The sequence below is a fragment of the Balaenoptera ricei genome, chromosome 3, assembly GCF_028023285.1.
Source record: "Balaenoptera ricei isolate mBalRic1 chromosome 3, mBalRic1.hap2, whole genome shotgun sequence".
NCBI lineage: Eukaryota > Metazoa > Chordata > Mammalia > Artiodactyla > Balaenopteridae > Balaenoptera > Balaenoptera ricei.
Window position 1 is genome coordinate 16,798,787 of NC_082641.1, and position 72,089 is coordinate 16,870,875.

The 72,089-nt window shown below is 34.9% G+C and overlaps 1 long non-coding RNA gene and 1 pseudogene across 2 annotated transcripts; one reads left to right on the top strand and one right to left on the bottom strand.

The window, feature by feature from the left end:
• Nucleotides 1-47,161: 47,161 nt before the first annotated feature.
• Nucleotides 47,162-50,066, bottom strand: LOC132362471 (FXYD domain-containing ion transport regulator 4-like; annotated as a pseudogene).
• Nucleotides 50,067-50,199: 133 nt separating this feature from the next.
• LOC132362138 (uncharacterized) lies at nt 50,200-59,357 on the top strand. Of its 2 annotated transcripts, none has more exons than XR_009502225.1 (3): nt 50,200-50,281; nt 56,644-56,696; nt 57,681-59,357. It is a non-coding gene; the product is annotated as an uncharacterized LOC132362138 (long non-coding RNA). The 2 variants fall into 2 exon arrangements; XR_009502226.1 differs by having other exon boundaries at nt 57,736-59,357.
• The last annotated feature ends 12,732 nt before the right edge of the window (nt 59,358-72,089 follow it).

Here is a 72,089-nt window from a genome sequence, read left to right on the forward strand (position 1 = left end):
CACACCCCCTGTGTATAGTGATCTGAAATTCAGTATATCTTTTTATTGGCATTTGGAGACTTTGTCTAATAAAACTGCTATTATGGACCTGCTTTAAAAATTCCCAGTCAACCTAGATAATTGTTTTATTTTTTATGGCTCCTAAAATAAAATATCTATTAGTTACAAGGCTTCTTCCACCCATTCATGGTTATTATATAGCCTGATGTAATGTAAAGACTTATAAAAGAGATAAATAAGAAGTTTCAAGGAGAGTTGCTTTGTAAATAACAGAACATTTTAAAAGGAAAACTATGTTATCAAAGAATAATGAAATATTAATTCATATAAAGAAGAAACAATCAACCAACAAAAAACCCCCAGGGAATCCAATGAAATTAATCATCATAAATTCTAGAACAAGAATCAAGGAGATTGGATCCCCCATTTATTGAAGTTGTCAGAAATGAGAGATGCCACAGTAGTAATTTGAAATTTCTTTTTAAATGATTATTCTGCCAAGTATTTCCTTAAAACTGCTATGAAAATCAGCAGAGAAAAATCTTTTAATGAAGAAATCAAATGGTCAAGGAGAAAAAGTGAAACAGTATAACTGGTTGTTTAAAAAATATCAATAATAAGAACTATCAAGAATTGGATGAAGTTAAAAAGGGAGCACTGTTATGGATAAAGCTTCATATACATGTACTGAAGTGTCTTAGGAAGGATTAATGTTATGTCAATGTTTATGGAAAAGCAAGATGGACTTGAGCTTCTTGAAGTGAATAGTGACTTCTATAAGAAACTAAGTCATTTCATCATAAAAGTGAAAAAAGTGAATTTACAAATACATAAATGAATCTGAGTTTTTAATCAGATTTGGTGAAAAACAAGTTGGTCTGATCCATCTCTACATACAGAGATGAGTTTGTCAGACAATGAAAACATTATATAATTTCACCTTTCTTTTAAGAAATCTTAAGATTTTGCAGTTTCAAAAATATAATGAAGACACATGTTATAATGATGACTTTGGAGGGAAAGAGCAAATTGAAGGGACCACGTGTAAAATTAACACAAAGTTCCTATATTCAGAAAGGTCACACCACATATGAAAATCAATCTGAGAGAAAGAAAGGGAGATTAGGATTTCATTTAGGTTATATGTATAAATAGAATAAAACTAAATAGTCACAGACTTTGGTAGTTTATTTAGTCACTAAATTATGTACAAAGAAAAAGGCTGTTGCAAATGAAAATACAACCCCCAAAAAGGCATGGGTAACAGCAGAACACATGGTGTCAATGTATCAAAGGTTTTTTAAAAAATTGACTCAGAGTCTTGTTAGAAAGTAGTATGATCACAAGGCTCATAGGATGAAAAAAACTTAAAGATAATATAGAGGTATGCCCTGAAATATAAATAAATAATTCTAGGGCTAGCTAAAAGGATTCAGGGTATTTAGTATAGAGGGAGAGGGCACAAAATAGACTGATTAATATTTTTCAATAATGGACACATTATAGTAAAAGGTTACACCTGGGAAAAGCACTGCAGAAGAGAAGAGACATTCAATTTTATTTGCTAGCTTCCAGGTCACACCTTAAATGAGTTATGAGAAGTGTGTGGATACGAACCATTTTTTTTTTAATATTCAAGGTGTAAATTTATAAACAGCTTGCTTAAAAATAGAGAAATGTATTGAAGAATCATCGTTGTTAGAGATTTTCCTTCCATGCTGTAATTTGCTGATAGTTTGTAAGCCATGATGTATATTTAATAATTTAGCTGTTTTGTTGCTCCAAAATATGTATTATAAATATAATAGGAGGGTTATAGACCTAAATTTTCTTGGCAACAAAGGTCATATTATTTCCCATGTATTTATTTCTCTGGAATTATTTATTAATTCCTTTTTACTCATTGTTAATAGCAAATCTTTAGAAGACAATAAGTTTAGTTCAGCAAATATAGGATATATGGCCCATATAACTATATATATATATACACACACATATATATATACTATTAACACAGATATATGATTCCCAACCATCCATTTCCATCATTTAAAACCTGAATTAGTTAGAATGTATCCCAGAATTAAACAAATGAGGTGAGAACTCATTTTGTTCTTCAGGTCTGACAAACAGAGGAAGGTACTGCTTTAATAAATAAACTTCAGAATGTGCAGATTATTTCTTTTATGAAAAAACCTCTCTGGTCGAAAAAGTTGAAGCTAGAGGTGACAGCAGTAAGCACTGCTTCCTTTATGTCACAAAGTCACACAGAATTCGGGTGCACTGTTGTGTCACCAATCATATTTTATTCCTCAAGATGAGAAAGAAGGGGCGATGCTGAACTCTAATAATCAAAGGACAAGGTAGGGGTATCCAACTTAGAGACAGCTACCAAAGCTCTCCCAGATAATAATAATTATAGAATAACACTAATTATAATAATTACTCCCAGATAATAATAATTCTAGAATTATAGTAATTATAGAATAATAGTAATTATTACTATTTAATAATCAAAGGACAAGGTAGGGGTATCCAACTTAGAGACAGCTACCAAAGCTCTCCCAGATAATAATAATTATAGAATAATAGTAATTATAATAATTACTCCCAGATAATAATAATTGTAGAATAATAGTAATCCCAGTGACTTTTAGTAGTTCTGACAACATGTCAGACTCTGTTCTAAGCATTTTTCATGTATGAACACATTCAACCTGATCAACAACCTTGAGGAGGGTTATCTTATTAGAAGCATTTTATAGAATGAGAGACACAGGGATGTTAAGAATTTTCCATAGATGATGCAGCTAGTGTTCAGTGTCAACCCAAAGAGTTTGACTTAGCCCCTGGGTCATATCACCTCTTCTTGTGTATCTCCTCCTGGGGAGATTCTGTTAAACACATGCACGTGTGCATGTCCACACAAATGTGGAGAGCTACATTTTCCTCTGAATGCACTGGGATGAAGTTACATTTTTTATAGAGAAATTCTGAGGAAAACATTTAGGTGAGTTTTTACCTGGTATTTTTATTCTTATTTAGTCTATGAAAACACAAGAAATATATTCAGAACAAATGAAGATATCGATAATATACTGTATATTTAATAATAGTTAATTGTAAAATGACTTAAGCTTAACTATGTGTACATGTGTACATATATGTGTGCATGCAAATGCACCATATATGTGTTCTCATGGCTTATCCACTTCCATGACTTATATTTTAAATCCACAATTTTAACTGCTTTTATTGTTATTTATATATTGATTTTTCAGAGAAAAAGGTAAGACTCTCGTTTTGAAAAGAGATAATTAAATAAGAACTTTTTTGTGGAACATATGGTTTCATTTTACTCAAAAGCAGCAATTACTTTCTCTATTCAATTAGTTTCTTGTGATTTTTGAGTACTCAGAGTAATAGTGAACATTAACCAGTATTACATTAAGACAAAAGATTAATACATTAATTAAGTATTAACATTAAGACAGAAGATTATATCAACCTGGAGATACTCACCCCCAATGGCTGCAATTTGTTTAGTTAATCCTAGAACAGTGATGGTGGCAATAAAATCAGTGACTGTCATGTGACTCCTCTGAAGATGGGTTTAGACTGCTTTGGTTGTCAATACACCAAACCTGCGGCCCGCCACACTCCCTCCAGCAAGAAGCAAATGGTCAGTAGCATCTCAAAACCTTTTTTACACACTTTTGGTACTTGCTTTTTTTAAAGCCTAAACCCAACTACTAGACATGACAAGAGTTAAGGACTTATTCTGTATAAAATATCTATAGTTAATTCAAAAATAAGCAATAATCCAGCCAGTGGAAAAATCAATGTACTCCATCTTTTATATATATATATATATATATAAAATTGATACTTAGATGTTAAAGTAGTAAAAAGAAGACAACTTAACCTTTTGTTTATTCCCTCAGGACACTTTATTGTAAAAACTAGACTGTTTACTGATTAATACTTTCAAAACAAGTCTCAAATACAATGATTCTTCAATAAAATCTATTACTTGTAGTAACACAGTTTCACAAAACAGAAATAGGATCTTTTGTATTTTGTCCCAGTCTTAGTCATAAACTAAAACCAAAATTACTTTAAATTTCTTTTCTTATGTCATTTAAACAGTCTATAAGAAACTCTTGAATCTTTTCATAGAAATCTTAGACAATTTTACTGTCTCCTTCTAATTTAGTGTACATTAATTTAGAACTATGATAAGTTATTTTAGCATTTTATCTAAAAGTAGTCAGTTAAGAAAAATTACCTTTCTTTCTCTACCTAATACATCAAGAATTCTGCATGGTTACCAACTGCTTTTCATGAAAAATTATTTAACCCCTAACATTTATCCTATTAATACTTTCCTAGAAATTCATTGTTTTTTGTGTGTGTATGTTTTTAATGAGGCATGATTGCTCTTTCTTTTAAGATGTATTTGCCGGCCAGTACCAGAAAATCCATCAATACTGTCTTCTAAAACACTGTGATTTTTTTTCCCCTGCATAACAAGGAACCTGGGGCTAGCTGGCAGTGTTTAACATATTATCAAGGAGTCAGACCCTTCTCAGTGATGTGCTGTAGCCACCTCAGGGTCTTCACTTTTGATCCATGCACTGTCATCTGATGGGCACAAGACTGCAGATATAGCTTCATGCAGCATAGCTATCAAGGAAGAGGAGCAGCTGCAAGGCTCTCTCAGTTCTGCTGTTAGACAAGGAACTGCCTTCCCAGAAGCCTCCAACAGAGTCCTCATTGATCCTAATGGGAACACATATCCACCTTTAACTAAAATGGAGGCGGAGAAAGCAATCCCTTGGTTTTACACTTTACGTACTTAAGGTGAAAGGAAGCATGGGGAAAGAGATTGAGACATGACTTCTAGATGTCAGCCCTATCACCTACAGTACGATCGTTCCCATAGGAACTGTTTTATTTAGGACTAAGTGCTGAAACAAGCATGAAATACAGAGCACTCCTAGATATTGGATGAAGTTCCGTAAAAGACTATCCTGAGATTTATATCTTTTATTAAAATATTTTTAAAGTATTACTTTTTAAAGATTAAATATTTAAAAGGGACTAAGAGAGATTTTTGGACATTCTAATTGAAAAAAATTGCATAATCATGTGTTACCACAAGGGATCTCACAGATAACTATACTGGTTCAACATAAAAGTAAAATATGAACGTGTTTTATTAAATCAAACTGAAGTTTAAGCACTAGAATAATGTAAAATAATGAAATAGGGTGAATACAACAAAATAGTGTAGATACATACATAATATATATAATTATATATATATTTATCAAACACAACAAAAACATTGTACTGGTATTATTTCAGGCCATTTGCTTTATACGCAACCCCATATATTTAAAGACTTATGTTATCTGTTTTCTATGATCAAAAATTATCAGCTCTATTTTTGTGGACAATTCAGCATGAAGACATTCTCATAGTAATGATTTATCACTCTACTAGTTTTCCTGTAAAAGATAATCTAATTTTCAAATTTGTGTGGTATTAAAATACTAGAATAAACATAATTCACTGTTTTGTTGGACAATACAATTTTGTTGTTTCAAAATTTACAAATTCCAATTATAGCGACATTAATTCACAGAAATGCCTATTAATTACATTTATAGCATAACTAGGGAGGAAATGAACATGAATTATTATGCCCAAATATTTAGGGCACACAGATGCCTTAATCTCTCAGGAATTAAAAATGTATATAGTCATTTTTGTGTGGTATGTAATAAAATAATTATTTCAAATAAAATATGCTTTTAAAATATGTTTAATATATGCTTTAAAAGTTCTTTTACAGATTGTTTAATAATATTCATCTTTACAGCCAACTTTAATTTTATACATATTTAAGTGACACATGGGCTAACTTATGTTAAATTAATAATATAAGAAAAATGTGAGTTTTCTATAAAAGATTTTTTAAATTACACATAAAGTTTAGCTTTGAAACCAAATTGATAGTTTTAACATGAGAAAAAACAGTCCCCTTTTCTTTGTACTCACCTTAAAATAAGTCAAAAATGAGAAACCTATACCCCATTTTAATGAAAATAGGAGACATTCATAACCCCAGTAACATCATATAATGCCTGAGTGCCCTCAGTCATAACATATAATGTCTGAGAGCAGATGGTGAAATAAAAAGTAATGTACCCAACCAAATGGAGGAAAGTTAACCTTAAGTTCCTGTAGAGGGAGATGTTGAGAGAAACCACCAACTTATTACACCCAGAACCTTTAGAAAGCTCAAGAATCAGGTACCCTCTGAAGCAGAAGTCAGGAGGTTGGTGGGAAGAGTATGTAAGTCTAAAACAAGGCGTTGCTTTGAAAGTTACATTATGAAGCAGTTAGACCTCAAATCCTCACTAGCACCGCTACCCTCCCCTTATCCTGTCTCTAGAAGAGGACGAAGTTATCCAGAAGACGGAGAATTGAATGAGAAAAACTTTGGACTTGGAAACATCAAGCACAGATAAAGGGAGCAGTGATATTCTAAATGAAAACAGAGAGACTGAATGGAAGTCTATATAATGAAGAATGGAACCCTAGCCCCTTTCTCCACTTTGGCTCTGGAAATCCTATAAGCAGACTTCTACCTACTAAGCTGGCCATTGAATGATTTTTTAATATAGAAGCTCAAACACCTGTGAGGAAAGGCCACCGATAGTGAAAATTGGGGGTTTCCAACAAAAAGCACAGCTTGCCACCTGGTCACCCTATAGGATATTCCACCAATTTACTACCCTTCCTTACTCCCAATAATATCCATATACATCCAGGTACACACTCACACATATTCACAACATCAGAGCTTGTAATAAGAATTTTAGGAAGTCTAAATGAAAATACACAAATATCACCAGATATTTTTGGAAAATTTCCATCATGAAAGACAATAACCAAAATAAACACAAATTACAATGCAGAAACAATACCAACAATACTGAGAATAGAAGAATCAAAAAAATTATAAATACTACACTCAAAGATATATGCAAAGATATCACAATCATAAAATAAAAGTAGTAAGGTGTAGAAAACACAGGATCAAAAATTGTCTTAAAATTTTAAAATAATAACAGAAATATGAAAATCAGTAAAGGAATTGGAAGATGACATTAGAGAAAAAAAATGAAGATTATAATAGGCAAGAGATTTTGAAGATCAACCCAGGAGGACTGCAAAAAGGACCAAATAATAAGAGTTATAGTAAGAGAAAAAAGATGAAACACAGTTCTAAAAAATATATATATTTTTTTAGAATTGAAGATTAAAAATCCCCTGCCTAGTCTTATTACTCTGAAATTTCAGAACTTTATTGACAAAAAGGAAGATTCTGAAAGGCAATTCTGAGAAAAAAAAATATTAGTTCTCATCCAGAAAATCTGGAATAGGAAGTCATATGCTTTTCCATCAGCCACTCTGATGTAAATGTGAAAGAAAGAACAAAGACATTTCAGAGCTAGCTACAGAGTTTCAAATAATCTCTTTGTTCATTTACTAAGAAAAATATTACAAGTTCTGCTCCATCGAAATAAAGAAGTATATCACACATGAGTTCCAAACACTAGAAAAAGCATTAAGAAAGAAGCAGAGGGATTCTCAGCAAATCAGGACCCCAGGACTATAACACGTACTGGGCAGATTCATCAATTCGTCCTGGTACTGGATGGAGGAGGAAGTAAAAGAGCATAGGAAAGAGGGTCACGTGACACACAGACTTGAGAACTGGACAATGCAGATCATCTGAGAAATTCAACTGTCTAGAAAATTCTTTTGACATGTCCCTTAGTAACTGGAGAGTATGAAGGACTTAGCCTTAGGATTAAAAAAAAGTAGATTAAAAACAAAATATAAGGCAAATATTAACTCCAGAAAAAAAATGAAATTTCAAAAAATCTCTAAACAAAAATGATAACGTATACTACAATCTCAACAGTGAAAACATTTCTATAATCATCTAAATTAAAGTTTTGAATAATGATTTAACCAAAAATGTATAAGGAGTATATGGGAGCCAGAGATATATATGCTAAGGTAACTAACACCTCCATTTAACACAAGAGGTTGATAAGTAAAACAGACAAGTCAGTGGATAGATCTGATAAATCAATATATAGAATAAATAGTTAAAATAATTTAAAATAGTTGTTTTTGGTGTGTAGCAATTTGGAGATGGAGTATAAAATTGACTTTTGCTATTGCAATTTCATTCTTATATCTTAGCTGTTACATGTTACATGATACATTACTATAGTACATTGATAAAAAGAAAAATTGATGCAGTCCCTCATATTTAGCTTGAAATTTAGCTTAAGTACAAATATTTTGAATTCTGGTATTTTACACTGTAAAGAAATAATTGGCTTATTTTTATATTTGTTTTTAAATAGTTTGATAAAACAGATGGTTTTAGGCTGCTATTTACAAGCATTTTCCTCCAAATAGCACATTTTGCTGTGTATAGACTTTATGCCAAATAGCTGAAAACCCAAATTGGATACAATCATAATTATAATAGTTCTCTTTTTTTGTATTGATTTTTGAAAAACCTACCCATGTCCTACCCAATCATTTTAATCAAATATTAGACAATACATCACGGTGGTGACGAGCTTTGTTTGCTCTGAATTCAGACCATGTTTGTTCAAATTCCAGCTCCCTCCTTCTCTGTGTGACCTTGGCCAGGTTTACATGGCCTCTTTGTGCCTCACTTCTCCGATATTTAATAACACAAAATAAATAGGCCAGAATCATAATGTTTGTGGGAATTAAATTAGATAATTCACAGTAATAAGTTAGAACTGCACTTGGCAGTAGTAACAGCTTTATAATTATTAGCCATGTTACCATTCTCAGGACAAGGTGTTATGAGTCTGGTGAAGAACAACTTGAGAACATTTGAAAAATCATTAGATGTTTTATCCTTTTTGCTTTCTTCCTATATTTTGTCATTCCATCTTTATTTCATTCATCCATTCATTCATAAGTATATGTTAGTATTATTTTTAACAAAATAAAAGTTTTAAAGAGAAACAAGGGTTTTCTTGCATTTTCAATCTTTTCATCAACTGTATCACAATATACTAATGATCCACATATACACACGCACACACACACATACACACACTTGCACGTACACACACACTCACACTTATAAATAAGATTCATTGTAACTTAAAACCATAAAACTCAAAACCATCCCAATTGTAGGTCACTCTGAAGGATTAATTAGCCAATCAATTGAGTCCTAAGTACATTCCCAGGAAATCTACGAACTGTTGTCTGTATTTGCTCTCTAACTCCTGATAGCATCTTCATCATTTCTGTTTTAAAGCAATATATAGAATTTTTATTGTAACATTTTCAAACAAAACTAAAATAAATACCAATATGACTTTTAATATTGTAGATTCCCCAACTCTATAGAATGATAAGCTGGAAACATTTTTTTTTTTTTGGAAACATTTTTTTCAGAGCTTCTAAGAGTGTGGGTTCTTATGAAAATTCTCCTAAGTCTGTGTTCTCATCGAGTTATTCAGTCCTTTTAAACCTCTTCTTGCTGATTCAGACAATAGAGATTCTTACCATAAATTCTATCTCAACAAACTGGTAAAGTAATTAAATGAGATAGTGCTTGAAATGCTTAAAATAGAGCTCAGAAAAAAGTAGTTATTAATTGGAAGGTTAAATTATAGCAAAACTACAGAAATGAAAACACTTGGTAGGCTTTTAATTATTTTCATGTAATATTCAAGTTTATATTCAGCCAGAAAAAGAAGTTAAATGTCATTACAAATGTTTTGGTACATTCACTAAAAATGATCTTGAACTTGTTATATTTATACTGAATTCGGCAGAGTTACCCAAGGATTTAGAATAATTACACAGTAGAGAAAAAAGTATCTTAGAAAGTATCCAATTTCCTCATTTTACAGGGAAAAATCTCTACAGACAGCCAGGGCAGATAGAATAAACATAGTACATCATATTGCACAATCTATTTTACTTTAAGAAATATTTGGGAACTGGAGAGGAATGTATTGTTTTATTAAAACATATATGATACATTAAGTTAAACCTAGAGTTCAAGAAAATTTCCAAATATAATAAGAATGCTATGACTTTCTGTCTTCACCAGAGTTCTACACGTATTCACTCTGTGATGACTAGTACTTGGTGAAATTTTTTGAAAAGAACTGATACAAGTAGTTGGTAAAATTGGTTACACATTAGAAGTACAATGACATCACTTAAAATTCCAATTCTGCCAATTTTCTCCACAGGAGCATTTCCACTTTATTCTTTCTACTGAGTTCTATGCCTGAGTGAGAATAATTATGCCTTTTTCTTAGGTAAGCACATACTGAGAACAGGACAAAATCTGAACATAGTCCTTCTGCGTTGCTACTGCAAATGCAACTGATAATAGAAGAGAAACTGAGCTTAAGAATTGATTTTAAAAATTAAATTATTAAAATTAATCTATGGAACCAACTAAGGAACCTTAGACTTGGCATTGAGCTTAAGGAGCCAAAGTATATGAGGCACCATCTAGGCTTAGAGGATGGTTCCTGATTAATCTGTGGTAGCAAATTCCTAGAAACAACTTCAAGTAAATCAAATTAAAAAATCATAACAATAAAATTTATTATACACTTATATTCTGATGCATATTACCATCCTGGCCTGTTTGGGCAAATTTATGTATACGAAGCTGACAGTATAATACAAAGCATACTGTGATAAGTATAAATAATGTACAAAGAGATTATTGAGGAACTAAAGATGAATTCTGACTAATTTCACTTGAACAGTATTCAGAGAAGAAATAAAATTATGATGAGGCTTGAAGTATTCATAAACTTCAATATGGAATTATGATGGAGAAAGATATCTTGAGCAAGAATAAAGATGCGATAATTAGAAAAATATAGGGTATATGTCAGGAAGAGTAAATAGTCTACCAGCTAAAGAATGTTGCTGGCCATCTGGTTCTACAAAAATGAAGTCACTAGCCCTGCAGCCACTGACCTTCAACACCCCCTGAAAGAAGTCCAGGGTGGAGATCAGGAATGAGGCACTCTGTACTCTGGAAAAAACTGGCAAAACGGGCCTGCAGATAGTTAGGTATTTTTAGGACAAAATTTGATGAAGCCAATTTCTTGGACCTTCTCATAGCTAGAAACGCACTGAAATCATTGACGGAGACATCTGCTCCTCGTGACTAGCAGCAGCCGTCTATGGAGATGTGGGCTTGACTGCATGTACCCCTTCACCAAAATCACAAATGTGCTGACCTCCCCCGACCTCTTTGTACCAGTTCCTCAGAGCTCTCTGAGAGGCTGTTTCCCTGGCTACAGTCCTCAGTAAGCCCCAAACAAAACTGAACTCAACAGCTCTCATGTTGTGTTTTTTTGTTTTTGTTTTTTTTTCCCCAGTTGACAAGTCCTCTATTTACTGTAAAACATCTAAACTATATCGAAAAGTAGTTTATGGAGATAAAACTGAAATGTTTACAGCAGAATACAAAGAGTCTTGAATGAATGGTGTTATTTTTTTTTTTGTAGTAAAACTAATCATTCCACATTTTAATTGTGACAGAAGAAACGTACCTTGAGGAAAAAGGGTACTTTTAGCACATATGTTCACTCATCATGCGGATCAGATCAACCAGTTCTAGGAATTTACCAGATGACCTTTTTCCTGGCACTGATTTCTTTTTGTGGACAGAAAAATATAGAGGAAAAAATTGGAGAAGAGTATCACTAAAACAAATGACTATAGTGGGCCTGAGATTTTTGATTTTGAATTTCTCTTTAATTTTCATACAATAATTCAGCAAGAAACTGTTTTTTAAAAAAAATCATGGCATATCACTTGGCAAAACTATTCCTCAGTTCCATGCATTTTCTCTTCCATTTCCTTTTGATTTTCTCAAATCATGTAAGTTAAAGAAAAATGTACTAGAATCAAAACTTCAAAAAATTGTTCAGTGTTGTTCTATGGAATATAATCCTCACCTTTGAACATCTACATAACAACAGACACATTTTCAAAGGACGATTTTCATAAAAAATAACAGTTTAAATACCTTTATGAATATTAAACAGATGTTCTAGTATCCTTAATATTTTTCCTTGTTTGTAAATTTCTCAAGAAGGCCCCATCTAACTTTAAAATCATAAAATTTTGACCATGTTCCACCACAAATGGTCAAATAACACAATTTCCATTAAAAGAAAAGTAGGCTTATTTTGTCTAATATTTTATAACATTGTAAAATCCTTACATGTTTGTTTTTGGCTACCTCCACTTTAAGAAAATAACCAACACACAACATTTCTTATAAATTTGAACATATGAAGTTATCTTCCTTCCCTCCCCTGTTTATCTAAAGTAAAATGCCTTGTTCATCATTAGATTGCCAAATGATAATATGACTCAATATGGTTTTAATTAGTAATCCCAAGATCTAGACCTTTGCCAGTTAGCTCTTTTCTATTTCCTTCCTCTTGTTTCTTTTACTGTTGTTCCTCTCACACTTACTATCACTGCCCCATTATTTTTAGGAAGTATATGAATAATATTTGTTAATTCTTCAGAAGTGCTTAGTATTGGTTGTACAAGGTCATGACACAAATCTATTGCCGCTATTTAACCAATCCTACTCTTTCAGGAATAAAAATGTCAGTACGCAGTAACACAATATTTAGTATTTCTTTAGAGGTGCAAATTCATTCATTGAAAGTTGCCACTTTTCTAATTAGAAAACTATCAAATTGTTTTTTACCCAATGTTTTGTGATGCAGAACTTTTATAAGCATAATGGACCACAGAAAAAATATATTATTTGATACTTCATTTGTTGCCTTACTTTTGATTGTTTTTCTCAGATGTAGGGGGGAAAAAGCAAGGAAAGTAATAAGAGAGAATTTCCTTGAAAAGTGCAAGCATTAGTAATTTTCCCACCATCTAGCTGGTAACAAGCAATCCCTCAAAGGGAGCTACACACGTTTTTACTTAGTGGAGATAGAATCTTCTATCATTTCTCAAGGGAGAAGCTTATAAAATATTGATGTTCTGGAGGGAGCGTAAAATAACACAAATGCTCTTCCATTGCTTTGCTGACAGCTCTGCTTCCTTTCTCTGAATGTGTTCTTATCCGATCTCTCTCCTCAAGGGAGACTGTGATATTCTCCTTTGCAGTCTCTGACCCACCCCAGTTTTGATTCAAAGTTCCTGTGGAAGCCTGCCTCTCTGAAAGGCAGAAAAGCCACGCTTTTGCTTCCCAGCACCTCTCCTATCCAGAGGGTCACAACTTAAGGAGAAGGTGGATCAAATAAATTATCACACCCTTTAAATTACTATTTAAGAAAAGAGGTGAGTAGAGACAGAGGGAATAACAGCACTCCCTCATTTTAGAGAGATGAACCCACTATGTATTCTGTTTCCACAGGTTGTAAGAGAAGCACTTATTTCCTGAATCATTAATTTGGTATACTTATTTAGTTCAACCACAGAAATTTCTAAGATAAATGATTAATAATTATCACCAGCCAGGTCTAAGCTGAATGACTTTTGGTATTTTGTTATGTTTGCCCTTTTTCTTCCCTGGTTGTGAAATGTCTTATGAATTTCATAACTACAAGTGGGAGACAAAAGGAGATGTAGCTTTTATGTTTTTCTACCAGAGTGATATGCTGAAGAAAGATTGAGCTATTTGGGACTGCATTTTGAGTAAACTTTAACATGATGGGGTATTTTTGCAGTAACTGTAATATTTATCCAAATATTAAAGGAAATGGTACCATTAGATAACCCTAGATGAGTGTCATTGTATAACAAATGTTTTACTATAATTTTAAATAAAAGCTAATGTATGAAATGTTTATGCCAATACTAGTATCAACTGATTCAGCAGTCATTTAGTAATAGATCTCATTCCAAATGAACCCTTATTTTACAAATATTTTTGATATGAATGTTACTTATTAAAAACTCAATATTTGTGTCATTTATTTCTCACACAATTTTATTGAAAATCAATGACTTCAAGTATTTAGAATCCCTATGTGGAGGGGCAAAAATAACTAGGGAGGCAAAAATGATGTAAGACTTTTTTTTTCCCCCACCTTCACTGTTTTATTTATTTATTTTTAACATCTTTATTGGAGCACAATTGCACCACAATGGTGTGTTAGTTTCTGCTCTACAACAAAGTGAATCAGCTATACATATATATATATATCCCCATACCTCCTCCATCCCACGTCTCCCTCCCACCCTCCCTATCCCACCCCTCCAGGTGGTCACAAAGCACCGAGCTGATCTCCCTGCGCCACGCGGCCGCCCTCCACCAGCCATCTGCCTTACATTTGGTAGTGCACACATGTCCATGCCACTCTCTCACCTCGTCCCAGCCCACCCCTCCCCCTGCCTGTGTCCACAAGTCCATTCTCTACATCTGCAAATGAGCCAGGACAGGAATAAAGTTGCAGACGTAGAGAATGTAGACTTTTTTAAAACACTTCTGTTTGTTTTAGTAAACAAAGGCTGCACAGAATCTATGCAATAAATCAGTTGTAAAATCAAAAGATCAGGTGTTTTAAAAACATAATTTCGCTGAAAATTGAACAGATATTACTTGTGCTCTATGGAGAAAAATAGTACTTAATCCCTGGCATGTTATAGAAGACTCAGTTTATTAGGCACTTCTTCTGTGGCAGCTGTTAACATTAAACACATACACACATTGACTCATATACAGTTTTTGCAGCATGAGGTGTGCAACATTGCCATTTCCAGATGGGTAAACAAACTGACATTCACATGACTTAAGTGGATAAGCTGTGGTCATACAACTCTGGGGTCTTTGATTCTAGATTCTAACCCACAGCTGCCATCTCCAAACACCGGTTTCTAAACAAGAGTGCATCATGCTAAGACTCTGAGGCTGAGGAAACATTACTCACGTGTCTTGGCAAGTTTCACCTTTACCCATTCTATGACCTTGTGTAGTTGATTACCACTGATATACTTTGAGCTCCTCAGGTGGAAATATATCACTCTATCACCCTATTTAATTCATACCACATACCTATGAAGAAGCAAGACACTATTTAATTCTTAATATAACTGGAATGAAGAACCTTTGATTTTTTTTTTTTTTATCATTCAGGGTATTAAAAACCAAAGCGAAACAGATGGAGAGCCAGAAGTGAATATAAGATTAACAAATAGACTCAACACCCAAAATATAAATGGAGACCCTCTAGGGATTAAACTCTACTAAGGCAGTCACATTGAGTAATTATTGTTTTCTCTCTTGGTTTCTAACTATTTTAATGTACATTTAAAATTTTTCTATTTTATAACTCAGTGCTTTCAACTAAAAGAAATGTAGTAAGTCTATATTTATAAATAATATATGGAGAAATACTAAATGTTGTAAAACTGTTTTTTCAATGTCAATAAATTTATTTATATATCTATTTCTCCTGGTATGTTCATAGTAATGAATTAAACCTGTTTTAAGGCTTTCTATGTATGCGAGGTACTTCTTCACTTTTATTTTATAGTGAAATCTACTTTCTAACAATTCTTATTGAGTAATGTTTAAAACCAGTTTGGTACAATTCAGTGAGAAAATGGTACCTACAGGACAGTTTCCCACACAACAGGCACTGTGCTAGAAACTTCCAATGACCTGTTTTATTTAATCCTATTACCAACCCTGTGAAGTAATGAAATTTTTCCCATATTTTGAAAAAGAAAATAGATGCTTCCAAAGGCTAACTAAATTGCTCTCAAACTTGTAACCATTAAGTGATAGAGGCTAACTATAAACTAGGTGCAGTGGCTCAAAAATCTTTCTGTGACACCACAGAGTTTTGGGGAATACGTTCTAATTTCATTGTGCACGCATGAGTGTTAGAGTGTTTACGGAACCATGCTGAAAAAAGAATCGGATGGTTATACAAGTAATTAGTTAAGGTGTGAGTCCCTTAATTACTAACACTTAATTTTCCTAAACTACAAATTATTTCCCAGTGTTTGACCTCATTCAGAACCTAATACTAATTTGACATTGAGACCAGGAGATAATTTGATAATCAGATAGGAGAGTTAGGGTAGTTGATGATGGACTTGGGGTGGAGCAGAGGAAAGGCTAGTTAGCAGAATGGATTTAGGTTAAATTTAATTAATATTTGTTGAACTCCTAATAAGTGAATGCCACAGTATTAGTTTGCTAGGGCTGTCATCACAAATATCTCCGACTGGGTAGCTTAACAGAAATGTATTTTCTCACAGTTCTGGAGGCTGGAAGCCAGAGGTCAAAGTGTTTGCAGGTTTCCTTCTGAGGCCTCGCTCCTGGAGTTGCAGACGGCCCCCTCCTCCCTTTCTCTTCACATGGTCTTTCCTCGCTGCTGTCTGTGCCCTTGTCTCCTCTTCTTATGAGGACACCAACCATATTGGATGATGGCCCACACTAAAAACCCTATTTTAACTTAATTACCTCCTTTAAAGCCTAATCTCCAACTATAGTTAGATTCTGAGGTATTGGGGCCTAGGGCTTCAACATATCAGTTTTGGGGGGGTACATAATTCAGCTCATAACTGTTATTATGCTAAGTTCCATGTTAGAAACAAAGATAAAATGAAAAAAAAAATTGCCTTCAAAAAATTCCCAGGCTAGTAGGAGAATAATTGTGTCTTGAACTAGTGTCTTATTCTTAAACCAGGTCATCCTATAGATACCACAAAATTGTTTTTCTACAGCACAAATTAATGATGCTTCTTCTTCCCTGAAATATCTTTAGTGTGCTTCTAACATTTAGAGATGAATTTCACACTCCTCAGCATAACGATTAAAGTCCTGGTTCACGAGTCCGTCTTCTCTCAGTACAGTAACATCTTCTCCTGTGGTACCTTCTCAGTTCCCGAAACTTTCTCGATCAGCAACCACCCATAAACATTCTAACAACGCTGACCATGCTCTTATTTCCCTCCTGTGCTAGAATTTCTTTTTCCATTTGAACACATTTCTTTCTACCTTGGAATGCCTCTTTCCATTTCCATCGTAGAGTAGGCTGCTAAGCTGGTATTTACAATTGTAAATCTTTTTTTTTTTTGAGACTGTATTGCCCAGATTTTCTTGCAATTATATGTAGACACATTCCTGAATCTAGTCAAGGAAATGAGAGCACAGATGATAAGGGCCATTTCTGTGTCAAGACTTTTTTTGAGGAAATGGTTTGTCCTCTTCTGTCACTCAGATTCAGATAGTATAGACCTGAGGGATGGGCCTGAGTCTCTGAATTACCCAGGGAGAAGTGTCACCTATCCACTTGGATAGCACACAACTATAGCATGATAGAGAAAAATAGTTCCATAGTGGCTGAGACATTATATATCCAGGTCTATATGTTCGTTCATTCTAGCCTATCCAAGCAATATATCTAAATACTGAATTCTTGATTGTATTTCAAAAACCAGCTCAAACATTATTTTCTATCTAATATTTTCTTCCAATTTTCCCCCTTCTGGACCACAAACCCTGTAGATCTAGACCTAGTAGCAAATATAAGACATTGTAAAGAAAGCATCATCAGGATTTAATGATGAATTAGATGGTCTGAGAGGATGAAGAGTCGATGGTGTAGGAATGGAAAAGAAGGTTGGAACATAATTCTAAGTTTAAAGAATAAAGGAGCTATTTGAGGAACAGAGCTAATAACTTCAAGCTTCGATATGTTAGGTTTCGGATGGAACATGAAATTAGATACATCTAACCACTATTTATAAATATAGAAAGGCTGGAAATAAATATATATTTTTATGAATGATCCTCTAAAATTTGTTTGGCAAGTCTATCTGAGATGAAGTACACAAGGGAGAAGTGTGGAGGAAAAGGCAAAATGACTGAGAATAGAATCCTGAAGATTTTGAACTTTAGAAAGACCAACTTGGAGGTCCTAAGATAGTACTGTGCTATTACAACAGAATAAATAAAAAGACAATTTAGAAAGGAGGAGTCATGTGAAAGTTGAGCAAAAACATGAGAAAAGCTGTAAAAATTCATGGAAGATTAATTTAAATCATTGTGTTACATAATCATTAGTATGAGGATGTAAGCTCTCTGAGAGCAGGATTTTTTTCTTTCCCTTTTTTTTTTTTGCACTTTCATATTCTCAGTACCTAGAATAGTGACTGACACATAATAAATGGTCAATAAATAAGGTTAAATCAGTGGATTGAAACCTTTGAAGAGAACAGTCTTATTGAATTATTGAACTATTAAAGACAGATACATACTAGATTACAGGACCTTAGAAGAAAAAATTCAGATCAACTTAAGGTGGGAGTCTGAGCATCTGTGAATAGAGAAGGTTTGAAAAAGAGGAGAACATCTTGAAAATAAATTCCCTGTTGGAGGCCTTAACAAGAATAAGTGAAATCATGACTGAATGGACTTCAACAGCAAATTGAATACAACATCTTACGATATATGAGTATCTTGGTAATGTGGAGGGTACACTTGGTAATAAAGCTAGTAGCTAGCAGATCACCTGGAACATAGAGGACATTTAATAAATCATCACTGATTTATGTCATAAGTTAATCAATGGAGTGGTGGAAGAACCATCAATATGTTTTATACGCAGTGACTTAAGACTTCTCTGGTTACTGGGAATAAGCAGATTACCTAGTGACTCCTAAGCAGACCCACTGGCTTGAGACTTTAAGCCAGAGAAGAACCCTATAAATAAAGACAATTTTCATGAAATAAATATACTAGGAAGGGTATCAGTATGTCAGAGCAGCCTCCATAATTCAGGAGAAGCAAGAGTAAAAGTCCCTGTAGAGCATCTATGTACCCATTCCTTACTGAGAAGGACAGGTGTGGGGCTGGAAGCAGTTGGATCCTGTAGGAGGCAGTCCAGAGGGAGGGCCCCCATTGGTCCTGCTGAAGAGCCTCTGCAGGTTGTCTCTGGCTCTCCCGGGGATTCTCCAAACAAGCTAAGGCCCTTTAAGAAAGTCATTTTTTGCTTAAGCCAACTAAAATGGATTCTGTTGTATGCAACTAAGAGTATATTGGCGGTTCAAATAAAAATGTCATTTTTGCCTATTATATTGACATTCATAGTGGCTGAACTTATCATCTGTTCACATATCAGTGCCTGTTTCTTTCAACTGCTCTCCTTTGTATCCCCAAGGCTAAGAACAGTATGTATGTGATATATAAAAAGCAGTTAGTAAATGCATGCCATATGAGTGAAGGAGTTAATGAGTGAATACTTCCAAAACTCATGTCCATCAGGGACATTCTGGCAGAATTAGTTTAATAAAGGAATGTGACTTTTACTGGTTCCCTACCTTCAAGCCTGAAAACCCCTAGTTACCCTGTGTGAACTAGCAAGCTCAAGCATGGCTCAGGAAGAACCTACATCTGATATTGTTGCAAAGACTAACAAGTCAGAACCACTCTTACAAACAGGCCAACCACATGGATATTCCAGCTGGGAGAATGTTGATAGAACACCTGGGTATAGCCACGTTCCATGGTGTACCCTTACACAGGGTCATTAGAAGAAGACAGACTCAGCCTGCCACCCCACTCCCATAAGTGCAAATTAAATATCAAGAGTGGGAATCCAGAGAAGAAAAATAAGAAAGACACTTTCTATGGTAATAAAGTATCACAAATATGTATAAATACAATTTTTATGAGTGGTAAAAAAAATTGGTCAAAGACAACATCAAATAGCATATTTATTTGGGAATTGCTTATTTATATAAGTGATAATTTTTGTGAACTATTTTTATCGTCATCATTATTATCATCATTGTTAATACTGCCTTTTAGTTAGGTTTCACCTAAATACCACTATATTTTCAAAGATTCTAGATGAACTATTATGTGTAGAAGCATGTGATCTACAATAGACAAAACAGCTTTTAATCTCATAACCCAAATATTTGATGATATCTGTTTATGGTGCTTAAATCATCATTCCCCATCTTTGATGTACTATTATATACTATTTTATAAACATAAATAACTGTAGGCCAGAGAAAGAGGAAGAAACAGATCCATGTCTTTGCACTTCCAGTAAATGAAGTAACATTTCAAACTGCCAGAAACACTTGTTAATTGCTTCCACTGATTATTCCATTCCGTTGTGGGAATCCAGCTTGCCTTCCCATCTCCTCTGCATTGTAAAGTGAGGTATTATTTGATTCGTGATTTCTTAAATTGAAACTGAAACAAAACTTCCCTCTATTACACCCCTGTGTATACCCAAAAGCTTACCTCTTCTTAGCCTATCTTTATTCAGCTTCCTTCCACTGTTTCAATTCAAAGAAATGTGGCTATTATCTTTAAACATAACTGGTTGGTAAAACTGACACGACACACTGTAGATCTTTCATTATATTCTTTTTGATCCAGAACACAAATGCCCAAAGTAAAATAAACTGATATTTAATACAGGTATTCATTTAAAAATATATATGTATATGTGTGTGAATGTTATTATATACTGAATATATATGTACATATATTGATATATATACATATATATTTATTTTTGACACAAACTTGCTTGGATTTTTTTCTTCTAATTTTTTTGTGACTTTAAAATGTAAACAGATTTTTTTCTTTTGTTTGTTTCTAAGAATGTAATGCCAAGGAACAGAGGGGCAACTTAATCTCCAAAATATGTCACTAAGGAAGGTGACTATACCCTTATAGGAATTTAAAATACTATATTACTCCATAAGAAATACTTAATTTTGAATTAAAATAATAATTTTTGAATTCTAACACAATGATAACGATTTAAACAGGAAATAAACCTAAACACAGAGTAGCAAAAAAAAAATAGATGAAGAAAATTAAATACTTTCTGCTGATACAAAATCTATTTTTAGTCCATTGCTAATAAATTCCTAGATAAACAAAGAGGGTTACTTGTTTATATGTGTACTACACCAAGACATCAAAACATTCTAGTAGAAAATCATGTATACAAATAAAAGACTCAAGGTTAAATAGTTGAACTAAAGGTGACATGACAATGAAGATATTTTTATGTAATATAAAGACTAGATTGTCTTGCATTAGATACCTTTTTGTAATCCCATATCTTCCTGCTCACAGCCTTAAAGAATTAGTTCTTAATTAGTATATGTGACTTAATACAGTAAAATAATCTTTTTCTCTTAAAAAATTTATCACATAATATAGAAAAATATTAATAATAACATTCCTTTTGTACTATAAATTGTTTCATGTTCTAAGAGGGAAAGTTGCTAAATAAATAATTTATGGCTAGAGCAATTAATGTTTTTATGTATGGGTAGGGTGACTTTGTACCTCAGAAAAGATGGAATAATAGAGTTTCTTCCCTGTGTTTTCTATGAGTGGTCCCCTAGTTATAATGGAAACTGATATTGCCAGTTTCATCAAGATTAAACTAACTTTAAAATGTAGTCATTTGAATCCAATGTTCTGTAACTGAATAAGCTTAAAATAAATGAATGTTTTGCCAAAGGCAATGAAATTCAAAGCTAGTTTGGTTGTCTTTTATGTACATAAAAATAACTTTACTAATTTGTTTTTTTGAATAAAGATGAGTTTTATTCACACTCCATGAAAAAGGATTAATAGAATAGACAAAATTATAGTCTTACAGGAAAACATATCAATTACTTGCAGGTGAAACTGACATATATTTGAAAAATTCCTGTGTACATAATAAATACACTCACACAATGAAATGTTCTTATTCTGCTGCAGTGTCAATCTGCTTAAAGATAATATACTATAAAAATTTTAAGAGATGCTAAGGTGAAAGGCAAATATAAATCTCACTTGAAATATAAGTAGATTTAAAAGGTATTTCTTGACATTATAAAATGAATATAAACATTTATCTGCAGTGACATTTAAAATTGCTGTTAATTCCATTGTCACGGTATTGACACAATAACAAGTCAAATAGGCTAAAAGCGCATATTGGTATATAGTCCTTGTACATGAATTAAGTACTTTCCTTTTTCACATGGATCAAGGAATAAATTTTATTATCAGATTTTCATAGGCTGAAAAAAAAAACCATGCCTGAGTTCTTTTCTATCTATGGAACACGAACTACTCTTTGAAAATGGAAGAAATGAGTAGCAGACTTAGATAGGAAATAATTCATCAAGTGCCTACACATCCACAAGAAACTTCTTTGGAGACAGATACCTAATATTCTTCTCAAGTAGGGCTAGTTATTGTAGTTTGTTTTTAAACTGGTATAAATTGTGGGATCCATTCATGAATTCAACATCGCTCTACCTTAAACCCTCTTTTAGACCTGGGCAAGATGATAATAATAAATCTATACTTATGTAAATATATTACACACCAACAAGGAGAGGTTAAGGAAACTAATTAACCAGTAAAGAATCGGAGAGTTGAAACAAGGTGGGAGTCAATGTAATGTCAATACAAGAGATGAAAAGAGTATAGCTCAAGTTTCATTTTTTAATAATTGTCCTGAATTCCGATCAGAGACTGACGTGAATAGTAAGCTGTTACAGTATATCTTCTATTGCTCTAGTCTGATTCTCTTCTGCCTATTTAGCAGTGCTTTTTATCCAGGTCTATTTCTGTTTCTGCCACTAGCATTGTCTTTCTAGAGCAACCTGATTCCTTCAATCAGAGTTACTGAACCTCCTCTGTGTTAAGGGTTGTATGTGTGGAAGTACTGAAAAACAAAATATACAAAATGATTTGTAAAATGAAAGTAGTGAAATACATTTCAGTTTCCTTTCTCATTTAAAAATATTCAATTTTTCCAAAATTAATTAATAGTATTCAACTAATGGTGATAAAACATCAAAACTCTTGGTTGCATATGTTTCTGTTTTTTCCAGTTAATGAACCACAACACTCAATCTTCTTTTTAGTATGTGTCTCCTAAATTTTAGCAATACATACATACTTGATCAAAACGGGACTTAGGTAAGTTATTGATAGGTCGATATAACCTATCAGCACTATCACATCAAACTAAATACCTGTAATATTTGTTGGTAGTCAACAACTTCACATCAACAAATCTCATCTTCCTGATAGGAAAGCAAAGGCATGCTGTGGGAAAGTATGTGTTTTGGAAGATTCTTGCAAACTACTTAATAACAACATACTCTTCATAAATTCTGGACTCCTGTTTTGAAAGGATTTTAGAGCCCCTCTGAATCAAGAGTCTTCAGACTCGTTTGATCAGAAACCACAGTAAAATTTAGATGTATAGCACACACACACACACTCAGAACAAAATTTCATAATGTAATGTGCAATGCACTGTTATTTTAAGCTTACTTCTTGTCATTTCTAGTTTATCAAAAGTGCATTAGTATAGAGTCATTAAATTGATTTTATAGGCTTAATCAATTGAAGCCAACAATTTGAAAATATTGTGATAGATCCAACTCCATTTTATGTATGATTTAACTTTGCATCAACAATTGTGACACTGTTAAGGTGGTATTGCTAAAATATCATCTGAGGTAAAATGTACACTTTTAAAATAATGTGATTCCTAAACTAATCCATCTACATATCTTATTTACTCTACTCCGAATATTTGCAATGTTAAAGCTTCAACACGTTATCCCCAGCCTTGCATATAATTAAAAATAACATGGGAAATTATACTTGAAAATTAGCATATGCCTTTTGAAATATTTCCAAAATTAGGGCACTGTCTATTGAAAAAGGAATAGAGTAAATAGTGTCAAAATTTTCAAAGGTGTTGTATCTACTCAGTAGTGCTCTTATATTGCTAAAATACATATAAGACTTTGTTTCTCTGTTTCATATTCCTCATTAATTATATTCTAGTAGAAAAAATGATGAATTTCTAAATACATAATATGAAAAGAAATCAATCATCCATATTCATATTCTCGAATTCAATTATTCATTCATTAAAAAGGACTGTAGGATATTCATTCAAAAAATGTGTTTAGAGAATTCGGTCAGAATTCAGTACTGAATCAGACACAGCATTAGATCCTAGGGGGTGTAAGATTAATGTGACATGATCTGAGCTTGAGAGTATCAGCTTTGGGGAAAGATAGTAGAATAAATTGTTAGAAACTGATCTAATAGAGAGTCCATCTGGAGTATGTAGAACGTACAACAGCTAAGACAGGGACTATATGGTAAAAGGTAAGCGGTATGGGTTGAGCGATCAGCACATCCGGGGTCATGTCTTAAGAGACTTAGTTAGAATGTTTACCTGTGAGGAACAAGATACATTTCAGAGGTTCTGCCTAAAATGGATGTGATATCTCCTTCCTATGATGAAACATAAAAACGAAAGCAAAGACGGATCTAATGAGAATCATTACCAGGCAGACATTCTACAGGATCTTTCTCTGGCTTGGCAGAACTGAGGAATAAATCTTCAGGCTGGAGTCAACAACAGGCTAGCCCAACCTATCTAAACCTATGGCTGAGAACTACTAATTTTCAATAATACTCTGATGTTTTCCAATGTATTGGCCTCCAAAATTTGGGAGAAGCAAGCATACTGTTTTCTGAAAAATCAGGTATTTCTGTTTACAGATTTCATGAGGTCTTATTTAGTTAAAACTTCATTGAGTAGACATCAGTCTAGCTAAACATCCTTCCATGCATGTGCAGAGAAAACATAACTTCAGAGTCACAGGGTTTTAGGAAGTCATGCAGAGGATAGCAGCTAAAATGAAATTAAGGCCTGAGAAAGAGAGTCTAGGCAAAGAACACAAATGTTCAAGGACACAGAGTCCTGAAAGAGTTTGGTATATCTGAGGCATCTCCAGAGTGTCATTTTGCAGGAAATGGAGAGGGAAGCAGACTGGAAAGTTAGACAGGGCATATCAAAAAATATCACCCATGCCAAGCCTCTGAGTCTTAACAATGGAGATCCCTAAAAGACAAAAATAGGGGTCTGACAAGGCTAGACTTTCTTTCCTTTCTTTTTTTTTTTTACAAATTTGTTTCTCTGTGTAAATATATAGACCAGAATGTACCATTTTCTCAATTTACAAAGCCAAAAGAAACTTTTGATAACTTTAAAAGTAGGTACAGTCATTTTTGTGGAAAATAGTTGATGAAATTAACATGGAAATAGCAACCAAGCCACAACTAATTGATTTCACATTCATATTGACTTAAGAAGCACCAGAACCAGTATCTAAAGTGTCACTATCATTGTGTGTCTGCATGCTGTGTGCTTTCTTTACTTTCTTGTATGTGTAAAATGGCATAGGGATCATATGTGTTTGCATCTATATTTGTGTGCATGTGTTTTTAGTTCCAAAGATGGCATTAGTTATAAACAGAGAAAGCAATCAAAATAAATCATCTCATCTTGATATGAAAGAACACAATATACCTTTCATATGAAAAAAAAAGCTAAACTGTTACACATTGATTCCAAATTGATGGTTATTGATTCTAAACTCATAACCTGTATAATAGAGTCCAGATAATTCTCTAAGAGTACTGAATTCTCTTTTTTCGGTTTCAAAATATCAAGGACTATTTTTATCATTACTATTTTGATTTTAGGGAATCACAAATTGCAAATCAGAAAACTAAAGATAAAAGGATTATTTAGATTAATAGCAAATCCAGAATTGCAAGTATTTAGATTTCCAAACTTAAATTATCATCAGTACTGTTCAATCAAGTGATGTTTTTCTGGGGCTTTCTAAATGCATAACATCAATAAAAATGATTAAAACAAATGTCTTAGGTGCAATAAATAAGGTTTTCACATCCAGAGGAATAGAAACAGTCGATGTAAAATCTTAGCAGAGCTGAATATTAGCTCCATGAATGCAGAAACTGTATCTATCTTGTTAATTGCTATGCTGCCAATACCTAGAACAGTGACTGCATCATAGGGCTCCACGGTACTTGTTGAGTGAAAGAGTATATGCAGTAGCCCAGGTAACATGGTTGGTTCATCACTGCAAAACATTGTTATGGCATCCGAGAAACCAATATCACGGATACCCAGGAGAGGAACCTAGCCATAAACTAGCTTGGCTATTTAGCACCAATAATTTTGTACTACAGAATTAAAACTTTCAAACATAGAATCAAATGAGGTGTATATATTGACATATGTTGATACTAAGTGCAAGCAGACGGTATTAACAGGACATAGCTCTCTAATACCTTATCTAATACAAGAATCATAGAAATTATATTCTCTTAGATGGAAGATACTGGAAATCTGCAGCTCAAATAGAGAATTATTTGTGGACATAAGTTACTCTTGTATCCAGTGCCACATTAAATGGCATAATCTGATGGCAGATGGTCCTGGGAGGCTCAATTATGCTGAAAGGCAAGTTATGTCATAAAAATAACTGTCACCTCCTCTGAAAATGTCATTTCTCATAAACTGCTGAATAAGAGAAAAACAAAACAAGCACAACTAAACTAAGCAAAATGCACTTGCTGCCTACCTAGATTTAATTGGTCTAGCCGTTATTGACTGTTGCCGGAAAGAGGCCTCCAACCAACAGCTTGCTGCGCTTCTGACAATGCAGGTCATAGGAGAAATAATGATGATGCCAAGTAAAAGTGCCAGCAATTGACGAACTGGCAGCGGAGTGGGCAAATATTCAGATTCAACGGATCAAATATTCAGACGCCGCCAAAAGGTAACTTAGGGGTTCTTTTTTTAAGTTACCTTCCAAATGAGTGTTAATCCAAATGTATATATATTTTTTGCAAATAAGAGTGTCTAAGGAACTAAGGGGAAAAGGGCCAGTTAAAAATATTTTAGGCCCCTGCTTTAAGAGGAACAACCATCATAAATGGTAGAACTGTATTTTTGGTATCCGCAAATTACATTTAACAGGATACAATGACAATTTAAACCGTCAGTGATGTTTAGTCATGACATATTCCTTGGCCGCAGATTGTATAAAGCCTCTACTTGACCTCACTGTAACATGTCCTAGGACCACTTCAAGCATGTTTGCTTATTGTTTGTTTATTTATTTATTTATTTATTTAAGATTCCAAGGGCATTTAACTGAGAATGAATGACAAACGTCTATGGATTGTTCTCCTTGGGACAGTGGTTGGTGTCAATATTTGCATAGGCACACATTAGCTTGCTCTTTAGAAACCACTCATAGCAGGAATTCAGAATAATCCATCTAAAATTATGGGTCTCGTCTTTCAGCTTAGCTCTTAAATATTACCTCCTCCATATCATTCTGTGCTTTTATACTATCTGTCTGTTTCCCTCATGTTTTAGGTAATTGTGTATTCATTTCTCTATCTCTAGTTGGTAGATACATTTTAATCAGGAAATTCTATTGTTGATCTTGAGGTCCTGAAGCGTTCTCAAAAAAGATTAGAATCAGATAGTCTTTCTCTGTCTCTGTCTCTGTCTCCGTCTCTCTCTCTCTCTTTCTTTCTGTATCCCTCTCTCTCTCCCATAAATGTAAATGCTTGAATTATATGTTGAATTGCGAGAAGGATGGGATTTTTAACTCCCAACCTAAGCACTAAATGATATTAACTTTCTACAAAATGAAAAATATATTTGGGAATGGGGAGAATTTAGTTCTAATCTTGTTTCTTTCTCCAATTAATCTCTCTAATCATCAATTTTCTTATCTGCAACAGGAGAGATTTGGATTATAATTTATATAAAACCCTTTCTAATTCTAATAATATAGTATTCTTGCTCTATTGCTAGGCCTTATAAATCAAGGAAAGAACTTCTAATTGTATAATAGACACTTGAGGAGTTCCTATCCAGTATTACATTTGACCATGTCTATTGGTGATGTGGGTAATAACACTGAATATGTTAGTATCGGGAACAAGTCCTGTTATAATGTCAAATGTATTTTAAGAATCTCATGAATTACTTTAGCTGCTTAATAAAAACCATCTATTTGTTCAGAAACCAAATTTTGAAAGGTGTGAAGAATCTTTGTCAGAAAATCATGTAATGTTTGTTTAAGTAAGTGAGTGGCATGGCTTTTCTTGTGTGAACTATTCAATAGGGAACCTTAAATGAATTGCTTAAACACACATCTAACACAAAATGCTTCAAGCATTTTTGAAATCCTTCATAATCATTTTACATGTTTTGCTTTTATCTTCTTGAATAGAAATGAGACACAAATCTCAAAAAGACTAATATCCTTATCTGTGATGGTCAAGAGATAAAGAAAAGTGGGTTAAAAGTTTTGGAACTTAAATACATCTTAAGTTAAACATTAAATAATACTATGTTTTGCAAGGAGCCTACATGTAGTAGATTTAAATATTTTCATCATTTAATTAAAAAGACCAAGAAAATACTGATCTGTTTTGCCACAGCGTTTGTGTACAGCACTTTGTTTTGTTGTTACAAGGGCTTCCAAATTGTGTAACATGCAGGAAACAAATTCTCAGGATTCAGTTTGAATTAGAGATTTAAGCAAAATCTGCACCTGGGAGCAATCACATAATTAATTTTAATAAGGGCTTCCCCGGTGGCGCAGTGGTTAAGAATCTGCCTGCCAATGCAGGGGACATGGGTTCAAGCCCTGGTCTGGGAAGATCCCACATGCCGTGGAGCAACTAAGCTCGTGTGCCACAACTACGGATCCTGTGCTCTAGAGCCCGTGAGCCACAACTACCGAGCCCGCGTGCTGCAACTACTGAAGCCCACGCGCCTAGAGCCCGTGCTCCACAATGAGAAGCCACTGCAATGAGAAGCCCGCACACCGCAACGAAGAGTAGCCCCCACTCGCCGCAACTAGAGAAAGCCCACGTGCAGCAACGAAGACCCAACACAGCCAAAAATAAATAAATAAATAAAATAAATCAAAAAAAAAAAAAGCCATCTCCATAAAATGTTACAAAAAAAAATTTTAATAAAAAGGAAAAGGCATACATGATCGGAGGTTTAAGATAGGATGAAATTTTTGGATACAAGGGTAAGATCCTTTGGGAGAAAAAAACAAGATACAAACAGCCTTAAGAAAAGAATCCAAATAGCATTAAATGTCTCTTGAAGGGACCACATCTGAAATAGTAGATATGAAAATCTTCCTGCACTCGTAAGGTCCTTCAACTTAAAGGAAGTTGGTAGACATTTACAAGTACCAAGAAACTCATTTCAAGTACTGTGCTGACAGGCTTGAGCACAGATGAATAAATAAAGCTGGTGGAGTAGAACTGCATAGCAACTATCAAACTCAATTCCTGTAAGAGTATTAATCTAATTAAGCATAAGTGAAGCAGTGTCATATTTTTATTTTTTATTAAGTTCATATTTTCAAATTGGAGATATACATTTGAGAAGGTCTTCATTCCTTAAGAATAAAATAGGATTATTTTCAAATAAAACACATTCATCAACTCTTCATTTACTAAGATTGGGAACCTCACTAAGTAAATTGAGCTGGTGTTCATTTCAATCTTTTTTTCTAGTTGACGGAGGTACTATAATTTACCTTATTCATTCCTACAGAGTGCCTAGCACTTGCCAGGCATGTATAAATGTATGTGAATAAATAAATCAATAAATAGAAGTTTATTCTCTGATCAGAGTGTTTAAGAAACATTAGAGTTGGGGGAAATATCACCTCATTTCTTCTGCACACATTTATACCTTCCAACAAGATTCCCTCTAAGTTATACCTGAAATAAGTGGTGAGATTCAAAAATCATCTAAGGTTGGCAGTGAGGTAACATGGAATCCACTGGAGTTTTCTTCCTCACCATCAACAGTTAAGTCTATGGTTGGCTCATCTGAATCAGATATGGCCATTTAAGCCTTTTTTGGCCATTGCTTTATTTGATATGAAAAAAAAAAAAAAATCCCAAAGTAGAGATGCAGCCAGTCTGGCAGTCAAGTAAAACCTGAACTTTTCATTTGTTTGTTAACAAATACATCAGCAAAAAGCTAGCATTGGTTGTAAAAGATGTATTATTCATTTATGTATAATTGTCATTTGCAGACAGAGCCACAAGTATTAAGCTTTGTTGAACATCTAAGGTTTCTCTCCAAGGTAAATCAAATCGGTGTAATCCTCGTGCTTTTATACACTGCTTTTAATATAGTAACATTTTCTTCATTCACATTAGTGATTTCTGCTGTTTCTGACTTTTAAACAGTCTCAAATTAAAAGTAATGGAGAAAATGACTTCTGGGTTACAGAAATCACTGTTACAAGGACTAAACGTTAGAACATCATTTAGAGTTTCTTTCTTTACTTAACAACTTTGATTATCTGGTTTCTTAAACACTACAGATTAGAAAAAGAAAATTAAAAGGAAGGAGGCTGTAAGGAACATGCAGAGCCAGTTCCCTAGAACTACCTCTGCAGAGAAACAGTATATGTGACAGATACAAATGGACACTAAATAATATTTGGTCTCCATAATGATTTGGAGTGTAGAAGGAAAATTATCCTTCCATTTGTTAAAAATGTCAAGGAAGACTTTATTAAAGACTATTTTAATGGAGCTCAAGACTACTGAAATAGGGAGAGAGATTGAACTCACCTACAAATACAACAAGGACAACTGGTGATTGACAGCCAACAAACAGAGTAAGAGGGTAGATAGAAAATTACTAAGAGCAACTTGGTTAGTATGAAGGATGGGGGAAGAGGAGTGCGGCTGGATATCAAGGGTGGGAGGATTCTCCATAAACTGGTTTAGCAGGATTCTTTGCCAGAATTGGACAAGGTCATGGGGCTAAGACAAGGGAGGCGGGGCAAGAATGAGGCTTAGTAGAAAAGTGGGCTCAGGGGAACCTGAAAATAGAGTTTGGTCAAGGCGGGAGTTTTTGTCCATAGTCACCAAGAAAAGGTTCATTTAGGCTTTGTACTTTAAAAGAAGTTGGAGAATCCCATGCAGCCTTCGAGATAAACGTTTACTAAAAATGCTTATTTTCCCCCCAATATTCCAAACTAATAGCAGTCTCCCACTATGTACAAAATGCACTAATCCAGAGCACTTCAGTTCCTAGCAATGCTTTTCATATTGATTAATACCACAGACAAAATAACTGTCCTTGACTTTTCCAAAATTTAAAAAGGCACATGAAAGAAGGATTAAAATGTCTGGGTGAATTGTGCAATAACCGTTATTTGCCCTTCTATGAACAAGGTCACCAATATTTTATGATGGTTTAAATGTGATCAGCAGTAAATTAACAAGAAGGAGGTAAATTAACATTTGCCTACAATGCAGCCTTTTGTATATCACCTTAAGAAAACAGAAGAAATTCCCTGCCTGTAACTGAAGATTTTTAAAAGTTCTACAACTTGTTTTATAGCGATGGCTTAATCTCCTAGTTGAAAATAGGCCAATAGGTTGATATTTTGGAAGTTCCTTCTAGCTTTTAACTTTGTTATCCCGAAATGCTTTTCCTTCTAATTCTTTTTCTTCTTTCATTTTCTTTCTATTTACACTTTTTTCTTTCCTTTTAAAATTTCTTCTTTCCTCCTCCATCCCTTCGTTCCTTGTATGTGTGTTTCGATGCCCTGTTTTTTTTGTCTCCATCTTACGTATAAATATTTTAATGGTGATTCTTTCTCCCCCATCCCAATCTCACTCATTCCTTAGGACTTTCCTCGATCTTGAACTGACTCTCTTTCAATTTTATATACAGATATCCTTTAAAAGATGCATTAACTTTATTTTAAGGTATACCACTCGTCTCTAAATTGACGCATCTATGCTCTACTTTACGTGGTTGGAATTCTGAAAACTCTATTTCTCATTGTTTCACATGGTTGCCAGTTAAGCTCCACCAATATGGAGTGCTAGATTAAAGCTGGAAGGCAAGGGAGAGCGAGTTGAAAAAGTTTGTTCCTTCCTGTTGGCCTGTTCTTCCCGTCAGCATCACTCCATTCTCTCTCCAGCAGTGATCTTTCGCCAAGCAGCAGCAGTCATCCCCAGTTTCCAGCAGCTTTGGTTCCCCAGTAACAAACATCACTGTCTCCCTTCAGAGGTTCTAGCACTCGCTAGGGGACGGCCCATTCCTAGAGGTCTGGACCCAAACTCTTTGGGGTCCAACCTGTGATCTCCTGAGGTACTAAGAGTAGCCAAGCAGTGCCTCCTCTTCAAAGTCTGGAGCCTAGCTCTGAAAACCCCCATCTCTAAGCTCCTGTGCTATTAGCTGCATCTGTATGACACCCACTTCTTAGAGAGCTGAGTCTCAACTCTCTAGGGCATCTTCTCTAAGTTTCCATATTCTGAAAGCTCCATGATCTTCCCTTTGTGCCTTAAGCCTTAGGGGTGTAACTCTGTTGTACCTTAGTGTTCTCTTTTGATCTTTCTATTTTCCAACACCTCTTTATCCAATTCTATATACTAAATTCTTTCTGTTGCCATATTTAGAATGACTTATCTCTTCCTAACTGGACCCTGAGTTTGATACTATATTGGTACCAAGTATATTCCCAGGGAAAAAACCTCATAAATAAGATTCATGAATTGGTTAGTTGTATCCTCGACCTCAAAAAATGTGCTGAGCTCCTTATCAATGGGAAATAAGAAATCAGTAAATCTTGGCATTCCATGCATCATGATTAATTAAATTGTCACCTGTGATCAAATGTCTAAAGACACTGTGGAACCGAGTACCTACTCTTGATGCACATGGGCTAGGATATCTTCTTACTGTACTGAGAGCAGGAAGAAAACAAATGACAAGCTCAAGGCTTTACAATCTTAGCTCCACTGACAGATAAAGAACAAGAGATTTTCTACATGTCTCTAGAAGAATTTCTTATTTCACTGAAAATAAAAATTCAATTGTCTAAGCTGTAGAAATAAAGACAAAGTCAAACTGACAAATTCCCAGGGCTGGACAACCCAAGGAAAGCAGTATTATAGCATGCCTAGAGGTCATCTTATTTCTTTAGTTTTAATACTCCTGTATCTGCTACTCACAAAACATCATAATAAGCAAAAGTGAACAATATAATGATCCTATTGTACTTTCCAGAAAGGTGATATTTCCTTGAAGTCTATACATAGAGATGGTAGAAGACACAATGGACATGGTTACAATTGTTCAGGATGAGTTGACTAAATGAGAAGAGATCTTCCAGCAGCCCTAGGAAGCTGATAATAAATCCATTTCACTTGACCTGAGAAAATAATTATGAAAACTTGTGAAGGGAGCTGATAGGCCTTTGAAGAGTGGGACAGGTGGATGGGTGTACTGCAGATTATGGCCCTGTAAGTAGGTCCTATTTGATTTTCTTTTGTTGGGTCTCTTCACTGGAATTGGCTCACTGATCAAAGAGTAGGGTCCAGTATTCATTGTTCATCAATGTCCTCTTTTACTTCTTCTTTCTTCATTCAACAAAGTTATCAACACAACTCTCTCCACCAACACTGTTGGTACTCCAGGTCCTTTTATTTTATTTCGTTTTTATCAAGTTTAATTTCCCTGAAAAAACATGACTAAAAGAACAAAAACTATTGTACAATACCATTTAAAAATGTATTCCTTCTGTTCATTCACATGTTATTTCGAAAGTAAACATGAGTGTTTGAGGGTTTTTTCAAGTCTACTTTAAGCTTTATGTTTGAAATATCTTACTTTAAAATATCTATATATCAAAGAAAATGTACCAAATATAAATTTGTACATACAACTGCACTGTCCTTTAAGCATGCTTAAAGGACAAATATGCTTTCTTTAATTTATGCAAACATATGGAAAGTTAATTTTCTTTAATTTTATTTTAATTTTTAATATCTTTATTGGAATATAATTGCTTTACAATGTTGTGTTACTTTCTGTTGTACAACAAAGTGAATCAGCTATAAGTATACATGTATCCCCATAAACCCTCCCTCTTGAGCCTCCCACTCATCCTCCCTATCCCACCCCCCTAGGTTGTCACAAAGCGTCGAGTTGATCTCCCTGTGCGATGCAGCAGCTTCCCACTAGCCATCCGTTCTACATTTGGTAGTGTATATATGTCAACGCTACTCTCTCACTTCGTCCCAGCTTCCCCTTCCCCTTATGTCCTCAAGTCCATCCTCTAAGTCTGTATCTCTGTTCCTGTCCTGCCAGTAGGTCCATCAGTACCGTTTTTTTAGGTTCCATATGTGTGCGTTAGCATACAGTATTTGTTTTTTTCTTTCTGACTTACTTCACTCTCTATGACAGACTCTAGGTCCATCCACCTCATAACAAAAAATTCAATTTGTTCCTTTTTTATGGCTGAGTAATATTCCATTGTATATATGTGCCACGTCCATTCATCTGTCGATGGACATTTAGGTTGGTTCTATGTCCTGGCAATTGTAAATAGTGCTGCAATGAACACTGTGGTACATGTATCTTTTTGAATTATGTTTTTCTTAGCGTATATGCCCAGTAGTGGGATTGCTGGGTCATATGGTAGTTCTATTTTTAGTTTTTTAAGGAACCTCCATACTGTTCTCCATAGTGGCTGTATCAATTTACATTCCCACCAACAGTGCAGGAGGGTTCCCTTTTCTCCACACCATCTCCAGCATTTATTGTTTCTAGATTTTTTGATGATGGTCATTCTGACTGGTGTGAGGTGATACCACATTGTGGTTTTGATTTGCATTTCTCTAATGTTTAGTGATGTTGAGCATCTTTTCATGTGTTTGCTGGCAATCTGTATGTCTTCTTTGGAGAAATGTCTATTTAGGTCTTCCACCCATTTTTGAATTGGGTTTTTTTTTTGATATTGTGCTGAATGAGCTGTTTGTATATTTTGGAGATTAATCCTTGTCAGTTGCTTCGTTTGCAAATATTTTCTCCCATTCTGAGGGTTGTCTTTCATCTTGTTTATGGTTTCCTTTGCTTTGCAAAAGCTTTTAAGTTTCATTAGGTCCCATCTGTTTATTTTTTATTTTATTTCCATTTCTCTAGGAGGTGGGTCAAAAAAGATCTTGCTGTGATTTATGTCATAGCGCGTTCTGCCTATGTTTTCCTCTAAGAGTTTTATAGAATCTGGCCTTACATTTAGGTCTTTAAAAAGTTTTTAATTTATTTTTGTGTATGGTGTTAGGGAGTGATCTAATTTCATTATTTTACATGTAGCTGTCCAGTTTTCCCAGCTCCACTTATTGAAGAGGCTGTCTTCTCCATTGCATATCCTTGCCTACTTTGTCAAAGATAAGGTGACGATATGTGTGTGGGTTCATCTCTGGGCTGTCTATCCTATAGTTCCATTGATCTATGTTTCTATTTTTGTGCCAGTACCATACTGTCTTGATTACTGTAGCTTTGTAGTGTAGTCTGAAGTCAGGGAGCCTGCTTCCTCCAGCTCCATTTTTGTTTCTCAAGATTGCTTTAGCTATTCGGGGTCTTGTGTTTCCATACAAATTGTAAAATTTTTTGTTCTAGTTCTGTGAAAAATGCCATTGGTAATTTGATAGGGACTGCACTGAATCTGTAGATTGCTTTGGGTAGTATAGACATTTTCACAATGTTGATTCTTTGAATCCAAGAACATGGTATATGTTTCCATCTGTTTTTATCGCCTTTGATTTCTTTCATCAGTGTCTTATAATTTTCTGCATACAGGTCTTTTGTCTCCTTAGGTAGGTTTATTCCTAGGTATTTTATTCTTTTTTTTGCAATGGTAAGTGGGAGCATTTCCTTGATTTTTCTTTCTGATTTTTCTTTGTTAGTGTAGAGGAATGCAAGAGATTTCTATGCATTAATCTTGTATCCTGCTACTTTACCAGATTCATTGATTAGCTCTAGTAGATTTCTGGTGGCATCTTTAGGATCTTCTATATATACTATCATGTCATCTTCAAACAGTGACAGTTTTACTACTTCTTTTCCACTTTGGACTCCTTTTATTTCTTTTTCTTCTCTGATTGCTATGGCTAAAACTTCCAAAACTATGCTGAAAAATAGTGGTGAGAGTGGGCAACCTTGTCTTGTTCCTGATCTTAGAGGAAACGGTTTCACTTTTTCACCATTGAGAATGATGTTGGCTGTGAGTTTGTCATATATGGCTTTTATTATGTTGAGGTAAGTTCCCTCTATGCCTACTTTCTGGAGAGTTTTTATCATAAATGGGTGTTGAATTTTTCAAAAGCTTTTTCTGCATCTTTTGAGATGATCATATCGTTTTTATCCTTCAATTTGTTAATATGGTGTATCACATTGATTGATTTCCATATATTGAAGAATCCTTGCATTCCTGGGATAAACCCCATTTGATCATGGTGCATGATCCTTTTAATGTGCTGTTGGATTGTTTGCTAGTATTTTGTTGAGGATTTTTGCATCTATGTTCATCAGTGATATTGGCCTGTAGTTTCCATTTTTTGTGACACCTTTGTCTGGTTTTGGTATTAGGGTGATGGTGGCCTCGTAGAATGAGTTTGGGAGTGTTCCTCCCTCTGCTATATTTTGGAAGAGTTTGAGAAGGATAGGTGTTAGCTCTTCTCTAAATGTCTGACAGAATTCACCTGTGAAGCCATCTTGCCCTTGGCTTTTGTTTGTTGGAAGATTTTTAATCACAGTTTCAATTTCAGTGCTTGTGATTGGTCTGTTTATATTTTCAATTGCTTCCTGGTTCCGTCTCGGAAGGTTGTGCTTTTCTAAGAATTTGTCCATTGCTTCCAGGTTGTCCATTTATTGGCATATAGTTGCTTGTATTAGTCTCTCATGATCCTTTGTATTTCTGTGGTGTCAGTTGTTACTTCTCCTTCTTCATTTCTAGTTCTGTTGACTTGAGTCTTCTCCCTTTTTTTCCTGATGAGTCTGGCTAATGGTTTACCTATTTCGTTGATCTTCTCAAAGAACCAGCTTTTAGTTTTATTGATCTTTGCTATCATTTTCTTCATTTCTTTTTCATTTATTTCTGATCTGATCTTTATGATTTCTTTCCTTCTGCTAACTTTGGGGTTTTTTTTTTGTTCTTCTTTCTCTAATTGCTATATGTGTAAGGTTAGGTTGTTTATTTTTGTTGTTTCTTGAGGTAGGATTTTATTGCTATAAACTCCCCCTTAGAACTGCTTTTGCTGCAACCCATAGGTTTTGGGTCATCGTGTTTTCATTGTCATTTGTTTCTAGGTATTTTTTTATTTCCTTTTTGACTTCTTCAGTGATCTCTTGGTTGTTTAGTAGTGTATTGTTTAGCCTCTATGTGTTTGTATTTTTTACAGTTTTTTCCTATAATTGACATGTAGTCTCATAGTATTGTGGTCGGAAAAGATGCTTGATACGATTTCAATTTTTTAAACTTACCGAGGCTTGAGATGTGATCTATCCTGGAGAATGTTCCGTGTGCACTTGAGAAGAAAGTGTATTCTGTTGTTTTTCAATAGAATGTCCTATAAATATCAATTAAGTCCATCTGGTCTAATGTGTCACTTAAAGCTTGTGTTTCCTTATTTATTTTCTGTTTGGCTGATCTGTCCATTGGTGTAACTGGGGTGTTAAAGTCCCCTATTATTATTGTGTTACTGTCGATTTCCCCTTTTATGGCTGTAAGCATTTGCCTTATGTATTGAGGTGCTTCTCTGTTGGGTGCATAAATATTTACAATTTTTATATCTTCTTTTTGGATTGATCCCTTGATCATTATGTAGTGTCCTTCCTTGTCTCTTGTAATAGTCTTCATTTTAAAGTCTATTTTGTCTGATATGAATTTTCTTTAATTTTATAAAAAGTTATTAGCTACAGCCAAGGAAATTATTTTGCTTAAAAGAAGAATGAATTGTGACTGAAACCCATCTTTACCCAGAGAGTTATGCATCTCAGATCATAAAAAAATTTTTTTAAATGTTTACCACAGAATATTTCTGTTGGGATCCTGCCTGATACTTATCAGACTCTGGTTATACCCAAACATTTGCTCCTCTTCTTCCTCACTGATGCTGGGAAGACAAATACACTACTTATTTTTATAGACTCCTTAATAGCTAGAAAAGGCATGTGGTCCATTTCTAGAGAGTATAAGCAGAAATTTGCAGGGGATAGAAGGGAGAGAGTCACAGGGGAGAACTTATGAAAAGCTTTTACTTTTCTAATTAATCAAACTTCAATCACAATAATGAAAAATGAACAGGTGCAGCCAGTAAAGCCCTTCCTATTTATTGCCCTACACTTAGGTCTGATACCTGGCACTGAGACAGCTCTCTTGAACACATGAATAACAAGCATGTGGGAAAGGCCAAGGAGAGTTTCTGGCTACATGGAACTAAAAGAATACCTAATATTTACTGAGAGAAATTATGGATGATTTTCAGGTCACTACTTCATGGGCTTGAGTAGACTGGAGTAAATTTATGATACCATGAATTCTTTTGCATATTAAAATCTTGATAAAACATACCTTCTTTTGTTAACTTGATTTATCAATTTAGTTGCTAACTTATGTCTCATGCCTGGCTTATATATCCTCCCTGAAATAAAAATCTAATTTCTATCATTAGCAGCATCTCATTTTATACAGTACCTTTTTTTTTTTTTTTTTTGGAAGCAAATATCAGGTAGAACTTTTTCCTTGGAAACAGAGATTTTTAGAATCTGGGAAAGAATTCTTGAGCTATTGGACACAAAACTTAATAACTAAAATTTATAATAGACAATAAAATTATTTTAGACTTGTAAAATTTCAAATTGAGATAACAAATAGATAAAAACATTTTAGGAAACTTTTCTTCATAGTTTCTAAGTATTGATCAGCAAATGTTCTATACATTGGTCATGAAGATTTTGTCATTGTCCTTTTTATGTTTTGGTAAGAATGTGGTCTAAAGAAAGGTTAAAAGAGATGCTAAAACAACTTCTCAAATGATATTTTTAAAAGGCATTTTTAGCTTGCAAATATTTGAATAAGTCCATACACACTTAAAGACTGGAATTTAGGGCAGTGACATCATCAGAATAGCAGTATAGGCATTTCCTACCATATTCCCCACAAAAGACACAAATTTTGACAATCATCCATGGATGAGTGGGCTGTTGTGGAAGTTTGGGAGTTCAGCAGAGAAGTTCTAGCACATCACTGGAGCAAATAGATCCAAACTGGATGCATTGAAGAGGGTAAGTGGAACAGTTTCAATTTACCTGTGTCACCCCAAGGTGACACCACCCAGCGCCAGGAGAGAACATCTCAGCCTGCGAGTTTTACCACTAGAGTAAGTGAGAGTGTGTAGGTTTCCCCAGTTTCCCCAGCCACGCAGGATGCTGCCTTAGAGACCCACTGCTTTCTCGCTTCATCCCGAATTCTGAGTCCTGAACTACGCAACTGGTGGGAGGTGAGTGACTGAGAGAAGGGCAGCCAGGGCTCAGAACAGAATGTGTCAAAGCGAGTGAATCAAATCATGATGTCTTGGTCTCCAATAGGAAGCCTGCTGGATCCACCCCACTGGTCCACAGGCATCCTACACACACCGCCACTCTGTGGAGGCCCCTGACAGCAGGGAGAGAAAGCACCTACAGATGGCTAAGGAGCACATTCATAAAGCCTGAACCACCTTGTAGGGTTAGGAGAAACAGCACTAACTTGGGCAGTCAGCACTGCCCTGGGGAAAACAAATAAGAAACTATCAGTACCTGACCTGGTTTTGCAGGCATACAATCTTAAGAATTAATGGGAATGGACGTTAATTGTTAGAGAAATGCAAATCAAAACTACAATGAGGTACCATCTCACACCGGTCAGAACAGCCATCTTCAAAAAGTCTACAAATAACAAATGCTGGAGAGGGTGTGGAGAAAAGGGAACCCTCCTACACTGTTGGTGGGAATGTAAATTGGTGCAGCTACTATGGAAAACAGTATGGGGGTTCCTTAAAGAACTAAAAATAGAGTTGCCATATGATCCAGCAACCCCACTTCTGGGCATATATCCAGAGAAAACTCTAATTCAAAAAGATACAGGCACCCCTATGTTCATAGCAGCTCTATTCACAATAGCAAAGACATGGAAAAATCCTAAATGTCCATTGACAGATGAATGGATAAAGAAGATGTGATACATATATACAATGGAATACTACTCAGCCATAAAAAAAATGAAATAATGCCGTTTGCAGCAACATGGATGGACCTAGAGATTATCATACTAAGTGAAGTAAGTCAGAAAGAAAAAGACAAATACCATACGATATCACTTATATGTGGAATCTAAAATATGATACAAATGAACTTATCTATGAAACAGAAGCAGACTCACAGGCATAGAGAACAGACGGTGGTTGCCAAGGGGTGGGGGAGGGATGGATTGGAAGTTTGGGATTAGCAGATGCAAACTATTATATAGAGAATGGATAAACAACAAGGTCCTACTGTATAGCACAGGGGACTATATTCAATATCCTGTGATAAACCATAATGGAAAAGAATATGAAAAAGAATATATATATAACTGAATAACTTTGTTTTACAGCAGAAATTAACATAACATTGTGAATCAACTATACCTCAATAAAATAAATTTTATAAAAAGAATGAATGGGAATGTAAATTGGTGCATCCACTATAGAAAACAGTATGGAGATTCCTCAAAATATTAAAAATAGAACTACCATATGATCAAAAACTCCCACTTCTAGGTATTTATCCAAAGGAAATAAAAGACATACACCTCCATGCTCACTGCTGCATTGTTTTCAATAGCCAAGACATGCAAATAACCTAAGTCTTTATTGATGAATGTAGGGATGAAGAAAATGTGGCATATATACACACACACATATACAGTGGAATATTATTCAGCCATAAAAAGGAAAGCCTACCATTTGGGACAACATGGATGGGCCTTGAGTCATTATGCAAACTGTAATAAGTCAGACAGAGAAAGACAAATACTGTAAGATCTTAATTATATGTGAAATATTAAAAAAAGTTGAACTCATAGAAACAGAGTACAATGGTAGTTTCCAGGGACTGCAGGTAGGGTGGGTAAATGGAAAGATATTAGTTAAAGTGTACAAACTTCCAGTTTTAAGATCTAGGGCTCTAGTATACAGGATGGAGACTATAATTAACAATACTGTATTATATACTTGAAAGTTGCTAAATGAGTAGCTCTTAAAATTCTCACCACATACACACATACACACACATGCATAGACACACACAGGATTAATTATGTGAGTTGATGGATATATTAACTAACTTTATTTTGGTAGTCATTTTGCAATATATACATGTAGCAAATCATCATGTTGTACACTTTAAGGTTATATATGCCAATTATATCTCAATAAAGCTGGGAAAAATTAAAATTTTAATTTATTATATTTCAAAGTATATGAATTCAAGTTTATATTTGCCCTTTTATTTTCAATTCATTTCAAACTGAACTCATTATAAGGTAAGTTAATATCACTGCAAATTGGGTCAATGAAGATGAACATTTTATAACACACAGAATAAATTATAGCTATGAAAATCTATATCACCAGAAAAACATAATTGATTAGAAGAGCTACTATGCTTCCAACTTATTTCTATACATAGTCCCCTAAGAAACCTATGGAAAGAAATGTATCAGCTCTATTTCATTAATGATATTCAATTTGTAGTGCTTTCAAAGACAAAGACTTAATTGTGTGGATAGCTAGAAATCACCTGGAATCCCTGGAGAAAGATATTTCACAGAGTTTGAGACAGCAGGTGTTCTTTAAAACATGTAAAAATATATATAATTAACATATAAATGTTTCCAAAAATAATGGATATTATCATGGGATTATTCTTGTTAAAAATGTGAGGCATGTTAGACAGGGTTGTAATATGCATTTTCTGTATTATTTTGGAATATTCAATTCTTCCACAGAGAAAAGGCAACAAACAGGTGGGATAAGACTCAAAAGAAAAGTTAAACGTATATAGAAATTAATCTAGTAGTTTACAAGAGACAGTCAAAATGCATCAGGTATGTTAATTGTATAAAATGTCTAAGCAAGGAGCTTGTGAAACTTGGGTGGTATTTATATGACTTATTAAATTTATATAGTAAGTTAGTATAGTAATAGTAATCTGTGAAATACACTGACGATTTGGTGAAAAGAATTACAGTGTAATGAAGGACATGACTGGAAATATCAAGTCATGATGACACCACAGCTGGGCTGTTAGCTGTGTTATCCTAAGTCAGCCACGCATTTGATGAAACCAGCTGTGGTTGGGTGTACTTGTGTCTGTATCTTAGCATTAAGGCAAGTGTGTGTCACTGGTTGCCCTCACTTTGCTTACAGTCATAAGCACACTGCCAGTGTGGAAGGTTGATGCGGTACAGTGAAGCAGGAGGCATCAGCATCGTGTAGCCCAGACTCAGGTAGTGTTGCCTTTCTACTCACACCCTGTCCTAAGTACCTTAACCTACCCCACCTCTTCTTTCCAACTGTGTTTGAAACTGATGTGATCTGAGCATCATAATTTGATCTGTGAGCCTTCTGTTCTATGATCTTTGGGATGGTTTGCCTGGTGGTATCTTTAGAGGCTATAAATCCATCCAAGTAATTCAAGATCTGCTTTAATTTTTCACCTTCATTTCCCATTTAAGAAATGTTGAAAATTTTTCATACAGCAAAGAAGCTAGAAGGAGATTATCTCATGCTTTGGTTAGTTTTAGTGCAGAAGAAAATGAAAGTGCATATTAGGCTTACTTGTGATCAGCATTTCAACTAGAAAAACCCCTTTTTTTTGTTTGCTTTATGTTTCTGTTTCTTGGGTTTTGTTGTTTTTTTTTTTTAATGGAATTATTTATTTATTTATTTATTTTTGGCTGCGTTGGGTCTTCGTTTCTGTGCGAGGGTTTCTCTAGTTGTGGCGAGCGGGGGCCACTCTTCATCGCGGTGCGCGGGCCTCTCACTATCGCGGCCTCTCTTGTTGCGGAGCACAGGCTCCAGACGTGCAGGCTCAGTAGTTGTGGCTCACGGGCCTAGTCGCTCCGCGGCATGTGGGATCTTCCCAGACCAGGGCTCGAACCCGTGTCCCCTGCATTGGCGGGCAGACTCTCCACCACTGCGCCACCAGGGAAGCCCTCTGTTTCTTGGGTTTTTTCCCCACAATATACGGGAGAGAGAAACCCAGTTGTGTGGTTAGGCGCTCTGATCCTGCTCAGCTTGCCTGTGTTAAAGTCCCAGCTCTTTGGTCACCAGGTTCTGTCTCCTCGGTCAAATTAATATTCTCTTTGAACCTCAATTTCCTCATTTAAAAACTAGAGGTAATAATAGATCCTACTTTCACAGCAATTGTAAAGATTTAATGAGAAAATACTTGTAAAATGCTTAGAAAACAGCCTGATACATGGCAGCACCCAATAACGGCTGTTATCTAAGGGAGAAAAAAAGTAATACTTTTTAAATGTGGCAAGTAATTCAGACAACTATCACAGAAAGTACCATGTTCTTCTGAAGCAGAATAAATATGATAAATAATAAATAAGATAAAATGTGTCAGGCAGTTAACTGGGCCTGTAGAAAATGAATGTATCCTTTGGCTTCTAAAACTGCAGCTCTCTTATGTACCTAGTCCATGGGCAATTTTACTGTTTATTAGAGTTTCTGTTTTTGATTTGTCTTCAGTCGGGTAAGGACGGTTGACAATAACAAGCTTATTTCAGGCTGCTGCCTTATCAATAGGTTTAACTTTGTTTTAAATTAGTAGTCTACTTTTTATTTACTTATTGTCATTCTCATAAAGATAGAACCGGGTTGCATTCACATTACTTTCATTTGGGGGAAAATTTATATAAAATAAAGATTACAGAAGTAATTAAGTATCCTGCAGGTAATCTACAATATTCATATTTTTAAAGATTGTTGTATAGAATATGGTTCAGAAACAGATATCAAAAATTACTTATGTATTGTCAAATAAGTTTCAGAAATAAGCTCGGGGTATACTGTTTTACTCCAAGCATAGGAAGAACACAAGAATAAAGAGGAAATAACTCTCAAGAACTGTGCAGGGCTTGGGACTTCATGTTCCTTACTAGCTAATAATCTACCTACTAGTGTTTTACACATGTCGGCAGAAAACATGAGATTCCTGGATCAGAGACAATGTACTTCATTGCAGGCAGCAAAAGCTGTAGCCAGAGATTCCAGTACATATGTGCTCTTTTTCCCTTGTGCCCATGGGAGTAATGCAGGGCCTATGATAGAGGATTGTTGCCTTCATCAGTTTGAGCTGCTATAACAAAATGCCATAGACTGGGTGGCTTAAACAAGACTTTTATTTTCTCACAGTTCTGCAGGCTGAGAAGTCCACGATCAAGGTGCCTGCAGACTTGGCTCTTGGTGAGGGCTCTCCTCCTGGCTTGTAGATAGCCCCCCTCTCAGGGTGTGTTCATATGCCTTTCCTCGGTGCAGAGAGAAAAATTTCTGATGTCTCTTCCTCTTCTTAAAAGGCACCAATTCTGGGACTTCCCTGGTGGTGCAGTGGTTGGGAATCCGCCTGCCAATGCAGGGGACATGGGTTCCGGCCCTGGTCTGGGAAGATACCACATGCCAAGGAGCAACTAAGCCTGTGTGCCACAACTACTGAGCCTGCGCTCTACAGCCCGTGAGCCACAAATTTAAAAAAAAAAAAAAAAAAAAAAAAAAAGCACCAATTCTGCCACGGGGTTCTACTCTCATGACCTCATGTAACCTAATTAATTACCTCCCAAAGGCTCCACCTCCAAATACCATCACATTGGAGATTAGGACTTCAACATAGGAACTTTGAGAAGACACACACATTCAGTTCATGACAACAGTACATCCACTGGGTTGTGTTACTGAAGAGGAACTTGAGCTTAGGGAATTCACTGCTACTAGAGCAAACAGAAGCAAGACTATATTTTGTCAAGGGGAAGCATTTCCATCATCCTTCATGTTTGCTTCCTGCAAGCATGCCCTGATAAATGACCCAGGTAAAGAGTAGTCAGAGTAATGCATTCTTGTTCTACCCACAAAGAACATGCAGGGACACTGATGGCCCATTGTGAACTGACTCTCCTAATACTAGTGAACACTTAGAGCCTGAAGAAAACTGTAAGCAGAAAAGAAATCCGTATACTCCTCTATTTCAACAGAAACGATGACTGGCACATAGTGAGCTCAATAAATATTGATTACTATAGCTGAATAATTGACGAAAGCCATTGGACTTTGCCTTTTGAGCAACAGGAGGGGATTACATATGGCCACCTACGCCCCGTTAGGGAGTTTGGACTTAGCTGAGAAATCACTGAAGTTGACTATAAGGAAGCGGCATGGGCAGATTTACATTTTGGAGCAACCACTTTGACCTCGGTAGAATGATGGATTTAAGGAGAGCAAGACAAAGACAGGGAGACAAATTAAGGAGCTATTGCAGTAGAAGGAAAAGATGGTGATAAGGGTCTAAGTTAGAGAATCACTGCACAGGACAACACTGAGAGTGATTTTAACAATATTTAAAGAACAATCAGCAAGACTTAATGCTTGATAGAATGAGAGGAGAGGGGTAGAGACCGAGAAGATGCCTGGTATCCTCACTTGAGTCTGGGGGAATGTGCCTTAAGCAGGAATCAGGAATTCAGAAGGAGTAGTGGAGCTTCTATCATTAGATCCATTCAAATGAAACTATTTGATAAAACAATTTCTATTTTAGTTTTCTGATTTCAAAGGTATGTAATTTTCCACATCCACATACATACATACAAAATTAAAAATTTAAATATTATCATTATAAATGCCTTTTTAGATAGGAACATTTATATTTTCTTAGACCATCCAAATACATAATTAAAAGTGAATTCTCTTTTCTAAACAGATACTTTCTTTTCTCATCTGTTTCATGCCCCACACAAATTTCTGTGATCATATAAGTAAAGATACTGTTCATCTATATGACTTACCTCTTAAAAGGTTTACAATTTAATCTTTTGTGATTATATGCCTGGTAACCTTGGTTTTGATGAATTACTTTTTGGCTTATATTTCTTAAGCCAGCAACTTTCTTATATTTGGTTAAAAAGACAAATCGAATTTCACCAATAGCTATAAATAAAGCCATTGATTTGAACTAGGAAGCTCAGTAGCTTCCTTCACCAAAACCTGGTAAAATTTTAGCATAAAAGATGGCATTTAAATGGAAAAGTATGTATGTATGTAGAAAATATAAATATTTGCATGATTCTGAACTTTTAATAAATGGACTTTCCATATATTTTTAAATGTGTGAAGAAATTAATGTGTCCCATTTTACACACCTCACTATATTCTAACATTAATCCAAGTAAGTATATTTAATGGAATTAACCTCCCCATATTTGTAGTGGTTTAAAAGAAAATCATACTGATTTGTTATTCTATACAAAGTTATTTATTTTATTGTAAAAGAATTGCCCTATTTATTTTTAGCAAAGCAGGGATAGGATTGGCTAGGGAGGTAGGGTTCTGGTTTCAATGTAATCCTCTCAGTATTTCTTAAAACCCTGAAAGGAAGATATTATGAGTCTCATTTTAGGCTCCACTGGGTAAAATATCTTACTAAAGCCATATAACAGTTTGTGGCTAAACTGAGAGGCAAGTCTTAAGATTTAAACCTAAGTTTTTCTACCATCTGACCATCAACTGTAAGCAAATAATCTTTCCAAATTATACATTTTTAAAATATAGGATTACCTATGGCAATATGTACATCTTTAGTAAACCCTTGTTCTGAAATGAATTTTAACTGAGAAATTCTGAGTCAGGGGAAGTGACTTCTAACCAGATTTAAATAATAATGGATTTTGTTAGGTGAGGAATAGTGGATCAACAGGATCTCAAACTTATAATTGAATTAATATAATTCCTTGGCTCTGTGTAAACATCTAAACTGGTTTGTTTTTGTCTTGAACGAACACTGTGGACTGACTGTAAACATCCATCACACTTTTTTTTTTTGAGAAATTCTGAGTCGGGGAAGTGAATTTTAACCAGATTTAAATATTCATGGATTTTATTAGGTTAGGGGGAGAGAAGTTTAATTTAGAAATAAGCTTCGGAAAGCCTCCTGATCAGAAGGGAGCCTAAGGGCCTACCCACCCCACCCACCCTTGGAGAGAAAGGCCATTATGACGGGTAAGGCCCCCGAAGGGGAGGGGACCGCATGGGACCTGGTGCAGGAGCTCCACGAAGCTGGTCCTGGGCTCGGCAGGTACTGGCAGAGCCTAGAGTGAGGAGTGGACCGGCTTTCTCAGGTAAGGGGCCCTGCTTCTGACTGCGTTTGCATTTGCATTTGCCACTCAGGACGAGCAAGATTTCAGGGATACACAGGAGCACTGCACAGATCATCCCGCCCAGCTGCAGGCCTTCCCAGTCTTAGTAGAAGGGACTGTCTTTATCAAGCAGGTCACTGGCTTCCAAGACAGGCAAGCCTGCGGCAGGAGGAGGACAGCCCAGGTCACTCCGTCTACGACACAGCTGCAGGACAGGGCCTTCTCCTAAGCGCACCTGAGGGCCCAGTGCAGGGAGCAGGTCTGAGGAGGCAGCTGGTGCTGCCCAGTCAAACGTCTCGCATCAAGACAAGTCCAAGCTGTTCAGAGAAACCCAAACTCTTATTCTCAATGCAAACAGAACCACTTAGACTCACCATGCAATGGCTTTAGATAATAGCTTATGTTTTGCAGTACAAAATCTAAAAAAACAAATATTCCCATTTGATAGCACTATGGAGACCTGAAACCACCTTCAGTCACAGTGTTTCATATCTGCATTAGCAAGACTTCACCATTCAACACGACCTTACTCTGCCTGATAATTATTCTCCAGGATGAGGAAGAAAAGACATTTTAAAACAAGATGCTTCTTAATAATGCTGCTTTCTAAGAAGAAATCTTTTAAAATGTATTTAGTTTTCTTTTTATGGACATAATAGACATTTGTTGTAAGGCATCTGAAGAACACACAATAACTTTAAGAAAAGCGTAAAAACCACCTAGTAAGTCACATGTACTTGCCAATAACATTTTGCTTAACATTCTACATTATATGCATAAAAATATTTGCTAAGAGGGAATTTCTGATTTTTCTGCCCAGAACTCCTAGAATAAACTTAATCCTATTTTCCCCTGAGATATACGCCCACTCATCACAAAAAGGAAAAGAAAAAGAGATGCACATCATATACACATACTATGTGTGTACAAAGTACAGTCACATGGTACAAAATCCAAAACATTTCAGCTGAGCGGGGGTGGGGATAGTGGGTAGCAGCTCCTTGAAAGCGTTGTTAGGAATCCCTGTTCTTCCAAGGAGAATCGGTGCATACAAAAACAAATACCTATATCTATCTCAGTGATTCTCAAACTTGGCTGTATGTTACAATCATTAGAGTAGATTTAAAAATATATATATCGACGCCTGGGCCCCATCCTCAAAGATTCCAACTTAATTAATCTTGGATGTAACTGGGATATTGTAATTTAAAAGCTCTCTAGGTAATGCTTTTGTGTAAAGTTGAGAAACCCCGTCTCTGCTATAACGTAATTTGCCATTTTTTATATAAAAAAGGACATTTGAGATCTCTCCAAATTTCCATTTCTTAAGACCATATATTGAGGTATGGGTGACATACAAAAAGCTGTATATATTTAACATACAACAATTTAATGAGTTTAGAGATAATCATACACCCCGAAACCATCACCAAAATCAATGCCATAAACATATCTATCACCTTGAAAAGTTTCTTCTCACCTTTCTTCCTTCCTTCCTTCCTTTCTTTCTTTCTTTCTTATTTCAAATAAGAACATTTAACATAAGATCTACCCTCTTAGCAAAATTTTAAGTATACATTATTGTTAACTATATAGGCACTATATAGCACATCTCTAGGAATTACTCTTCATAACTGAAACTTTGTAACCTTTGACCACTGGTAACCACCATTCTACTCTCTGTTTCTGTAAGTTTGACTATTTTAGAGTCTTCATATAAGTGGGATCATATAGTATTTGTTCTTCCCTGTGTTAGTAATGTCCTCCAGGTTCACCTATGCTGTCACAAATGGCAGAATTTTCTTTTTTTAAAGGTTGACTAATATTTCACTGCATATTAATACCTCATTTTCTTTAGCCACTCATCCTCCGATGGAGATTTAGGTTGCTTTTATGTCTTGAGTATGTGGTAATGCTACTATGAACATGGGAATGCAGATATCTCTTCAAGATCCTGATTTTAATTCTTTGGATATATACTCAGAAGTTAGATTGCTGGATTGCATGATTTGATCATATGATTCTATTTTTAATATTTTAGAAATCTCCATACCATTTTCCATAGTGGCTGGCACCAATCTGTATTACCACCAACAGTGTACAAGGGCTCCCTTTTCTCCCTTGCTGATACTTTTTATCTTTTGTTTTTTACTTTATAATAGCCATCCATTTTTCCAAAAATAATACATAATTCTCCATTGTTTGGATGTACCATAATTTGTTCAACCAGTGTCCTAGATTAGGGCACTTTATTTTATTTAATAGTTTTTTAAAATTTCATAGTGTTGTTTTGGAACATATTGTTTGATATATGGATAATATTACTAGAAGATATATTCTTAGAACCATAATATCTGCATCAAATTGCATGAGAATTAGATAATTCTGTGAATATTCTGAAATTGCCTTTTAAAATTTGCCCTACTACTTGCATTATAGTATAATACCTGTTTTCCCACAATCTACCAAGGTTCCTCAGGCTCTAATTTGCACATGAATCACCTGGGGATTTTGTTCAAATGCAGATTATGTAAATCCAGAATAGGCCCTGAGATTCTGCATTTTGAACATTTCTTCATTTTATGGTTACTTAAGGTGGCATATTGGGATGTTTACTTGAGATTTTTCTTCTTCTTCCTGCAGGTATTAATATCTGTAAATTTCTCTCTAAAAACCTTTCTAACTGTATCTCATAAATTGTGTTTCTTCTTTATTCATCTTGATGTATTTCATTACCTTGTGATTTCTTCTTTGGTCATTGGTTATTGAAGGGTAGCTAATTTGTGAATTTCCCAGTAACTGATTTCTTACTTAGCTCCATTTTTGTTAGAGAACATACTATGCTGATGTATGATTTCATTTTTTTTTTAATTTATTGCTTATTTTAGGTTCTAACATATGGTCTTTCCTGGACAATGTTCCATGTATGCTTGAGAAGAACATGCATTCTACAGGTGTCATTCTACTTGGTTTAGTAAGTATATAGCATTGTTCAAGTCTATTTTCTTTTTGATCCTCTCCCTAGGTGTTCCATCAATTACTGGCAGAGGAATCCTAACTATTATAATCGAATCGTCCATTTCCACTTCAATTATTTTCATTTTTGCTTTATGTATTTTGAGGCTTTGTTGTTAGATGAACAATTGCTATGTCTTCCTTTCAGATTTATCATTTTATCATTGTAAAATGCCCCTTTGTTTCTAGTAACAACCTTGGTCTTAAGTACTATTTTGTCTAATATTAATCTATTTGCCTAATATTGTCTATTTTATCTAATATTAGTATAGCCACTCCAACTCTCTTTTGGTTCTTGCTTGTATAGCATTTTCCATCTTTTAACTTTCAAACTATTTGTGTCTTTGAATCTAAAGTGTAAGTCTTGTAGACATCTTAAATTAAAACAACAAAATTTGGATTGAAATTAATACCAACTTAATTTCAATAGTAGATAAAACTACTCTGATATAACTCTCTTCTCTGTCTCCTCCTCTGTGCTATTATTGTCGTACAAATGGCATCTCTGTAAATCGAAAGCCCACCATCATAGTTTTATATTTATTATGCAGTTGTTTAAGTTACTCAGGTTAAGACTAGTCAGAAATAAAAATACATTTATATTATACTTCATTTTATATTTACATATAGTTGGCTTTGCTGGTGCTCTGCATTTCTTCATTTGGATTTGAATTACTGTCTAGGGTACTTTGATTTCAGCCTGAAATAACCTCCTTTATGTTTTTGTTTGCTTGTTTTTGGTTTTGGTTTTGTTGTTGCTGTTGCTGTTGTCATTTTAATAAAGAAGGATTGCCATCCTAGAAATGTTTTTCCTCATCAGCTTTATAATGAGAGTTGCGGATATTTATATTTGTCCATTATATATTTTTTTAACATTTTGATATTTTGGTACTCAAATTAATTATTCTTTCTTTTTATTGTCACATTCCTAAAAGCTGGAGGGGAAATTTAGAGAATCTTTCTCTCTCCAGCCTCATCACTTTCTTTCTCTTAAATTTTACCCTTTACCTTACTTCTATGTCATTGAATAGTCATGTCCTCTTTTGCCTCCTGGTCATTTTAATACTGTATCTTCTCACTGGAGTCCTTTTCCTACCACATCCTACCCTTGGTAAACTTCTCTCCATGTTTCAGACTTTAGGTTAGTTACATGATCCAGAAAGCTTTACCTAGGCCTTCCAAGTATGAACGACCTGCTTCTCCTATATATTCCCTACACATCACACCTGTTTACTTCTTGGTGACCCACAAGAATAATTAAGAATGAGGAGGATCATGCCTGTTCGGATCACTATTAGCTTCAATATGTGGCACACAATAGGTAGTAACAAACATATAAATAGATTTCTGCAATTGAAATAAGTTTGATTTATGTATTTAGCTATGTTCACACATGAAAAAAAGTTGTAAGCCATATTTATTGCAGGTAACTAGATTAAATCAGCTTACCTGTTGCTAGTACAAATTATATTATAATGCAAAGGTGAATTTACTGAAAACCTAATAAAACTTAAGCTTCAGGCTCCCTTGGTTGTCTTAATTTATTACAAGGTCATGCTTTTAAATTTTACATTCTTTTTATTTAATATGCAGCTAGGGTTGCCAGATTTAGCAAAGGAAAATACAAGATACTCAGTTGCATTTGAATTTCACGTAAATAGCACATAAATTTTGAGTGTAAGTGTAATCTACACAATATTGGGACATACTTGTGATGAAAAAAGTTGTTATCTGAAATTCAAATGTAACTAGGCTTCTGATTTTTTTTACTGGCAGCCTACAATAAAACCACACCCCAACACCACCACCAAACTATACAAGCTGCAGCCCATACAAACCCTGAGTCTGCCTCTCTTCTGTCGCTGTGATAGAAATTTGAGTTATCCAATGGCCAACTTTGGAGCTGAGCTTTAATATTTCCATTGCACTTTAACCAACAAATGTATATCTTTTGAAAACTTAAATGGATACTTGTCCCTACTGCATTTTTCATATTATATATCTTATATAATTAAATACATTATATTGGTTAAACTTTGATAAAAAGACATACCATCATCAAAATTGCCAGACTGTCCGTGAGCATCATGTAGATGAGTATTTTCAGTTAGTTACTGCACATTGAACCCTACTGTGCTCCATGAACTGCACAAGACTTTCAGATGCAAGATAAAGAAAACACAGTCCTGATCATTTTAAGTGTCTGGAAAGATTCTATAGTAACGTCACACCTTAGACACATCAATCTACAATTGCAATATAAAGTTACTCTCGTTAAATACCAGCAAAAGACCATCAGGTTCCCATTCAATAGCCAAAGAAGTTTGATTGTTTTGGGAAGATATGGACATATAATTTTTGCCAAGCAATACATAAATATATGTATCATTCTGCTATATGTTTTCTTCAAATAAAGGTGTCATAATTTTCTCCTATTTCCAGGCTTTTCTGCTTTCAAAAGTCCTCCTAAATGATAAGTTTCAGAGAGGTATGAGACTGCAATTTGATATACACATTGAAAAATATAGAAGGATTGTAGATTGTTTTAGATGTTTCGAGCAACCCAGTAGTACTGTGATATTTGCAAAAGAGCATCTCTATTATAGCTCAAAATGTCATGGAAAAGGATTCCAAACACCTAATATTCAGAATATTTGTCCAATAAGTAAAAAGCCTTAGCATTTATTAGGGCCTGACATATAATCTCAAAAATAAATAAATCTCCAAGTATGAAAATCTAATGATAGTCCCTATATATGGTTAATTAGTATAATAATAGTTCTACCAAACTATTGAATAAGTCTTGGCAATAGACTACGAAAAGTGACTTGTTCATTTACTACAGGCATGTTAGTAAGAGCCCTGACTTAGCAACAATCAGATGGCACACTCAAATTAGGATAACTTGAGAAAAGTTTAATAAAAGGACTATTTACAAAAGTGTGGGAAGGGGTAGTGTAGTATCCTGCAACTAGTAATAAACAAGTTTTTACCATCTTAACTCCAAAGAACAAAGGGGAATAGTTACCGGAACTCAGAAAAGAGATTTGGATATAGAGATGTTTGCAGTAACCTTTTGTCATGGGACACAGCTAGCCTGTGTTGACCTTAATGGGAAAGAACCCAGGTAATAAATATATCAATCTCATTCTACTCCCTCCTTTTGACCTTTTGTAGCTCCCTGTTGGCCAAACCCAATCTGAAACAAATTCAAGCGTTCCTACTGATGTTATCAATATAGAACAGGCTCCAAGGGCAGAGAGGAGAGAGGTGGGGTAGAGAGCAGATCTGGAAGGACAAATGGAAAATGTACAAACTAGAAATCACCAAGGAAAAGCAACCATTCAGCGGCTATCATTTTGCTTTACTTACTACTTCATCCATGTAAATATGATTAGGTTCTCCTCTTTCTGATACCTGATTCTGATACTTGGACAAGTTTGGACTAATTTGCCCCCAAAATTTGGAGCAATATAAGGAATGGCCTGATGTAAAATACTGAATATAAGATACACATAAAATTCATGTTGGGGTGACTGCAGACCATCTATAAATACAGTCACCCTCAGAGGAGCTGAATTTAAGGTATAATGAGGGCTTTGGGTGACTGCTGTTTAGGGCAGAAGTTCCAATCACATTAGGACATCATAGGCCAAAGAGCAAGCAAGCAACCAAGCAACAAAGATCATCTCAAATATAAGAACCAAATTAAAACTCACAAGAATAAATGCTCTTCGTGGTCGACTGTGACACACACTCTTCTACTAAAATGGGGTAGGCTCGTATAGCATGCTTGTGATCTTTTGTTATAGGTTATCACAGTTCATATTAGCACAAATGTAAAATCTCAGAGAAATAAAATTGGCAGAAAAATCTAAAATTCAATAAATCTCTCAAGAGGAAAAATGGTATATGTGGAGGTTTAATAATGAATTTTATGTCTATCATTTCTTGAATTATTTAAGAGACTAGAAAGATATATATCAATATTTAAGGAAACACTTTCAACACATACAAAATGGCATAAATACCATATTATTTTACCATTATAATACATGTATTTGCAGATAATGCCTCGGCAATACCAAACTGAATGTCTAATGAAGAATGAAGCTGCTAAGATTTTCTCTAGTAGAGAAGGCAGTAAAGGGAACTGCTGTAGCTTTTATTATGAATTAGAGGAGAATCCTTCATGAGACAACTGAGTTTTCATGAATGTCAGGTTGACCCTGGCAAAATTGATATGTCTTGACATTTAGATGAGTTCTACAGAATGACGTGTACATGTTCTGTCATTATGCACACAATACATTTGTCATGTTTAAAGCACTTAAAATAATATTACTGTTGTAAGAGAGTAAGAACAAGTCTACTTTTAAGTACAAGCAGATTTCAGACTTGAAAAATGAAACAATGACATCTGATTTAAAAGTTGGATCTCAAAGCAAAACACATCAAAAAGTCAAGCTATTGGAATAGTGTTACATGTTCTTATTTTGTAAAAGAACACTTTAAAGTTTTGACTTTCAGGGTAGAAGAAAGGCAATGTGCCATGTTAAAAAGAAGATAGACAATTTTCATGTTGAGCCCTAAAAAACTGCTGATATCCAAACATTTTAACTTGCAAAGGAGACAAATTGCAAATGATATTCATTGAGTGCTTTCTATGTGCCAAGCACTGTTCTCAGACCTTCACATGTTTCCACTCATTCAGTGCTCCCCAAATCCCAAAAGGCTGGTACCGATAGTATTCCCATTTTACAGATGAGAAAATGAACACAAAGAAATTAAATAACTCACCCAGTGCTGCACAGGTAGTTAATGACAAAGGTTATACCTGAAGCCAGCTTGTGCGGATACAGAGCTGTGCTTTTAACCACTATGTCATTCTGTTTCAAAAGATGGAGTATGGGCTGGATGTGGACTCATTTAAACATCACTGGGTTTATCGTTTGTGATGCTTTGAAATGCTCTTCTTGCCCTTTTTTAAGAGTTTGAGGGGTCTCCAAGTCTAAGAAATGTGACAGCAAGCCAGTAATTCATCAGTTTACTATAAGCAATGCCTTAAGATGATTAATTCAGAGGCAGTGTGAATGCAAGACAACGGTGGACAAAAGACTGGAAACCAACAGGCTGGTTAACAATTTTTAGGAAATGTAGGCTTTTCCTAGCACAGTGACAATGGGAAATGGGAAGGGAGTTTACAGAGGAAACATTGCAAAAGGAACATACAGCTTCTGATTGGATATAATAGAGAAAGGAAGAAAGAAAGAAAAGAAATGCCCACCTTTCCATCCCAGTTAACTGAGAAAATTACCTTAAAATTGTTACGAATAGAAAATTTAAAAAGTCATGTTGAAAAGTATCTTAAAATTGAAGTTACAAGGAAAAAGTTATGTGTTTTATATGCTAACATACCCTATAGTAGTTTTTAAGTTTTTTATAAGAAATGAAATAATGTAAGTATGTATTTAATAAGTGCTTAATAAATGGTGGCTTCTATTATTATTTTATGAATTTTATTATTTATTTACAAATTCATTTCAGAAGCTGAATGTGACTATTTCAACTCTGAATAAATAGTATGACTATTCTTCTACATTCACCTAAATTTCTATTTCAAAGAGAATATATTTTTGGAAATATTTAATTTTGATTTTTACAAGGAATTCCTCTGCAATATTTGGGAGAGGAAAAATGTAAATACTAATAGCTTGTTCTCAAAATTGTTAATTAATATTATAACACATTCCTCCCAAAAATATCAATATAAATATTGTTCTCAATTTTGCATAAGGTTTAAAAAGTGAAATGTGGTGATTTTACTTTCAAAATGATGTCTATAGTCACATAAATATGTACGTGTGTGTGTGTGTATGTAAAACATCTGAGGGACTCTACATTGTTCCTACTGTTGATTTCAGAAAATTCAATTCACTAAAAGTAAGTTTATACATTTGAGCACATGCCTGCAATGATACTTAAACAAAACAAATAAACTAAACACATGATAACAGGAACCTTGTCACATTCATGTATATGTTTTCCAAGGCCAGGCAGAGTGTCTTGCACTTGAAGGTGATGGATAAATGCTTCTGGAAAACAAGGGAATTCAGTTGATCCATGAGGTAGGTTTGCTCAAGATAGGCCTTTCACACTCATAGGAGAGTTTCCTGTACTAAAGGTTTTTAGCGGGTATACCTTTGTTTTCATTTTCATTGTTACCTTCCACAACAGGAAATATAGTTCCTTGAAAATAGTAAGTATCTGTAATATCATATGACACACAAGAATCTACATGTCTCCTCTCTTTTTCTCTAGAGGAGGGAGCACTCTCTGCTCTCCAGAAGAAGGAAGAGCAGCAAATCTGACAGGTGAGAGCCTGGAATTCACTGGGCTACACTGCACGAGTGGAGAGAGCTATCCATCCCTCCACCATGACGTGGCCTCATCTTCTTTTCCTGCATTTCACATGGGGAACATCCTTGCCCTGTCCTAAGCTTCCTGCCTTTAAGCCCTGAGCATTCATGTACGGATAGGTTCTGGGCATGATTTCCATAGGCAGGAAACTGTTAGTGTGAACAGTTTGGTGACTGAGGAAGTTGACATGAGGGTTCTGAAATGGAGACCTGCTATATTCCATTTAGAGGTGACTGATGGGCAAAATACAAGAATAAGAGAGTTACTTTGGCACTAGTTCTAAGACGTTATTAAATTGAGCTTTAACTGAGAATTCTCATCATCAGGGGTTTGGGGTCACCTTCTAGCAGTTAAATATTTTGAGACTTTAGTTAAATATCTTGTGGGTGTATTCTCTACTTCACTTGTGCCTCAGAAGGGAGAAGGAGACAACCTCAGTCTTCCCTCATCACCCAGGTCCCTGGTCCTTTAGAATGAACCAGCGTGTTATTCTCTAAAATATTAATCTTGAATACATTGACTACCATGTGGAATAAAACATAGTATGTGGAGAGATCAAGGCACCACGCGAACGTGGCACATGTGCATACTGACAGCCAACATTTTGGTTGCACATGACTTTGTAGGCAGATTATACTCTTTGATTATATGAAAAAGAATATATTTTGATTATAATCAGGTTTCATTCTAAATAGGAAGACCTATATTTGATATTTTAGACATCCATGATTGAAAACTTCATTAGGCAGGGAAAAGAGAGATAGGATTGTGCTAGGCTATTAACCATAGTATGCATTATCTATTCTATGTATACCTCAATGCTCAGTCCTCTAAATTTTATTCTTGAGATCTGAATTCTGGTTTTTGTAATTCCAAGGAAAATCTTTTCTCTAGCAACAGAATTCAGCATTTGCAAATCAATTAACTCTGGCTTTTAGAGTATTTCCCAGGAGTGGATATAATAATAACAATCGGGCTTCCCTGGTGGCGCAGTGGTTGAGAGTCTGCCTGCCAGTGCGGAGGACACGGGTTCGAGCCCTGGTCTGGGAGGATCCCACATGCCGCGGAGCAACTAGGCCCGTGAGCCACAATTACTGAGCCTGCGCGTCTGGAGCCTGTGCTCCGCGACGGGAGAGGCCGCGATGGTGAGAGGCCCGCGCAACGCGATGAGGAGTGGCCCCCACTTGCCACAACTAGAGAAAGCCCTCGCACGGAAACGAAGACCCAACGCATCAATCAATCAATCAATCAATCAATACAATCAAAATAATGGTCATGGTTTTGTGAATGTTACCTGTCACTGTTCAAGGGTTTTGTTTGCATTAATCAATCATCATAATAATGCTCTGCAGTATACACTATAATAATCCTGTTGGGTTGCAACCTCGAGACTTTCCCAGGTGAAAACTGAAGCTAACCTCCATACACAGAAGGCAAGGAGAGACCTACGAAAGAGGCAGACCACTCCAGATTTGTACATGGCATGTTTACTAAGCAAGGGAACTGACATAAGAGGCTTGTCTTGAGCGGCTGCAAGACGAGTAGATCTCTGTCCCTGTCCACCAGAATCTTAAAGCCTTTATAGAGACCTCACCTGGGCTCAGTCGCTATCAAGATGGTCTCAACAACACCTTACTCTCTCAAGGCTTTGTCCTTGGAACAGATCCTGTGGTAGGACCAGGGGGCAGAGCATACGATCCAAGGACAGGGGAATGGGTGAGTAGCTTGTGATTGCCGAGGTCCACCTCGCCGGTCAGCTGGTGGTCACATCCTCTCAACTACCTCCTCCAACAAATCCATGTTGCATTGATGAGGAAACTGAGACACAGGAGAGAAAGTGACTTGTACAAGTAAAAGGATGTAACCAAGATTTGAACTAAGTGTTCTGGTTCCATGTAAATTGTTTTGAAGAATATGACTACATTGTTTCTGCCCAAAACTCTATTTGAAGCTTAAGGATGGCCTCATTTTCATTTCCACAAGATCATCTTCCCATGGAGTCACATGCTCCAGAGCAAAACTACAAGAGTATGTACAGTGTTTAAAACATAGCAGAGTTAACAACTCCTTCGTTTAACACGTCCAAATATTTTCTGCAGTATTGGTTTTTGCCCCAAAAAACCTGTTCATGATCAGACTGCATCCTGATTTTGTCTCCTGCTTTTGTGAACACGATAGACAAAGCAATGGCTACTTTCCAGGTCATGAGATTAAACAGCAAAAAACATTGCACAGCAAAAAAACAAGTAAGCAAACAAAAAACTCAAACAGAGTTTAATTTAATTACTATCTTTCACAGGAATGAGTTAAACCCAGTGGTGATGCTTATAGGTATAAAGGGAGGAATCAATTAAGGGAAGACTGAGGATAAAATGAAGAAGGGATGACCAGTACATTCTGGAGACTACAGAAGAATTCAGAAGGAAGCAATAACGGCTGTGGATCATAACAACTGCATAATCAACATCAAGAATGACATTTACAACCACCTCCATCAACAACAAAAATTGTCTTATGTCCCCTTGTCTTTCTTTTACAGAAGACTGCAAATATGTGTAATAATGCAAAAATATTGTATTCCAGAATGGTGTATAAGCATAGAACTCTGTTGTCAAAGAAAGAAATTGAATTGAAATTTTAAGAGTAAATGACATTTCAAGTTATATTATTAAAATTTTATATTAACACCTATATTAAATAGAGAAATTTTTAAAAATCATAATACTGATTAATGTGATTGATTAGTGTGAAATACTTTTATAGACTCTTATGACTAAATGAAATATTATAAGGGCTCTTTCAATAAATTTATTTCAATAAACATTTTAATACTGTTCTACTAACATACCAAATTATGGCTACTGTTATGTTTAAGCAATCTGAGTAAACATAATGTTGATATTCGGATCATAATTATTTTTCTCTGAGAAACTATTATACTGTATTAGGTTTTAATGCCTTGAATTATATTTTAGTTCCAATATTGCATTAACGTAAATTCAAATACAGTCTTTACAAGTCTCATATAATATAAAGTGCAGAATACAATGTACTTGAGGAATTAAAGCTTGAAGCAATAATTTAAAAAATCAATTGTTAATTAAGGTGGCAAATTTATTTTATTATGCACTTTTAATTTTAAATCTGTAATTGTGTTTCCACACCTGCTAATAAAGATGTAAGAAAGCAGTGGTTTCAATCACATTTGCAGGGATGTTAAATCACTGCCCTTGAGAGGTCTGATTTTCTGGTTTCTAATACATGTCTGGATTGATCATCCTGAAGGGAAGGCAGCTTTCCCATTTTCTAATCATGCTTAGAAATCTATAAACATTTAAAAATCTTCAAATTAGACATTATTGGTTTCTCTGCCATTTTTATTTTCAGTGACTAACGAACGTCAAGAATAGGGAGATCATTTCCAAGCAGTTACTGAAAGTAAACTGATTTATTACGCCATGACCTATAATACAGGAATACAAGGTACATTATACGATTTCTATTGTTATATGAAATTGGGAAGTTCTTTTCAGAAAAATCAATAAAATTTTGCACACTTGCAGTGCTATTAGAATCTGAGTTCTCTGTTGCTATATAAATTATGTTTTAGATATCATAAAATTATTCCTCAGATAATGTTTATATCTAACAACTCTTTTACATACTTTTAAATAAATACATACAGGCTAAGGATTAGTAATTACATTATATTTCAGAATTTCATTGTTCCTCCAATCACTAAAACTGTCTTTGTATTAAGCTCTTAGCAGAGATTATGAGTAACAGCCACATTTTACTATTTCTCTAGTCCTAGCTATGCACAGGCACTCTGATTGTTACAAGTTGTCCTTTCATTACAAGGAGCAATGCATCATCAGTGACTCTAAGCTTAATAGAATTCTTTTCCTTGATTACATCCCGTGTGAGGCATGGAGTTTGAGTTTTTTAGGAGAATGTGCATCTTTGTTCTGCTCTTTCATCCTGTTTGTCCTCATAGACAGATAATGAACCAGGCCTATTATTTTAGCAAACTTAAAATCCTAATGGTAACTTGAGAAAGAGGAATGTGTTCTACTTTGCTAACTCTCCTAAAATAATCCATAAATATCATAATAAATATTCTGAAATCATGGTTGGGGAATAAAGGTAATGTTGCCTTGCTGCAAGGAAAAGACAGGGATAATGTGAAATGGATAATGTCAAAATTACAGATAGCCTGGAAATGTTTTATGGATTCAAAAATATACAAAATTGAGTGTTGTTCATCAAAAATAATGGAAAATAGGATCAGTTTACCTAAAGATTATTTGAGTTAAGGATTATGTAAGTCAATCTGGCTACTGTGCATAAGGTAGCAGTAGTTACCAACATTTTCCATCTCCAATTCCAAGGCTCATCTTTTATTCAGCATACATGTTTTATACAACATCTATAATCTGCTATGATTCTTAAATGTCAGGAATGGCATAAATGGCCGCCTCTACTTAAAAAATATAACAGTAATTTAAAAAAAATCAAGTCATTTATATACACATTTACTATAATATGTATGGAAACTGAGCACGTTACACTAAGAGAGGTAAGACAAAGGCAAGTACTGTATGATACCACTTATATGTGGAATCTAGCAAAGCCAAACTCATAAAAACAGAGAGTTAGATGGTGATCACCAGGACATGGGGGTTGGGGGAATGGGATGGATATTTTTTGAGGACACAAATTTGCAGCAAGTAACAAATAAGCCCTCTCTAATGCACAGGACAGTGAACATAGACAACAATATTGTATTATAATCACCAAACTTGCTAAGAAACTAAAATTTAATTCTTCCAACCACTAAACAGAAAGGATAATTATGTGACATGATAGGGTGCTAAGTATTGCTATAATTATAATATATATTATAATTATATTATAATATATAAATGCATCAAAGTAACATGTTATATACCTTAAATTTGTAAAATGTTATATGTCACAATTATTTCAATTAAAATATATAAATAAATAAAAACAAAGAAAGATGCTAATTATCTTGTATTTTTTGGTATCTCCATTTCATGTTTTGCTATTTCCCACTCGTTTAGATAATTTCCATTTGGCAAACATCTACATATTTTAAATGTCTCTACTTTCTCTAAAAAGCTTTTTCTCTATTACCCAGAAACGACCGGTCAAGTTTTCTCCCTTGTAAAGGATTTTCTCACAACCTTCATAAATGTAATTTAGAACCTCTGTCGAACCATGATTTTATAAGATAATGGCTCTTTAAACTTAGACTGATTACGTATGTCAGAGGTGAATGAGTAACACAATACAGAGACTGTTGAACTTACTATGCCTTCATAGCAAAACTGTTGGTTAAATGGTCGTGATAAGTAGGGCCCACAGAAAAACTAACTAAAACTGGTAAACGATACAAGTCAGGATGATAAAATCAAAGGGGTAAATGTAAAATACATTATCAATATGCATGAAACTTGTATTGGAATGCTGGATAAAGAATTCACAACTGTTAGAAATTGGTCAACCTAAAGAAGACATTATTATTTTCAAAAGCTACCTATATTTTCCTTGGATAAAGGCAGATCAGCACTACCCTTTTCGATTCTCTTCACAACACAGTATATAGCAGTGATAGTGGCAGCCATATGGCAGCAGGCAGCAAACTAATGATTTTTACCACCAAACAAAAAGGAAAAGACAGTAATAGGAATGTAGAGTGATAAGAAGGATTGAAGGATCATTACCTTACATGATACCCAATCTGAATTGTACACTGTGAACAATTCACAATTATCACAGATCACAGGCACTGCTGTTCTGCTGTATTTTTCTGGGAAAACTCATTTGTTCTATTCATTTCTGTGTGTACTGACATTTAAAACACATAAAATATTTTTAAAACTAAAACTAAAAAGATGCTACCAAAAATAAATATTTAATTGAAGTAAAAATTAGAAGACTCTTATCTTTGCCACTGCCCTTCCCAATTCTCCAGAGGTTGCTCCTATTAGATATACTTTTGCAAAAGTAAAGTTTCATCACCACAAAAATCTTTCTTTCTTCAACCTTTTCAGTGAAAGTGCCCTTTACAGTTTTGCTCTAGTGGATGCCTGGATCTCCCCTGAGGACACTACTAACTTCCCCTGCAGGGCTCCAAAGTGGGAGAGGATTTTGGTTATGTTTTATTTTTGCTTCCTCTATATTTCTCTTAGCACTGAGCTTGTTAAGTCAAATGGGGTTTGTATCAATATTTGCACTTCCTTGTTCTTTTCAGTCTATTCTCAGTCTTACACAGAGATTTGAATCCCGTGTTATCAGGTATTATCTCTTAGGACCTCTCATCATTGCATCATCTACAGATACCCTGGGCTCTCACTGATTCTTGATGTCTCTAGTTCCCACTTCACCGTTACTTTGGCTGTCAGAATTTTTAATGATTTTAATCCTCAGAGTGAACAGAAAATCTAACTATACTGTGGCTTCTCAGCTTCCTGAACTATTGTGAAGTTCTTGTCTTGCATACTCCCCAGGCCACTCAGTTCCGTAGTCATGACCTAGTCCTTGGCATTACCTATAATAGCAACTCCTCCATAATCTCAATTTCACGCATCACACTCTGTCAGCTCGACTTCCTGACTTCTTGCTTGTACTCACTGCCTCAAGCAACCCCACTCCAATAAGCCATTATGCCACCGGGACGTATATTTATTGATCCCACATTATTTTCACTTTCCCTCATCAAACTTATATTTTTCTCTTCCATAAAAACCAAGCTTAAATTCCACAGTCAGTTGTTTTAATGACTTCCCTGCATATACCCTCGACTACACTATTCTTCTTCAATTTTGTCATGCAACTTGGCTGTACCCTGACTCTAATTAAATAATTCTTTACTAATCCAGTCCTGAATCTGAGCACTGCCATAACTGGAGAAAAACACATAACTATACTGCCTGATCTCGTTTTACATTCTCCTTAAACCTTAAGGAAATTCAACTTTCTATTCTTTTCTCTCCTACTCTTTTAAATGACTATTCTATACTCTATCTTTCCTGCTCTCCTCAAACATTCATCATCTCCTCCCTCATACGCAAATGAAGTTGATGGACCTGCTTCCTAATTTGCTGAGGAACGAGGTCCAATCGCCTGTCCTCACACCTATGTTCCTGATAGCATTTATACCTGCATACTCTGACTTCACTCCTATTAGTGTGTCTAAGGCCAACACCTCCACTTATGTAACGTTGGCAAAGGCCTCTCTCCAGGGTCTTGATCTCTATATGAGGTCTCTTTGCAAAGAAAAGGGCTCCTCCTCCTCTGAGTGGACTTAGCCCTTTGTTGAGATACAAGCGCTGACAATAAGCCTGAGCTAGATGACAGTTCCCCTCGCCTCCTGAACTCAGTACCCTCACGTGCTACACGATTCTAAGTAGGGAAGCGGTCGCGTGCTTACTCAGGAACATCTATCTGGTATTCCTGTACTCTCTGTCTCATGCCGTCAATTTCCTCTCTCTACTAGATCACTCCTATCCTGCTGTTATTTATTCTACCCTAAAAATATAATCTCTCTTGACTCACCCCTCCTTTTGGCTCCCTTACATTTCTATTTTCCCCATTGCAGCTAAAATTATTCTAAGAGTTTTTTATACTCTTTCTAATTCTGCTTTCCCCAATTCTGCTTTCTTAAAACCACTCTAAGTGGCCATTCTCCTTTTCCACTTCACTGAAAATATTTTTTAGTGAGGTCATCAACGTTTTCTACTGATAAAGGTAAGGCTGGTTCTCAGAACTTATGTATATTGGACAAGTCGATAGTTCTCTCTTCCTGTAAACACAGCTTCACAAATAGTACCCTCTGTGTATTTGATCCAATCACTCCTCATTCCTTTTCATTGCTGTCATACCACCATGGTCCAAGCCACCATCCTACTGAACTTGAATTATGGCAGTAGCTTCTTAGCTGGTCTCCCTGTTTCCATCCATGCCACATATCAAGGGTATTCAACATAAATCACAGTAATTATTTTAATATACCCAACCATTAAGTTACTTTTCTGTTCTCAACTCTCAGTTGTTTTCCATGTCACTCAGAGTAAAACACAAAGTCTTTATTTATAATCATTGCAAAGAATTAATAGCTTCATTACCTCTCAGATTTAATTTTCTTTCTCTCAAACGTATCTATCTAACTCTATCTCCTATCCTAGGTCTATAATACTGTTTTCTCTAACTTTATTTCTTTGTTTCCAAGATATTTCTAAAATTTCATCCCTCATCTCCTTCAAGCTGTCACTCAAACATCACATTCACAGTGAGGCCTCTTCTGACCAAACTGTGTAGGACTGCATCTCTCTGCAAGGACTCCCACCTGCCTTGCTTTATTTTTCTCCTCAGCACTTACTACTTTTCCCCATATTACATTACATTTATGAACTCTCTTACTTTCTAGAATGTAATTTCATTGAAAGCAGGGAGGTTTTTTCTGTTTTGTTCATTGTTGTACCTTCTCAAGCCCCTAGACTAGTTCTAGGCACATAGTAGATACTCAATAAAAATTCATTAAATTGAATTGGAGTCTGTGTCAGACATTATTCTGGCCCCTGCAACTATAATGTGAACAAGTCATCTTTAATCTAATATCTTCATAATTTTCCTGATGCCCTCTAGTTTATATATTTTAAGATTTTTTTACCTTAAAAAAGAAAACTAGACATATGTTATATGATACCTCAGTAATAAAGACAAAAATCAGCATAACCATCTTTAATGATAAACTTTAAGGGGATGAGTTGTAGAAGTCAGATGATTAGTGTTCAGACATAATTTTTTTTTAATTATTTATATTACACGTACAGTTCATACTAATGAGATTCTGTCTTTGAGTTTTGTCATAAAGTTTCTTATTTGAAAGAAAAAGAGACTAATGTGAACTATGGACTTTGGATGATAATGATATGCCTGTTTAGGTTCATCGATTGTAACACATGTCTGACTCTGGGTAGGGCTTCTACGGGTGGGAACAGGGAGTAATGAGAACTCTGTACTTTCCACTCAATTTTGCTGTGAGCTCAAAAGTGCTCTAAAAATAAATTTTATTAATTAAAAAAGGAGAGATACAAGTGAATATGATTGTGGATTCAATCTGGAAATGATTACGTTTGGCAGTTATACACCATATTTGACTAAGAATCACCAAAAACTAATAGAAGGTGAGCGTTTGTCCTTGGCAATTAGAAAAGTTTAAACCTCACCTTTGACCAGTGTGTTATGCTTGACTTAACTGTAACGACTGAGTTACTTAACTGTTATTTGAGCTTATCAACATGCAATATTATTTGTACCATTTTATTACATGATGTGGGATTTTTTTGATACACACATATATATACTTGCAGTATACCTAACCAACTTTTCACATCCTGCTCTTCACTTTTTATTATCTGTACCATTTTTTAGAAATGAATTTTTATTTTAAGTAATCTATGTACTATTTTTAAATAGGTAATATCATGTGTGAAACATTTGTTATTTTATAAGACATGGTAATCAGCATATATAAACCCATTTAAGCCACACAATAATTCATACAAGAGTTATGAGTAGGCATCAATACTACAAGCTTATAGTAAAGAAAATAAGCATTAAAATGTTAATTCTCTCAAGCTTCTATATATAATGAGTTGTAAAGATGAGATTCAAACATAAGACTGTCCAATGTTAAAGGATCTTTATGTTCATAATGTCTTATTATATTTAATACAACTGTACTGAAGTTACTGATTAGAAAACAAAGAAAATACTAAAAAGAAAAAAGTAACCCATGCCGAATAAGGCAAACTGTCGACATTTCAATGTATGTCTTTCAAAATTTGTTTGATTTTGTATAATTTATAATGATAATACTTAAGATATTATTTTCTGACAGCACTTTTATAGTTAATATAGGTATTTTCTTATGTCATTCCATTAACTGAATGTGCCATAGCTTCACTAATTCCCTCTTTTTGACTTTTTTTTCCCTATTTTACTATTATAAATAATGCTGTGACTGGTTTTTCTTGTACTTGAAGATAACTTTCTTCACTTCACATGAATTTCTTATCATGTTCTTAGAATAAATTTATACAATTAAAATTCACTTTATTAGTCAATGCATGTCTCTCTGGCTTTCTAAATAAATTCTTAAAGTGTCACCTAAAATGCATCAGTTGCCAGTTTCAAGACCAGTTCACGATTTCTTATTTTCTATAATTTGTCCCACAGCTAGGTATTATTACTTATTTTGGTTGGAATTGTGTTTGTACTTGATAATTTTGATAATAGCATCTCAATATCAGATAAACTTACTTGTTTCAGATCAATAGTGAGAGGAAACATCATGCATAAGATTATATGCCATTTATGTTCTTTCCTGCTTTTGGAATGTGCTATTCCTTTTTTTGTTTTATCTGCCTCAAACTTTGATGATTTGCAAATGCTGTTTAATACTAAGAATATTATCTTTTGGCTTACCACATAATTTGTGAATCTTTTCGTCCTCCAAGTTTGTGAAAGCATCATTGTGTTTTCATTGGCACCCATGCCAATTTGTGAAATGGAGAATTTAATTTTTATTTAGCCAGATCTTTTTGGTATCTTATTTTTGTGCTTAGAAACATCTTCTTAATGCTAAAACAAGATTGAAATAACTATATTTCCTTCTAGTATTCTTATGACTTTTACATTTATTTCTTTGTTCCAACCGGAATGTGTTTACCTTTGAAATGTTAGACCAAGAGCTAATATTTTGGATCTAAGTAGGTTTAAGTAACTCTTCCAGCTCCAATTGTTAATACATTTTAGTCACTGTTGGCAATTTTATCTCCACTAGGAATTCCAATCACTTTTTCTAAGCTGATACCCTATTCTTGCTAACTTATTTCTTAGAGATTTAGTTTTCTTTGTCTTTCTGAGAGGGAAGTATACATGGTACCCTGCACCTGGCCTTTGCTGGTCAATCAGTTCTTATTCCTGGAACTTAGGAACTGGCTTTTGGAGACTTAGTCAATTCATTTAATATTGGTCATTGAAACCATAGGACTGGAGAAATCATTTTCTACATGAAGAGGCTGACCTACAGAGAGAGAAATAAAACAATAAAATAAATGCCTAAAAGGAGTGGTGACAGATTTTATGCCTCAAGGAGAAAAAGTAAATCAGGGAAAGCAGCTGCTATGGCTCCTGGTGGATGTTCAGGACATTTGTAAGTTATTGAGAGGAAATGCAGTGTTTGCTGAGAGGTACCCTTTCGTCATTCCAATAAATTCTTCTTTTTCACTGAACACTATGGATTCTTTTGTTTGCAACAAAATTCTCTCTGATGAAGACTCAGTCAGTTATACTAAAGTGTATTTTTTTTGGATTTTTATTCCCATTTATTGCTCTCTATTTGTTCTTACAGCAGGACCACATTAGCTTAAGTGGCATAACTTCTCAGTACATCTGAATAGCCAGCATGAGAAGTCATCATCATATTTTCCTATGAATATTCATATACATATATCTTTATATAATATATAATACATATATATATATTTACAGGAGAACTTCTGTATCATTTTATCTTTTTTGCCAAATTAAAACAAAATCCATGAAGATTCTGATTATACTCTAATGTGTAAAATAATTCAGTAAGACAGAAGATTTTTGCAATATTTTATATTGCATACAAAAAAAGTTCCTGTATTAGATTTTAGATTTTCATTGTGTGAGAATCCATGCCTGTGTCATCAAAGATGCACCAAACATTTACCGAGTTCCTATGATGTGCCAGGCCTTCGCCAGGGTAGTGGATGGCTAGAAACAAGAGCAGGACTGACACACTCCTGGACCACAGGCAGTTGATGTCTAGGAGGAGGACAAGCATTAGACCAGCGGTCCCCAACCTTTTTGACACCAGGGACCAGTTTCATGGAAGACGATTTTTCCATGAATGGGGGGGTGGGGAGGGATGGTTGAGGCAGGAATGGGAGAGATGGGGAGCGATGGGAGAGGCAGACGAAGCTTCACTTGCTCGCCCGCCGCTCACCTCCTGCTGTGCGGCCCGGTTCCTAACAGGCTGCGGCCCAGTACCAGTCTGCAGCCCAGGGGTTGGGGACCCCTGCATTAGACAATCACTGATTGAGATGACTCTGGAGGGGAAATAGAGACTAGATGATTCCAGCCTTCATCGGTCAAGATAAGGGTTTCAGTGTTTATAACAGGAGTAAGGAAAGTCATTGATAACAGGCTTTAGGCAGAGAAGTGATATGATCCAATTGGTATAAGATATATTCATGAACACATATTTTGGTAGCTTTTTTGTATTATAATTCCAACTGCTTTACATAGGAAAGCTATTGATTTTGGAGGGTATGTGTGTTGTTTATTTGTCGTAATTGTAAGTTCTAAAAGGTTTACAATTTTCTAATTTGAACAGTCTAGGTAGATAATAATGTAAATTTATATAATAATAATATATATAAGCACAATGAGAATAAACCTCTTTATTTTTCCTAAGATTGCCTCTAGTTTTCCCCTGTTCTAGTGCATATCTTTCGCTTTTGCCTATTACATTATTCAAGGTTCAGACAGGGAAAAAAGAACATGTAATGGGTATTTCAGACAGAAATATATTTAATCCAGAGTATTAGAGGCTTATATAACCATTAGGATGGTTGAAGTACTGAACATCATGTAGACCACTAAGAGAAAATTCAGATGTGTCTGGAGTCATGCAAGTCGTCATAATGATTCCAGCTGTCTGCAAAACACATGTCTCTCAGGAGAATACTTTAGAAGAATACCATGAGAAGTGTCAACTAGTAAGTAATCTCAGCTACTTCCTGCTAACAGAATTCGAAATTTCCTATCGGGAGAAATTCTTGACCCACTTTTAGTCCGTGTAATTTAAACAGACTTGAAATCTCAAATCCTGTTCCTATCAGTAAGGATGTTACTAGTGACTGGCCTTAAAAATTTGCACATTCTACTGGTCACAGTGATTAGCTGAGAGTTCAGCATGTTACCAGGTCAGGTCAATTAGTTCCCACCCTGTAAATTTTACTGAGCTGACCTATGTTCCCTGGACTTATTTATTTAACAGAAGGTGATTTTTAGACTGATGTTGGCCATCATTGTCACCACATGGAAAAACTGCCTGAAAAAACCACCATAAAGGAAAACAGAATATAAAGTAGACCAGTCATATTTTTTAAGACGTTTTTGAACAATTGATTTCAGCAACATTTGGAGCTTAGTTTAGAACTGTATTTCTGGATTATATGATCCAGTTTTGCTTAAACGAATTGACTTGGAGTTCTTCATTTCCAAAGAATGGATTCCAATGATTATAGCTATTAAATGTACTTTTTATATTCTTTTAAGAAGCATTTGACTTTCTATTATTGTAATAAGGATTTCTGCAACCATATTACACATTTAGAATATTCCGTGCTGCCATTTTAAAGTTTCTTATGGTGTTAGAATAATATTACATAAATTGTAAAGTTCTCTTTTTCTCACATTAAAAGCTTCTATTGATTGAGATTTTTTTAATTAAATAACTTTAATGTAAAACTGTCTATTACCAGGCATCTGTCTGCAGAGAAATGCTTTAGCAATTTAAATTTATATTTCAAGATTACCATTCTGTTTAAGTTTTCTATTTCTTAATCACTCTGTTTTTGAAATTCATATCATTCTATTCACAGAGATTTTCAAATATATTAGCTTACGAACAGATTGTTCAACTTTCCCTGTGTTTGCTTCTGCTGTATATTTCATTTTATTGTACTTACAGTAGTTTAGGGATGTTATAGTAGTTTTTCCGCTAGTGTCCAGTGGATTGCTTTATAGAGGGAGGGAGGGTGCAGTTAGAAACCTTAGGGAACAGAATTCCCCTACCGGGAAAAAACAATAAGATAAACCTTTGGATGGATCAAATGATGGACAGATTTCAAATGGGAGACTGTTGCTAAGGTGTGATTCTGACACATGGCAAACAATCCACTGGAAACTAAAAGGGATAGGTGGAAGGAAATGAGTGTTTCTACCCCCTTGTTAGCAGTATTTGGTCTGTTTCATTCTCTCCTTTATTTCAAGCCTCAGGCACTTTGTGACTCTAGCTGTTAATTTCTATCTCTCTCATTTTCTCTTTCCTGACTCTCTTCTCTCTGTCACTCCTACTATACCAGTGTTTTAAGGTTGACTGGTGGCTTGAGTTAATAAAACTTTTTATTCTGTGGGCTTTCCATTCAAGATGACATGTGTGTAATGATTGCTGGTCATTCAAAGAATTAACTCATTTCTAACAAAAAGGGCAGAAGGCCAGTTATCTTTCCTGAATATGACCCTGGGCACAATTTAAACCCCAATAAGGATGGGAACATAGAAGTGACATTGCATGGAGCCAAAAATGAAGGTCAGTAGATTGCTTAAACCATCACGTAGGCATAGGGCCAAGATCAAAGAGAATGGGTGCCAAAGAGTGTTGACACAGTAAATACTCATTAAACATTAAGGAGGTATATTCAAATACATTTAAATTAATAACAAGTATTTTTATTATTTTGTTATTTAATTAAAATATGCCGTCCTTGGTTTTATCAATTTGAGGACTTAGAGAGTCCACCTTCCTCTACAGAAGGACATTTCAATTATAAACCTTACTAATTGAAAGAAGTGACTCTTTTTTTTTGGCCGCGCCATGTGGCTTGCGGGAACAAGTTCCCTGACCAGGGATTGAACACAGGCCACAGCAGTGAAAGTGTGAGTCCTAACCACTGGATCGCTTTCACTTTTTGTTAATAAAATATCTACTTCTAGAATATATTCTATTCTTAAAATTCACAGTTTCAATATGAAATTAACAAAATCAAGTAATAACTGAAAGCATCCTATCTAATTGATAAGAGGTAAATATTTATATTTTTTGTGCTATAAAACACAATTTCTAATTTCAGAAATCCCAACATACAGAAAGTAATTATGGATTTTCAAATAGATCCAGTCTTTGTTATATCTCTGATCCAATTACTCCACATAACTTATTAGGAAATGCCAAGAACTGTCTGACATCTTGATGACAAAATTACTGTAATGGAATAGCAATACTTTATATTTTAAAAAGAAATTTTAAAAAATGTAAACATGAAGGAACTCATTGTTTATTATCAGAAAATCTTTAAAAATATAGAACATTTTAAAAGATGGGCACCATATGATATTATTTCCACTATGATAACCAAGGTTTTATTTTCTTTGAATTCTCCTAACTCACATATAAACACACTGTTAGTACATGCACAGCATTAGTAGTTTCA